Below are 72089 nucleotides of genomic sequence, written 5' to 3' on the forward strand. Positions count from 1 at the left end.
TAAAGAAAGTTTTATTCTTTTGGCAGTACTACATTTCATTGTGACCACTGCACTGCATATTATACTCCACATCTCAGGATACAGTGAGTCATTTCTAGTATTACACATAAAAATACTGATCTAGTCAGTAAAAATTAACTAATTCAGTTAGAATGAATATTTTTCTACTCAGCAATCTAACACCGTAATGCGTTTACTTAAATATGTTTTTCACAAATAACACAAGTTGCAGTGATGCCTATGTAAATCACAACTGGTAACTAAATTGCAGTACTTTTTATTTTTTAATTTTAATATATTTTGAATATAATTAATTTTCTTGCTTTAAAAATGAATGGACAAGAGGAGTACACATTTTTAAAAGTAAAAAGAAGGCATTACAGCAACACACAATCAAGCAGAGATACAGAAGCTAATGCTACCACCAGAACAGTAAAGTAAAAAGAAACTGGAAGAAGGTATGCCAGAAATTTTCTAATGAATGACAATTACAATTAGCTGTGACAGAGCAAAATTAAATGCTATTTCTTGTGTTTTAAAGTTTTACAAGTAGACAGGAGACATTTTCAACAAATACATAGTGAATTTTTATAAGAACTTTCTGCTCTACAGTCAGAAGAAAAGCAACAAAATTAGCCAAACAATGTCAGAATTAAATGTCCAACAAACGTGTTTAAAAGATTTTTAACAAATCTGGGCTTGTAACTCTGGTCAGCTATAAACTGGCTTAAATTCTTGTGCCAAAAGAAAGAAAATCACATTTACATAAAGAGATGGTAAAGAAATTATTTCAATTATAGAAATTTTGTTAGAAAATTATGAGGAATACTAAAATAGATACTTTACAACACGTGGAAGATATTCAATTAAGACACCATCCATCATATGGAAGACCTAATAATACGAAAAATCAACAGATTCAAAATTTGAAAAATTACTATTTCCCTTTAGCTTTAGATGAGCCATGTGATATAAGAGACACTACCTTATTAAATCTTTTTTTTTTTTTTTTTTTTTGGAGACAGTCTCGCTCTGTTGCCCTGGCTGGAGTGCAGTGGCGCAATCTCGGCTCACTGCAACCTCCACCTCCCAGGTTCAAGTGATTCTCCTGCCTCAGCCTCCAAGTAGCTGGCATTACAGATGCACACCACCACGCCCGGCTAATTTTTTGCATTTTTTAGTAGAGATGGGGTTTTGTCATGTTGGCCAGGCTGGTCTCGAACTCCTGGCCTCAAGTGATCCACTTGCCTCGGCCTCCCAAAGTGCTGGAATTACAGGCGTGAGTCACCGTGCCCGGCCCCAGTTAAATCTTTTAGGTGAAATTTATTTGAAAGAACTTCTAAACTTAAGAAAAGTTGTCACTATATAGCTGCAAAAAAAAATAAATAAATAAAAATCAAGAGTGGCATATTTTTTAATCCTTTACCTCTGTCAAAGAATTTCAGCTAGGTATTAAACCATTAGTTTCTATCACAACAGACAGCTCCAGCTATGTTAGGAATTTTAAAAGCAAAAATTGATGTTTCTCCTATTCTTTTATTCCACTGTATGATACACATTGAAAATATCTGTGTTCAGCTTTCTGAAACAGACTACGAAAAGCCCTATGTAAAGAGTTAAATCATTCAGTATGTACATGCCAAAAATATGAATCCTAGCCAGTTCACGGAAATGTTGAAAAACTAGAAAACAATACATTTAAAACATCTGTGTTCTTTGCTCACTGGGTATAGTGGAATAACTTCACAAAGATCTACTCTAATGTCAACTCTGATTTTAGAAAGAGATGCTTTTCACTATTAAGTAATAAAAAACAAAAATGGCAGTATTGTTTCCTCACTTATATCTCAATGCCTATGAACAAGCTTAACTTGAAGCACCAAAGAAAGGTAGAGTTTATTTATGACCAGGCTACACAAGAAAAAGTAAAATAAAAAGAAACTGGAAGAAGGTATGCCAGAAATTTTATAAGAACTTTCTTATAAATTTACATTGAAATTTAAAGTTTTCATAACACAAATCAATAAAAAAGATTTTATACTTTGCTCTAACATAAATCAACATGCATAAATTTTAATTATAATTGACAGTGTTTTGCAAAGTGGCTGCAAAAATTACAAAAAATCATTGAAAAACACTTTATTTAATATAGATTTGCCTAACATCCAATATCCTTTTGAATATAATGTCAGTAATACAGAGTTGACACAAGAGTTCATGAATTTGCTTAACTTGAGTGGCTCAATTTTGAAATGGATACAGTTCCAACGTGAGGCTGATACTATACTAGCAGGGGACCACACTTTGAGAACCACTGATAAAGACAACTTACAGATAAAATCAATGTGCAATATGCACACTGATTGTGTAATGCACAATATGAATGAATTCTGTGAAGCCAAAACAACATGGTCTACCTAATACCTTGCTTAGTTAAAATCTCAAATATCTAGGATCTGATGGCTGGTAAATTACACACCACCATGTTTCCCTTTTCCAACCTTCTAGAAACTGCAAATGTGAAGTTATTGTCTACTTATTATACACATAGGAGCATATGCATGTATTAGAAATTAAATGATCAGAAAAGACTGAAATATTTATAGACACTGAAAAGCCTAATCAAAAAGGTACTCTGGATGGATGGCAAATGACCCTCCCACATGGAAGTGAACTGAGAGTACCTGAGACAAAGTCAAGATTTTTCTTTTAAAAAAACTTCTGAGATCACTACACCAAATAAACAAATGAGAAATGTAAACATTCCTATACCATATAATATTAGAAGGAAGCTCTTAGAAAAGTTTTTTAAATTGTTATTATCAAATACCCAACAAAACTAAAGAAAAAATTCAATTGTGTTCCCATGAAATAACATATCTGACACAATGTAACTTGTGAAGAAATCCCCCAGGATTAATCAGTGCAAAATGAATCTGCTACAAACTAAACAGAGTCTGCTACAAAAAGAATGACTGTGTATAAACTAATTTCTGTACATCAGGGTAATGTGTCCAGATCATCTAACAGGGTTTTAAGACACGAAGACTTTTAAAAAGATGGTAAGATACAAGTACTGGGGGCATGGGGGATGGAAGAATTCCAATTTCCAATAAAAGGAATCAATATTCCTTGGTGAAATGGCTGATTTCAAGGCTGGAGCAGAGAAAAGTACAAGATGAGACTAGAACATTTTGTGCTACTAGAAAGTTAAGCCTTCTGACCAGGTGTGGTGATCTATGCCTATAATCCCAGCACTTTGGGAGACCAAGGTGGGAGGACTGCTTGAGGCCAGGAGTTTAAGACTAGCTTGGGCAACACAGCAAGACACTGTCTCTATTGGAGAAAAAAAAAAAAAGGCGAAAACTAGCTGGGTGTGGTGGCACATACCTGGCCTGTAGTCCTAGCTACTCCGGAGGCTAAGGCAGGGGGATCACTTGAGCCCAGGAAATCAAGGTTGCAGCGAGCTATGATCATACCACTGCGCACTTCAGCCTGCGTGACACAGCAGGACCCTGACTCAAAAAGAAAAAAAAAAAAAAAAGAAAGAAACAGAAAGTTAAGCCCTCACAAAATGATGGAGAGACGTCAAAAGGACCAGGGACCTCCTTGAAGAGGCTTCACGGGGCCAAACCTGGGATAATTAGAGCACCAAAATAAACAATGATGATAACAGATGAAATCCATAGAAGAATCTGTAAGTCCATCTGATATAAGAGGGGAAAAAAAATCCGCGAGTCCATTCTGATATACATAAAACATTAAATAAATACATAACAAGGGAAAGTTCTTCCTTACCAAAAACCACTAATGTAAATACAGAAGAAATGATGGAAACAGAAAATCACCATGACAGAATCATCAATAAAAGTTAAAGTCTAGGGCCAGGCAGTGGCTCACGCTTGTAATCCCAACACCTTGGGAGGCCAACACAGGAGGATTGCTTGAGTCCAGGAGTTCGAGACTAGCCTGGACAACATGATGAAACCTCGTCTCTACAAAAAATATGAAAAATTAGCCGGGCATGGTGGTGTGCACCTGCAGTCCCAGCTACTTAACAGGCTGAGGTAGGAGGATCACCTGAGCCCAGGAGATCGAGGCTTGCAGTGAGTCATGATCGTGCCACTGCAAAAAAAAAAAAAGAAGAAAAAAAGCAAGGAAGTTAAAAATTGGTAGAGTATGATGAGAAATGTTAATTATCTGGTTTCAAAGTACTTATTTTTAAGTACCTTCCCATAGGATACTTTATTTTTCCTTTTCTTTACCTAGAATCTGAATCAACACTACTTATGAATCACAAAGGAAAAAAAGCAACTAGAGTGGACAAACCTGACTGATACCACCTTAACCAAAGGAACTGAAAGTTAGTATCACTGATAATTGGACAAGTCAGCATCATGTGCCTCCAAATAAGATTCATAAAATCATTTTTGCAGTATTCTTAATCAAAAATGCTTAAAATTAATTGAATCAAAGGAAAACATACAAACACAAATTGTGCAATATTCCACAAAATTACTGACCAGTACTCTTCCAAAGTATAACAGTCACAAAAGGCAAAGAAAGACTGGAATTGTTTCAGGTTAAAGAAAACTAAGAAAACATGATAACTAAAATACAACACGTGAGTAATCTCATATTGTGATCTTGGACCAGAGAAAGGCCATTGGTGAGAAAATGGGTGAAATCTGAATAAAGTCTGTAGACTATATATCAGTATTACATGAATGTTAATTTCCTGATTTTGATAATTGTTCTGTCATTGCATAAGATGTTAAATTTTGGGAACTTGAATGAAGGGCATATGAGAATTTACCCTTTATACTATTTTTGCCACCATTTTCCCGAGTCTAAAAAAAAAAGGTGAAACCACCAATCAAAACCAAACTGGCAAGTCAGGATACAGTCTCATTTTTCCTATAATGTCAAATTAATGTATGTATCTGTGAAGAAGCTAGTCTCGTCTCCTGTTAACCCAGACTTTCATGGTGATAATAAGAAAAACGACATGTTTTAGAGTAGATATTGAGGTTAACGAACGTAAACTATTATTGCTTCCTGCTTTAAAAAAAATGAAGGAATAAAGATAAGTCAATAACAATCACGAATAATCTTATATAATTCCTGCCAAAATTTTTACAACAGTAATTCTCAACTGGGAACAGTACTACCCCTCAGTAAGTGTTGGAGTTGTTTTTTGAATCAGTAAGTATATACATTTGTGAAACAATGACCTCACAATGAGGGAGAGGAACCAAGAAAGTTAGGACTATCACTCAATGGGTTGTCCTATTGACACATACTCCCTACACGATGATGAAGAATGTGACTATGGTCAACAATAGGTAGTCCATTTGTTACTGCTATAAAATAGTCTGAAAGGCCCATATCTGCAGAACCTCCTGCTCAGTAAGGTTAAAGAGCTTGTTATAAGTCACACACTCATTTAGGCAATTGAGCTGTGATTAAAACTGAGATCTCCTGTGCTCCTTAAAGTATAAGAGGGGAAATAAAGGGAAATAACACTTACCTAAATATAGCCATTAAGAAACATTGTCAACAGTGATGAATGGGTAGCACACAGACAAAGATGTTCACTGCAGCATTTTTTATACTTATGAAAAAATTGGGAACAACTTAAACTTCCAGTAAATTACAACATATCTCACCATTTTGGTAGAAGAGTTAGAATAATAAATGGCTCAAATAAATGCTAATTCTCTTGTCAATAAACACTAAGTTATAAAAATGATTCTTCTTTCAAGTAAAGTTATGTCAGTATACCTGTACTACTCAATTTTGGAAGAACAACTGCTGATTCAAGATGCCTGTGTACTTTATTTTGATAAATACTGTCAAACTGCTCTCCAAAAAGGCCACAAAAATGTATACTCCCAACAACAGTATGAGAGTAACTTTCCCCCATATTCAAAACTTATGTATTATCAACCTTTTTCATGTTTGTGAAAAATAATTTTTTAACCTTACTCATTGTTTTCATAACAAGTAAAAAAGGGAGGAGAGAAAGAGGAGGGCGGTACATATGAAGAGTACCATAGATCTCTCCAGCCACAGGTCAAGCCTAATACAGGGCAAGAGCAGAAATAGACTTTTCATAACTAAAAACATATTGGGAAAGCTATGAGATTAATCCAAGGTGATGTTAAAAATCAATTAAGGAAAATGCAAAAGACAGTGACTGGGAAAAAAATGAAACTTTCATGAGTTCAGTACTCACTGAGGTCAGTCTATTTAATAAGGCTAACCTCATGACATCCTTCTATATTACCTTTTGCTTTCATTTTTAAATTATTTTTTATGTAAAGAGTAAGAGCAAGGGACAGGGCTTTTTCCCCAAATGAATAGAAAGTTGCTGCAATATAAATTAGCAAATAATCCATCTTCTCCCCCACCAATCTGAAATGCTGCCTTCGATATACATTAAATACCTACGTATACTGGGATCTCATTCTGTCACCCAGGCTAGAGTGCAGTGATCATAGCTCACTGAAGCCTCAAACACCACGGTTAATTTTTTTTTTTTGTAGAGACAGGGGGTCTTTTCATGTTGCGCAGGCTGGTCTCAAACTCCTGGGCCCACGCCATCTTCCCACCTCAGATGATCCCAAAAAAAAAGTCTGGGATTTTATTATTTTTCTCCAAAAAGTTGGCGACTTCTCTCCCCTTTTGCTCATAACATGCAGTATGAATATAACAGGAAGGATAGGAGCTTATTTAAAATCAGGAACACCTGGGTTAGCATCCTGACACAGCCCCCCCGCCCCCGACCCCCACCATGCCCAGTCCTCTGTGGAGTGCATGACCATGGACAATTACTTAAAAGTTCTAATCCTCCATTTTTTCATCTATAAACAAAGTTTTTGAAAATCTATAGTTTCTTTTTTTTCTATTTATTTCCCTTTATCTCTTCCTCTATGCTTAAAAATATGGGTAATCAAATTTCAGGTGGATATATCTTTTGATTCAACAATTTCACTTTTGGGAAATTATCCTGCAGAAATATTGGCATACATATGAAATGATACATGTACAAACTTATTCACTGTAGTATTATCTGTAATAGTGGACCTGGAAACAACCTAAATGTCCACCAATATGGGACTAGTTTCAAAAACAATAGCATATTCATCACAATGGAATAAACAATACTATTATGAAAAAAATGAGAAAGTTCTCAGTATGCTAATATTAAAAGATCTCTAAGATCTACTGTGAAATTAAAAAACAAAGTATGTATACTATGCTTTTCTCTGTAAAATGTGAGAGAATATCACTATATATTTGTATTTGTTTCTAAGTGTATGTGTGTGTAAGACATTCTGGAAATATTTTTAAGAATAAGTAAAAATATTTCATTTTTACTATTTCAAGCATGTAAAAGGAGAAAAAGACTGACTCTATCTGGATTAAAAAAAAACAAAAGACTCAGAAAAAAACAAACTACTAAGAAAGTTAACCAGAAAATCAATGATTTGAATGAGTTCCTGTGTATCAAATGTTTATTCAGAATTAAGGTTTTTGTTCACATTATACGAAACTAAATATTTCTTTCAATGGACCAAGGCAGAAAAAAATTTTGTTTTACTATAATGTTTCTTCTTTACTGATACTTGTCTTTCTCAAATTCTCCATACTACACATACTCCTTACTTTGTCAGTATTCAAATTCACTTTTTAAAAATTAGATCAGATGACAAGGTTATCTATATTGTCTACATAATTTTATAATTCATATGTAGCACATATTTTAGACACAGTAAACAACACCAAGATGGAAAATAAGAGTGGAAAACAAAGTAACTTGAAGTTACACTTTGTAAGACTGAATGCAAACTAAATATTTTTCTATTATGTTTATAGACAACAGGAAACCACTGAAAGCTTTGACAAGAATGGAGGAGGATATTAAGAAATTAATGTTCTTGAAGAATGAATGTGATCTCAAAAAGCAGAAACAACCCCAAAGTCCATCAACTGATGAATGAATAAAATGTGGTACCCTCCATACAACTGAATACTATTCAGTCCTAAAAAGAATGAAGTTCTCATGCATGCTACAACACAGAAGAACACCGAAAACATCGTGTTACGTGAAAGAAGCCAAACACAAAAGGCCATGTACTGTATGATTCCATTTATAAGAAATGTCTAAAATACGCAAATCCATAGAGATAGGAAGTAGATTAGTGGTTGCCAGGAGACTGCACAAAGAGGAAATGGGAAGTGACTCCTTAATGAGCATCAGGGTTCTTTTGAGGTAATGAAAATGTTCTGGATTAATAGTGATAATTACTGCACAACTGTGTGAATACAATGAAAACGACTGAATATTTATTTATTTATCTATTTATTTATTTATTTGAGACGGAGTTTTGCTCCTGTTGTCCAGGCTGGAGTGCAAATGGCACCATCTCAGCTCACTGCAACCTCCACCTCCCGGGTTCCAGCGGTTCTCCTGCCTCGGCCTCCCAAATAGCTGGGACTACAGGCGCACACCACCATCCTCGGCAAATTTTTGTATTTTTAGTAGGGACGGGGGTTTCACCATATTGGCCAGGCTGGTCTCGAACCCTTGACCTCAGGTGATCCGCTCGCCTCAGCCTCCCAAACTGGGATTACAGGCATAAGCCATTGCGCCCGGCCTGAATTGAATATTTAATAGAGTGAATTTTCTGGTATGCAAATTATGCCTCAATAACTAAAAAAGCTGTGGGATATGCAAAGAGATCACAGATAGTTAAAATAGAAAGCAACTACACTGGTTTAGCAATGAGTACATAAAAGCCATTGAAGTTTCTATTGTTAACCCTAATCCAGGGAAGCACCATTCAGGTTACTGTGCTCCAGAGTACTCCACTCACAGAGACCCTATTGGAGGATACAGCCCGAGAAAAAGAATACATAAATTTAAACAAAAAGGTAAAAGAATTGTCAATAATAATGTATGTCTGAATGTGAACAGGAAGGAATTATGACAAAAAAAGAAATCTATTTTCTCTTTGATTTTAAAAAGCAACATTCCCAAAGAGGAAATTCAATAAAGTTTACCATTGGTTATCTCTGGACTGAGGAAGTGAAGACAATTTGTTGTCTTTTACCCAGACTTTTCCAACTCTTCAACAATGACATTACTTGTATAAAGAAAACGTATAAAAATGTATTTACCTTTATAAAAATAAAAAACTTTGCATCTCAACCATAGAAACCATTCTGAAACACTAAAGCCCTAACCTATGAGAGTCAAACAGTTGTTAAAGACAATTTCTTGTGGAGTCCACATGCTATTGTCTTTTCCTAAAAAGTTCATAATCTACATCTACACTGTTCACTAAGGTAGTCACTAATGAGCACTTGAAATGTGACTAAGTCCAAATTCAGATGTCTTGTAAGCATAAAATATACACTGATTTCAAAGATTTAGTATTAAAATAAGAATTTTAAATATCGAAGTCTTCATAGTTTTCATATTGATTACATGCTAAAATAACATTTGGGATATACTGTGTTAAATAAAATATATTATTAAAATTAATGTTGGATGGTTCTTTTTTTGCTTTATTAACACAGCTACCAGAAAATTTAAATTTAACTATCTCGCTTACATTCCATTGGACAATGCTGTCTCAGAAGCTACGTGGACTTTTTAGGGACTTCATTTGAGTCTTCCCTTGGGGTTCCCCTTTTCCTTACGTTCTAAGAAGCAACATTCTTCCCAGAGCATTTCCTGCACCTGAAAACACTATACACACCAAGGAGCATGAAACAAGTGATAAATATAAGAACTGACTAGAAGGGAAATCTTTCCTTCATGTTTCCTACAACTCATACTGTAATATGAATTCCCAACAAGAAAATCTGAGATTAATACATTTTGAGATTCTCAGGGGTGGGGAGGTATGTTCTCTAGGGGATGATATAATTTGAATATTTGACACCTCCAAATCTCAGGTTGAAATCTGATCCCCAATGTTGAGGGTGGGGCACAGTGGGAGGTGCCTGGGTCATAGGAGCAGATTCCACATAAACAGCTTGCGCTATCCTCAAGGTAATGAATGAGTTTCCCCTCTGTAAGTTCTCATGAGAACTGATAAAAAGAGCTTGACACCCCCTCTCCTCTTTCTCTCCTTTCCTGCCTCACCATGTGATGCCTGCTCCCCTTCACTCTCTGCCATGAGTGGAAGCTTCCTGGAGCCCTCACCAGAAAGCAGATGTTCTGACATCATGCTTCTTATACAACCTGCAGGAACCATGAACCAAATAAACCTCTTTTCTTCATAAATTACCCAGCCTCGGGTATTTACAGCAACACAAAAACAGACTAGGACAGGGGGTATGTGACAGGTGAAAAGCCTCAGTAACACTGAGGCTCCTAAAAGGCTCCTAAAGGCTCAGCTCTTAAAGGCTGCTATTCTTTATCATCAAAACAATTTCTAAAACTTCACATTATTATAAGTGATATAATTCAATTTCACAAGTCAGCAAGATAAGGGGTAATACTAATCTCAACACTGCACAGGTTTAAAAAAAAATTGTAACTTCTAAGAATTTATTTCTTCCACCAAGTAGGCACACAAACAATACTGTAAACTTAGTATGGTTGTTTCCGCTTTTTTTGTTTGTTTGTTTTTGAGACAGGGTCTTATTTTGTCACCCAGGCTGGAGTACAGTAGCACCATCTCGGCTCACTGCAGCCTCTACCTCCTGGGTTCAAGCAATCCTCCTGCCTCAGCCTCCCAAGTAGCTGGGACTACAGGCAAGCGCCACCACACCCAGCTAATTTTTGTATGTTCAGTAGAGATGGTTTCACCATGTTGTCCAGCTGGTCTCGAACTCCTGAGCTCAAACGATCCACTCGCCTCAGCCTCCCAAAGTGCTAGGATTATAAGTGTGAGCTACCGCGCCAGGCTGTTTCTGCCTTTCTAAACCAATGACATATATCAAAACAGAAGCCCAATCTTGGTCTTTATCCATTTCTAAGGAAGTGTAAATAAAGTTGGAGGGATGGTTTTTTTAAAAAAGTTAATTTTGAGATCTAGCATGGCCACATTATTGGAGGCAATCATCCAGTTTCTAAGAACCTTGGTAAACTCGACTATTTAAAAAAAAGAAATACAGAAATCTGAATAAAGTCTACTATCTAGTTAATAGTATAAATAAACAAATGGAATAATAATGCATGCTCTGCCAACCTCATAGAGTATATAATTAAATGCCAATGAAAATAGCCAGTACTTCTATAGCTCTTATTGTGTGCAAGGCACTGTTCTATAAATAATATATAAGAAATAAATTTACAGATGATACAGACAGTATAGAATAAAGACTAAGGTCCCAGGCTCTAGAGCCAGACTGCCTGGAAACAATCCCAGCTCCACTATTAACTAAAGGTGGGACCTTGACCATGTTTAACTTCTCTATGCCAAATTTTCAGCTATAAAATAGGGATATTAACAACACTTACCTCATAGAGCTATCGTGAGGACTGGATGAGGTAATACACACGAAGGACACAGAACAGTGCTTGTCACATAATAAACACTCAAATACCGATATCGATATTATTTGTATAGTGGTGCCATATTAACATTCACTTCTAAGAAAGGAAACCTGTAGTAGATGATGTCAGAGGATACTAATGAGCCTAAGACTTAAAGTCTGAAAATCTTCAAGTACTTATCTGATTCTTTCTACCCCAACCCCTAAATTCTATTTACCAGAATTTAGTTCCACTTAGGCATTTTTAATCTTTTACAGAACATCATTCAGCACTCAATACTTATTTTTTTCTTTTTTTCTTCAAGACAAAGTCTCACTCTGTTGCCCAGGCTGGAGTGCAATGGTGCAATCTCAGCTCAATGCAACCTCCACCGCCCGGGTTCAAGCAATTCTCCTGCCTCAGCCTCCAGAGTAGCTGGGATTACAGGTGCACACCACCACACCCAGCTAATTTTTCTATTTTTAGTAGAGACAGAGTTTCACCATGCTAGCCAGGCTGGTCTGGAACTCCTGGCCTCAAGTGATCCACCTGCCTCGGACTCCCAATGTGCTGGGATTACAGCCATGAGCCACTGCACCCAGCCTACTATTTTATTTATTTATATATTTGAAACAGGGTCTTGCTCTGTCACCCAGGCTAAAGTATAGTGGCAGGATCTTGGCTCACTACAGTCTTGAACTACTACACTCAAAACCATCCTCCCACCTCAGCCTCCCAAGTAACTAGGACTACAGGTGCACACCACCACACCCAGCTAATTTATTTTATTTTTGTAGAGACGAGGTTTTGCTATGTTGCCCAGGCTGGTCTCTAACTCCTGGCCTAACGCAATCCTTTTGCCTCAGCCTCTCGAGTAACTGGGATTATAGGCATAAGCCATCACGCTCAGCTTCAGCACCCTATACTTAGTATTTGCATGTAACTTTTGATAAAATTTTATAAAAGCATATAATTAAAATTTCTGGAAAGGGCAAAGTTCAAATGTATTTAACTATAGTTACAAATACAGTATTTTAAATGGAACCAAGAGAAAATCTTTCACAAAACATTTTTAAAGGCCAACATCTAAGTTTAGCTCTTTTTAAGGTAACAAAATTACAAAAACTAAATATCCTAATGAAAAAACAAAAATACAGATATAAAAACTATGTTCTCACAGTATTAATTAAATATGAAATATCTATAAATAAACTCACTGGGTAGGGAATAGTTCTACAAAGTATGTAAAAGAAGAAAAAATAAATTTTTTTAAAATTACAAACACCAAATCGGCAAACAAAAATAGTTTAAGAAATTACATAAGGGAAGCCAGGCGTGGTGGTTCACGCCTGTAATCCCAGCACTTTGAGAGGCGAAGGCGGGCGGATCACGAGGTCAGGAGACCATCCTGGCTAACAAGGTGAAACCCCGTCTCTACAAAAAATACAAAAAATTAGCTGGGCATGGTGGTGGGCGCCTGTAGTCCCAGATACTTGGGAGGCTGAGGGAGGAGAATGGCGTGAATCTGGGAGGGAGAGCTTGCAGTGAGCCAAGATCGCACCACTGCACTCCAGCCTGGGCTACAGAGTGAGACTTGTCTCAAAAAAAAAAAAAAGAAAGAAAGAATAATCAGATACCCACTGACTTAAACAATTTATACCCAAGAGACTAACAAATGTTGATTCTCAGATTTTCTGCTACACTTCACAAGGATGCCAAACCGTAGGTTTTCAAATCCTAAATAATGTATTTGAGGCTCATCCTCTACCCAAGAATAATCTCCTGCAAAAGATTTAACTCTCACTAAACAACACATTTCACATATAAAATCAGTTTTCTCCATAATCTTAGACAGATTTTGCCTAGATAAATTTATTCTACTGCTAACATATCTGGGACACCTGTCCTGATGATGATTCCAAAAGCAAGACTAAAAAATGAGGGTTAATGCAAATCAATTCAAATGACGGACTTCAATTTCACAATTATTTTGTATAATGACATAAACCGGGGAATTACTTCTTCACGAGTCTGTTAATCTGCCTTCCAATAGGATGATTTTCTATCATTTTCCCCTCCTATGTCAGTACAACTTTCCATTTTCAATAAAAACTTAAGAGACAGCATGCATGATTAAAAGCATAGACCATGGAGTATGACAGATCTAGATTTGAATCCCAGTTCTGCAAGTCAAAATTCCTAACTACGTGTTCTTGGAAATTTCTCTGAATTTGTTTCCTTTGCCATAAAACATCAGTAGCTATTTCATATGAACTGCTGTGAGGAGTACGTTAAATAACGGTTGTAAAAATCCTTAGGACAGTTCCTGACATACAGTAAACATTCAATACATGGTAATAATAATGATCATGTATTACAAAATCTACATTCTTATCTTCTAGATTCATACCCCTCTCCTTCCTTGCTAATTCTTTAAAAATAACTGGGGGTAAAAAATCAATCATTACCAAAAGAAAAAGAGATCTAGTAGGTCACTTCTTCACCTCCAGTTGTCCTCTTTCTTTCCTACACCTCAATAGCCTCAGTCATTACCCATACTTAAGCATACATACTCACTTTATTTGGGCCCAAATGTGCAAAGGGGACCAGAGTCCTTATTTAACACTTTTACTTAATGATGGCTCCTCCGTGATGTAAAAATGATACTACATATTCATCTTTCCAACAAACTCAACACCGGAACGGACCTATGTTGTGAAAAAGAAATCAGCCAAAAGCACTATTCAGGAAGTATTCATTGGTTCAAAGTTTCACTACTGAGTCAAAAATAGGAAGGTCGACTTTAAGAATAAGATGTTCCAAAATATCTAAGCTACTTTACTTCTAGGATATGCTTTCTAGAAATGCAGAAGAAAAAAGTTCACATGAAAATTTTATCAGCTCCTCGGATTTGCTTCTAATTCATTCAACAAATATTTGCTGAACACCTATGGGCAAGCACAACACTAAGAACTTGGAAACAAAGGTGACAAGATAATGTGTGGTCTCCCCTCCTGCCAACTCCCATAGAACTTATTTAAAAGCTTTCCAGTTTTTTGTCTCTCCCATTCATTTCTTAACATACTATATGTCTACAATGTGGCAGGAATGTTAGGTACTTGGGGGAGCAGGTGTTGACTAAGACAAGACTCTTGCCCTCGAAGAACTGAGAGATCAGTAGAAGAGAAAAATACAAATAAGGATGTTAAGCGCTATAAAAGCCACAGAGATACTGTGGGTAACCAGTGGAAAAAAATTACTAACTCTAGCTATATTAATCAGGACACACTTCCTAGGAGACCAATATTTAAGTAGGGTCTGAAGAGACAAATGTTCCCCAGATGAAAAGAAAAGAATATTCCAAGCAGAGGAAATAGCAAGGTGTAGAGACAAATATACATGAAAGAATATACATGTACACACACATACAAATGGACATTAAAGTATATGCATGCTGTATATACGTGGACACACAACCAGTGTTTGGATACAAGTGAAAGAAGTCACCTGAACCACAACATACAGAAAATGGTATGACTTCCCAATTCTTCCAAACATAATACACAACCCTATAAATAGCAGAAAAGTCAGTACATTCAAATTCCAGCCTTAGGGTATTAAGGCTGAATTCTCTCCCAGAAATAAGGGGACAGTGGAAGGAGCTCTGAAGGGTAGATTGGATCTGGACTAGAAGGGATCCCAAAGGAATCCCAGCAAAGAAGAGTCAATTCAAGTGGGAATACAGAGAAAGAACAGAAGCAAGACAATTAAGAGGCTCCTGAAATGGACAAGGAATGGTAAGGGTCCAATTTTTTTTTTTTTTTTTTTTTTTTTAAGACTGAGTCTCGCTCTGTCACCCAGGCCGGAGTGCAATGGCACAATCTCAGCTTACTGCAATCTCCGTCTCCCTGGTTCAAGCGATTCTCTCTGCCTCAGCCTCCCCAGTAGCTGAAATTACAGGTGCACGCCACCATGCCCAGCTAATTTTCTGTATTTTTAGTAAGGGTCCAATTTTAAACAGTAAAGGGGAAAAGTGCACACAGAAAAACAAGATCTTAAGTTAAAGAGCCCTTGACTTGGTGAGTAATAAAACATATGGAAAGAGAGAGAGCTCCAAGGTTTCCCCCAATAGATCATTCCATTTACCTTGATACTTGTTTTTTAAGTGTACGTTTGACTTTATGAATACACACTACAGCACTCATATCTCATAAGCCCTCTATTCATAATATACTTTTACATGAATAGTTTGTCATTAAAAAAATTAAATTAGTAAAATCCATCTGGAACCTTTTCTCAGTTTCTGAAAAAAGTGTAAGCACTTTTAGATTAATTTTGGAGTAATTTCCCTGTAACCTTAAAAAAAATGAAACCTACTAACCTTCTTACATGTCTGTCTTTTAAAATGAATGTTAAATGAAGCCTATCCATGTCTGTGACTCAACTATATCAATAATCAGCATTTATACAGAATCTAACTGGCAAAGTACCTTATACAAAGGAACTAAGCTGGGTTTCCCAATGTTGCTTGGCAGGGCTGGCATTCTGGACCAGGTAATTTTTTGTTGTGGGGATGCTGTCCTATACCTTGTTTATACCTAAACTCTACCCACTAGACACCAGTAGCACCCTTCCCTCTCCCCACTCCCCCAAATGACCATCAGAAACATCACCAAATAGTGCCAAATGTCCCCCGGGGACCCTGTTATAGATTGTTATATACTAAGCACTGTTTCAAGCTTCTCATTTACTTCCTTTAATACTAACAAAGAAGTAACCATGAGGTAAGTAGATATCATTTTCCCCTCCTTACAGATAAAGAAACCGAGGGAGGTTAAACAACTTGCCAAAGGTCATACAACCAGTAAGTGTGGTAGCCTGTACTTGAACCCAAACAATGATGGCTCAAGTTCCTGCTCCTAATCACTGTTGAGCTCTACCACTAATGACCCAGCATTTATCATCTGACACTTGAAAAGTAGTATTTTGAATCTTATCTAGCACTAAAACTAAAACTACCACCAAGTGAAAATTAAAAGTTCACAAACTCAATTCAAGATAAATTAACAAGCATTTTTTAAGCACTGATTATATGCACAGCACTAACTTTTAGAAACTAGAGTGGTTCAAAGAAGAAACTACCATTTATTAAGGATGTGGCTGCAGGACCCCTTTCACACATTATCTCTTTGAGATCTCACAACATCCCTGGGTGGTATTATCTTTTTTTCAAGAGAGTAAGCTCAAGGTCAAAATAGAAAAGTGGTCCCTGACCTAAAAACTTTCACAATTTAATTGGAGAGACCAAAAAAACCACATATTTTAAAGAAAATAAGCAAATTAAATATATCAGTTAACAATAAATAAAGGGTAGAAAACACAAAATATGAGAAAGAAAAGTATACAGTTAGACTAGTCAGAAAATAAATCTAAAAAGACGTTTCTAGTATCCCCTCCTCTTAAGAAAATGGCATAGAAGAGCAAAAGAGGAGCAGCTGGGGAGGAACAACATCTCTGAACGATGTGAAATACAAGTTTTGGGGACTGAAAGTTTTGAGATAGCCAATTTAAGTAGTAAGTCAAGGAAATGATGAAAACTATCATTTAAGGCTGCCTTAAAATTAGGATCAAGCTGAAGCTGGAGACAATAAAGCTAGTCTATGATATGCTTTTAGGGTGCCCCTACCTCCAAACACTCTCAAGCACAGCAACAGGAACAATCAAAAAGTATGTAAAGGTTAAGACTGCTAGGGTTGGTTAATGAAAGCTTAGACAAAGTCCAACAACCAAATTTCCTGAGTGACACATCATCTATTTTGTTTTGTGTATTTTATCTCTCCTAACCAGAAAGTAAGTTTCAAGAGAGCAGGATTTTTGTTTTGTTTATTTAGATCAATTCCTGGCATAGTAGGTGTTCAGTAATTCTGAACTGAATCTGCTGCTGAATAAAGGCAGTATTCAAAATAGTAACACGTTCAGGAGCAAAGATCACCAATGTCTCAGCATTCAGAAAACCAGCACCCTCACAGAAATAACAATAACTTAATACTATAATATTTCTTATTATTGCAGCAGCTAACATTTACTGGATGCTAACTTAGCCAGACACTGTGCTAATGGCTTACATGCATTATCTCACTCAATCCTCTTAATTACCCTATAAGGGAAATAGGTACTATTATTATCATCCCAGTTTTAAAAGAAACACACATGGAATAAATAACTTGCCTGAAATCACAAAGCAGCAGAGCTGGAACATGGATCTATCAACTCCAAAGCTTGCCTCTCAGCTAGTATGTCACATATAGAATTATAAGCACCCCTCTCAGAAAAAGCTAGCGAAATAGAGTCAATGAGGAAAAAACAACAGAACAAAAAAACTCCTCTGTAAGTCAAAAACTCTTTGGCCATCCCCTTCTCCTAGCAGGTATGGTGGAAATTTGCCCACCCTAAAATAACACTGATTATCCCATACAAACTAAACCTTCAATGGTTTAAAGAACCCAAATGTTGAAAAGCTATAAATAAAAACCAATAATTTAATCATCATTTCAAAGGGTGACAGATAACAAGTGGTAACACCTCATGTCCACAACCCAAAGAAATAACAGGGTGTGACCTCTGACTAAGACCGAATTCAAAACTTCCGGAGCCACTCTCCCTGATATCTGCCTCTTCTTTCCTCCCTCCTTTACTGCCTCTCTCCCCACCTCTATACAACCCCACTCTCTTCTCCTGCTCGTTTATTTTAAAAAAAAGAAATTTTGTTTCCTGTCTAAATATCTAAATCTGGTAATATGAAAGTTTAGTATTTATCCGCAGGGGGGAAAAAATCCGCCTGCATAACACTCAGTAGAAAAAGGTTTCCCCACTCACTGTATAAGCATTCTAGTTTATACTATCAAATTCACAGAGCAGTCAATTAAGAGAACACCAATCATGCAAAAGAAAACTTACAACCCAAATATTTATTTACACAACCTTCCAGTATTGCATACACAATAATCAGGAAGAAATCAAATAAACTAGAGAGAACATGCTCTTCTTCCCATCCAGGAACTTATATAAAGTCTTTTTTGAAAAACTATGAAATGTAAAGATCCCTAGAAGCATAATCCAAATCGTTACCAACAAAGAAAAGTATTTAAAATGCTGAAATTTTTTTAAACTAGAATATTCATTAATCATCTAAACAGAGATCCACTAGCAGATAAACCAATCTAATTTCTACATTTACACCAAAATCTAAAGCAAACTTTCCTTAAAAGGAGAAGTCACAGCTAGCAAGATAATCGGTGCTAAAGAATATTTTTTTTAACTTTTATTTTAGGTTTGGGGGTACATGTAAAGGTTTCATAGGTAAACACATGTCACGAGGGTGTGCTGTACTTATTATTTCAACAACCAGGTATTAAACCCAGTACCCAAAAGTTATCTTTTCTGCTCTTCTCCCTCCTCCAACCCTCCCCCTCAAGTACATCCCAGTGTCTATTCATTTTGTTGATAAGTTCTTACCATTTAGCTCCCACTTATAAGTGAGAACACGCGGTACTTGGTTTTCTGTTCCTGCATTAGTGTGCTACGGATAATAGCCTCCAGCTTCATCCACACTCCCACAAAAGACATGATCTCCTCCTTTTTTATGGCTGCATAGTATCCCACGGTGTGTATGTACCACATTTTCTTTATCCAATCTGTCACTGATGGGCATTTAGATTGATTCCACATCTTTGCTATTGTGATTAGTGCTGTAAGGAACACACGTGTGCATGTGTCTTTATGGTAGAATGAATTATATTCTTCTGGGTATATACCCATTAGTAATGGGATTACTGGGTGGAATGACAGTTCTGCTGTTAGCTCTTTGAGGAATCGCCATACTGATTTCCACAACGGTTGAACTAATTTACACTCTCACCAACAGTGTATATGTGTTCCCTTTTCTCCACAACTTCACTAGCATCTGTTATTTTTTGACTTTTTATAGTAGCCACTCTGAATAGTCTGAGATGGTATCTCATTGTGGTTTTGATTTGCATTTCTCTAATGAGTAATACTGAGCTTTCTTTGCTTGTTGGCCACATGTAAGTCTTCTGAGAAGTGTCTATTCACGTCCTTTGTCCACTTTTTAATGGGGTGGTTTTTCTCTTGTAAATTTAAGTTCTTATAGACGTTGGACAATAGACCTTTGTCAGATGCACAGTTTGCAAATATTTTCTCCCAAGAATCTATCTCAGTCTTTTTTTCTAGCTTAAGATTTTTTTCATATACCTTAAATATACAGTTCTATTCAATAAACAGACTATGAAGGAAAGCATACCAAAACTGTTCTCAACATAGAATTTCTTTCCAAATACAAAAACCATCAAGAAGCATTTATTTATTGTATTGGCCAATAAAACACTGATTATGCCCTGCTCAAAGAAAAGGTATTTCTGAAAACCAATCTTGTATTTAACAAATATTAAGCACAAAAAAAGGAATTTTTAAAATCCACATGCTAACAATTTGCGGAAAAAACAAAAACTAAAATTAAGTAGTTAAAATAGAATCATGTAAACAAAATTATTTCGATCTGAATTGAGATGTAAATGACACAGATAAAATTTCTGTTCAACTTCTTAATGATTTTTGAAAACTTTTTATTTCCAGGGGTTAAAGAGATGGGCAATTAAAAAGGCTGATAACTGAATTAGATCCTGCTATTTCTAAATGGGCAATTTAAACCACAGTCACTATCATAATCACTAACTATTCAAAAGAGGATTCTTTTCTGGTCCACGCACTACTGAGATCTTTGAAAATAAATTCAAATTCCAGTTATGTTCAAATCAGTCTTTCTTTTCTATTAAAAAAAAGCCCAACAGTTCTGTCATTTCTTCAGTTTTTAATAAAATATTAATGAAGTTTTAGATGTTTCTGAAAACACAGAATTACTTCAGTATTATTTGTCAAACTCAAGTGTTGAATTTAAATGTTGGGCTTAATATAAGGCCTGATTTAAATCTTCTATCTACAACACACTGTAAAAGAACTTTAACTTAATAAATTAACACTGATGGGTCAAATGCTATATGGCAGGCACTGGATTAAGAGCTTTGCATGCTTTATATTATCGCATTTAATCCTAACAACCACCATGTAAAGGACACGTTTTCCTCCATCAACAGGTGATGCCACCAAAATTAAAAGGATAATAAATAGCTTGTCCAAGGCCATGAAGCCAAGAAATTATTGAATTATGAATTATTGAATCCATATTATGAATGTATTTTATTAGGTAAATGAGAAGTAAACTAGCTGCCTCTTGCTGACTCCAGGTAGACCTGTTTTCAACCATTTGGTAATTATAAATTACATTTTTAGTGAAGCAACTCCTTCTCAGACCTAGAGAATGTCATGCAAAGGTAAATTACCCCCCATTCACCCCCCTAAAAAGCATGCAATCCTAACAGGCTGTTAAAAAATATACACACTCCGACCGGGCACTGTGGCCCAAACCTGTAATCCCAACACTTTGGGAGGCCATTTCGGGAGGACTGCTTGAGTCCTGGAGTTTGAGAACCAGCCTGGGCAATATAGTGAGACCCTGTCTTTACAGAAATTTTTTTTTTAATTTGCAGGATGTGGCAGTACACACCTATAGTCCCAGCTACTCAGCTACTCAGGAGGCTAAGGTGGGAAGATCACTTGAGCCCAGGGAGTCGAGGCTGCAGTGAGCAAGCATCACACCACTGCCCTCCAGCCTGGTGACAACGAGCGACCCTGTCTCTAAAAAAAATAATTTTATACAAACCACACACACTCTCATAAGCACTGACTAGATCAAGAATTTTTGTTAAAAATTTAAAAATTATATATATACACACACACACACACACATATATATACACACACACATACATTCTTCCAAAAACAAACCAGCAATTTGCCTTGAGACTTCACATTTGGAACTGATAATAAACATTGACGGGTTCATTTAAGATGCTGTGAGATGAAAACGCCAAAGCCACAGGATGTGATCCTCTCAGAGAAAAGGCTAAATAATATTAAAAATATTTTGTAGTCTTTTAATATTTCCTAAATTCCAGAGAAGTCATGCAGAAATGAATATCTAACACAATACACTAGGTACATGTACACAGACACACATACACACAGAGAGAGAGAGAGAAAAAAAAAACATGCTATCTCTTTCTTACAGCCAGATTTCCAGTAGCTATCTTCCAGCTAGAAAGAAAGGGCAAAGGTGACACAGCATAGCAACAGAAACTGCACAGTATCTGACTGATCCACTAGCTGTCCCTTAGGTCTGATGGGGGAAGAGCAGAAGATACTCAAGCAGTAAGGTCTCTTGTGCATTTCTGTTTCTGATTTTCAACTACCTGCATGGCAGGATAATACAAGACGAACACTGGCTCTCATATTTTCTTCTTATAAGCCTTCTGCTTTACAGAAATCAAGTGTTAACTCAAAAATTGTAAAGGAACACCTCAGAAAAATTTAGTTAAATGTTAAGTTTGTCATTCCCATATCCAGATCAACTGCTCAGTGAAAACTGCAGATGCTCCCTCAAATGTTTCACAATTCTGAAGTTGTAATAGGAAGAAATTTTTAAAGATACTTGCATGTAAAAATATAATTACTAGAAGATATATATCCCATAGTGTTCAGAAAATGTCACATACTTTGAGAAAATACATTCCATTTAAATATACTGTGAAAGGTATCATGAGAAAGTACCAAGGAGGTATCATCAGAAAGCAGCAAAAACATAAAAGTACATTAAGACATAAAACAGGATATTAAGTGATACTAAAAATATTTTGTAAAATCTTTTAATATTGCCTAAATTCCAGAGCAGTCATGCAGAAATGAACATCTAGCACAATACGCTAGGTACATCTACACACACATACTTTGTGTGTATGTGTGTGTACATTTTCCCCCATTATACTTAATGGGGGAAAAGTCTAAAAACAGGACAAATTAACAGCAAGAATTCATTATTTAAAAGCAACTTTACTCATCTTTTTGTAATGACAATTCAGTCACACTAAAAAAAAACTAATACACATTTTTCCCTGGTCCACTCAAAGTATCAACAAACTAGAATATTTCTGTTTGCAAATATTTCTATTTGCAGATAGAAGACGCACACCTTGTGTCTTTTAAATTGCCAGTCATCCTTAGGCTTGGGACAATGATAAAATTACTTGAAAAGGCAAAAATTAAAAGATTTTTTAAAATAATAAGGAAATAATCCTTTCCAAATAAACAGGAAAGCAACTTTATAGTGACCTTCTAAAAGATGTACTAACATTGTCAGATTATATACTCTTTTTTTAAAAGGAAGAAGAAAAATTAAAAAGTAAATTGTTAGTTCAATTTAAGTAACAATATGTAGAAATATTATATATAAACTAAAAGCAGGTTTCATACTAACTAAAAAGTGATCATTATTGCAAGAGTAATCTCCACCCCTGCCATAAACAAGGGAATCCTAAAATAAATAGGATTTATGAAACTAAATATACCATCATCCAATGTTGGTATCTGCTGACATATGAAACAAATATTTTAATATTAACTGTAATGTAAAATTGCACAAAGTGAATTACACTTTCTGAACAACACATGTGAGAAAGATTCACCCTTAAAAATATAGCAACACTGGCCAGGTGTGGTGGCTCACACCTGCAATCCCAGCACTGTGGGAGGTCGAGGTGGATGGATTACCTGAGCTCAGGAGTTAAGAGACCAGCCTGGGCAACATGATGCATGGCCTCTGGGGTTATCTGGTGGGTGCTAAAATACACTCACACAAACATATACCCTCGAGGCTCTCTAATTCCCTATCAATCCAAAAGTTGTTACCCATCTCTATCAAAAATACAAAAAAATTAGTCGGGCATGGTGGTGCATGCCTGTGATCCCAGCTACTCAAGAGGCTGAGGTAGGAGGATGACTTGAGTCCAGGAGGTGGAGGTTGCAGTGAGCTGAGATCACACCATAGCACTCCAGCCTGGGTGACAGAATGAGACCCCGTCACAAAAAAAAACCAAAAAACATATATATATACACACACACACACACACACACACACATACATACATATATATATATATATACACGTATATATATATATGTATATACATCAAAGCTTTTTAAAGTACACATTTAAATGATTTAAGTGATTTGTTAAGACACACTAGTACTTGAAATTAACAAAACAAAAATTGCGGAGCCAATAATTCTACACACTGAATTAGCCACTACAAGAGATTAAGACTTTAATAGCAGTATCAAACTTTAATGCTCTTATAATTTGACTCATATTATTCAAACCAACCATAAACACTTCTAATTTTACATACGAAGTAAATGCTTTACATTTATTTTCAGAAGGTTTCAAAAGTATGCCCACAAGCTTCTTTACAGATACTTTTGGCCATGATACAAAGCCAGTATATCACTAAATGCCAACAGTGGTTATCTTTAGATAAGAAATGCAGGTAGTCCCTACTTTTTAGCTGCATCCCTTTAAAGATGGTATCACCCCTGACCCTCAATCCATAGTTTTCATCACCATGAAGGCAAAAGTATTTTGTACAGTAGAGTATGTGCTTTATGCAGAATCATTTTAAATGAACTCAGAGAAAAACATCTCATCTAGAAAACAAAGACCACCAAAAATAGCCAGTCCTAGCTTTGTAGTGTAATAAAGCTCATACTGTTTGTTGGTGGATTTGGCAGTTGTCTATACCAGGGGTCCAAAAACGTCGGCCTATGGGCCAATTGGAGCACAGCAACATTCATTCACTTCCTTGTTGTCTACAGCTGCTTTCACACTATAAGAACAGAATTGAAAGTTGTGACAGATCATGTGGCCTGTAAAACCTAAAATATTTACTAACTGGCCCTTTACAAAAATAGTTTGCCAACTCCTTCTCTATGCAATGAGATGTCAGAAGCACCAGAAGACTTCTCCAAGAACCATCTCCAAAGTACAATGAAATGAGCCTATGCATGGCCTTTGGGGTCATCTGGTGGGTGCTAAAACACACACACACACACACACACACACACACACACACAAACATATACCCTCAAGGCTCTCTAATTCCCTATCAATCCAAAAGTTGCCAAGGCAAAGTACATGAAGTTAGTACTCTTCCCACTGTCCTTACTAGTAAATAACGTTAACTATAAATGTCTGCCTTCTAAAATTCATCTGAACATGGCTTCGACTGCACAAAAAATGTTGTGGAAAGTGGAGGGTGACAAGAGAAGGCCTCCATATGGCATATAATCCAATCCCTATATCTTCACCCTAGAATCACCTTAGACCTATCTCCTTGTTGAAACATCTCTTCCCCAGAGTTTCTGCCATTTTAATAATCACTGTTAAGAAGTCAGAGAAGCTACTGGGAAGGTGCAGAATTCCAACTAAGGAACACAAAAAAGTGTGGATATATATTTCCTTCCTCACAATCCTTAATCCTGTTAAAGTCAATACTAAATGCAAGCGGCAAAAATGTCTACTTTTTTTTAAGTGCCAAGTTGCTTTTTTGTTTTTTAATAAAAAGTTTAAAAGGAAAAAAAAAAAAAGCATGTTCAGCACTACTGTGCCTACACAGGGATATCCCCTCCATTGTATGGGACACAAAGACACACACCAACTGTGAACAAGGGAAGCAGCCTTCTCTGTCAGCTATTTTTGGCCTCACTTCGTCATATTAAGACCAAACGTAGGATAATAATGCACAGCAAACTTTAAAACATGAATTTGAGGAAACAAATCTGTCCTTCTATTTATAAATTCCTTAACAATGAAATTATTATTAAGTATACTCTTCTGAACTTAATCTCAAGGGACCTATATACCCTATGTAAAAAAAAAAAAAAAAAAATTTTAGCTTGTTTCAAAAATACAGAACAATATACCCTGGGACTAAACTGGTGGCCACGTTTAAAGCCTGCTCATTCCTTTTTAACTTCCACTCTTTTCCACTTCTAAAACATCTATTTTAGGTAGTGTCTCATTCATTCAGATTTTCCCCCTAACTAAAAATACCCACTTTTCAGCTCTTCACTTTCCATCAGTACTCTGGGAAACCTAAATACTTTGAAAATAATTCCAACTTTACATTTTCAGTATATTACCTGCTAAACTATTTTGCTGTTTTGAAACTGCACCAGTATCCAATTGTTGCCCTAAAATTTCACATCCAAAGCAAAGTTTACTGTCCCATTTCCAAACTCTTTTTTGTAAGAAGCCACTTCCAACACACTAAGCATCTTCTTTTTCACTCCTCCTTCTGTATAGCCCTGGATAGCCACGATATAATAAAAATGTTGGTTCCCTAGAAAAACAAAATCCTAATCCAGGCATAATGGCTTTTGCCTAAAATGTAATTTCTTCCCAGTCATCTGAAACTACTCTCAGGAACACTCTTCTCAGTTGCTTCTTTGAACTGTAATCATGTGTCTACACAAACACAACTGACCCTAACACTACTCAACAACCTCCATCTGTATTCCCTTCAAACCAACTTCGTAATTTTATCTGTCCCTTACCCCTTCCAATTCCAAAAGTCTTAAATATTTTGTCTCCACCTGCTCTTTTCCTCCTAAAAGAAATCTTCCCAGATTTGGCTTCAATACTTCAATTAGTTCTATATGTACACGTTCAAAAGCAACATTTCCCTAGTGAAAAATGTAAAAATACATTCACATCTATAAGTTGCCAAATAATATCTAACATCCAGTGTGGTCTTAGATAAATATTGGTCTATTCCCCCTCTCCTATAGCTTTGTGCAATTTGTGTTTGATTGTCTCCACCACCTACAAGTAAAAGCATCTCAAAGGCAGGGACCCCAAATACTTTGTCATTTCTACCCAAACATGCAATAAAACATTACCATAATTTTTTGGCTGGACGCAGTGGCTCACGCCTGTAATCGCAGCACTCTGGGAGGCCGAGGTGAGCAGATCATTTGAGGTCAGGAGTTCGAGACCAGCCTGACCGACATGGTGAAACCCCATCTCTACTAAAAACACAAAAAAATTAGCCAGGCTTGGTAGCGCATGCCTGTAGTCCCAGCTACTCAGGAGGCTGAGGCAGGAGAATCGCTTGAACCTGGGAGGCGGAGGTTGCAGTGAGCCGAGATCGCTCCATTGCACTCCAGCCTGGGTGACAGAGCAAGACTCTGTCTCAAAAAAAAAAAAATACCATAATTTTTAACCAATCTATAAAGCAATAAAAGTAGGTCCTAAAGTTAGTAAGCAACTTTGACAGAGTGCAACCCACTTTCAAACTATAGTTTCTTAGTTTGTCCTCCCCTCCTTCCCAAAATACAGCTTCTACATGACTACATTTCTCTTTACAATATCTTAGTGAAAGACAGAATACGTGACTCTGATTCTAAGTCTAACATTACATCCACTATTCAGTATTTTCATGTCAGTACACATTTAAAAGACAGAATTTAAAGTTCCTTACCAAAGCATAACAAGGCAACTAAAGAAAAACAATTCAGTGGGAGAAGTTCCAGAGGAGGGAAAAGTGGTCAAAGAAATGAAAGACATTTTTCTAAGACAACAGTTGGAGAAACTGACGGTAGAAACAATGAAAGTCTATAAAATTAAGAAAAGGTGAACTGAGGCTTGTCCTGATAATTCTTAAAACACAAACTCTGACTATGTCCTGAAAGTTTAGGGACACAGGTATGGAATATGTAAATGAATTGTCACATAATACACAGGCTAATAAACTTGCAGAACTCATTACTTTAAAAAAAAGGACCAAACATTGTTAAGTTTGAGAAAGTTTTAAATTAATCTAATCAAGATCCTGAATGGAGAACTTCTAATAGAGAGATAACCCCAGGCTTACATTCATTCCCACAAAGTACCTCTCAGCAGTGGCTTCAGACAGAACGAGCCCACAGTTGTCTAGATGGACCACAATTCTCAGTATAGTACTGTCTATGCCTTCTCACATAAAATTCTGCTCTATGTTTAACCCTTAAGGTCTGTATATGAAATATTAATTACTTTCATGAACCTTTAATTTGGTACTCTGACAAGATACCTAAAATACAAGTCAAAGGTTTTATAAACTTCAGCTTTAAAATAATGGAAGGAAAAAATCATTCCTGACTTAAATATCAAAGATGTATCCTAAATTGATACAGAAATAAAGACAATTCAAAAAAGCAAAGCCTCAAACCAAATAAAAAAGTGCTGTAATTTGTTACTCTAAAAAAAAAAAAAAGGGGGGATGAAGGGAAAAAAAAATCACAACTTTTATAAAATGATTAATGTGATAAATGCTCTTCCCCAAGTAAGTTGTGATTCCTAACAACTCAAGTTCCTGAGTAACTGACATCTGTTACAGTGTCCTCCTGACACACATGAATTGGACCCAGGAACTGAGAAGGTTAACTCCTGTACCAATAGGTACTGAAATGAACCTCTCTCAAGACAGGTTTGTTGTTGTTGTTGTTTTTAAAAAAAGGAATTTTACTTTCAGGGGTCCACGGGGTAAGTAGTTCTCACTCGGGAACCTATATGAGAGTACCCCAGAAACAAAAAGTACACCGCACACACCCACGGTACCAGGAAAAGGTTACAGATACAGATGGCCTCTGTGCGCACATATGCTCTGGCTTCCTCAATTTCCCTTTGCCAATTACTGGCCAGAAAGGTGTGAGTATTCACTTTGGAGAAAGAACTCCTCCAAGAGAAACCTGCATACTTGCATTACTCGTACAAAGAGCTAAAAAGTTACAAAATACAGGCCTCCCTAACACCTTCCCCCCTCCGTGAATAAAGCTAGACTCCCTCATTGATAGACTCCCAACACTACTGGAGAACATCAGCAAAACTCCAGAAGGAAGCGCCGGCATCCTCCCACTTTCTCCCCCTCAATTCCCTCTCCCGGGGCCACTCACACTTTTAGAGAAGAGCCGCGGCGCCGAGAAAGTGGGTTGGTTCCCTTCCTCCTTCGGACTGAGGCGGCAGCTGCGGAAGGCTCCGGCGCGGTACTGAAGAAGAAGCGGTGCTCGTGTCGCTAAACCAGACGGCCACCCGGGTCTCTTCCGCGCTGCCAGGGGAGGGGAGGCGGCGGCCCCGCTTACCTCCTCTTTTCCTCTTTCTGGGTCTTTTCAGGCTGCGACTTCTGCCCGTCCAGGGCCACTTCTCCCGGGACAGTCAGGTTTGGGAGACTCCGGATTTTGTTTTTATAAAGTTTCCTCTGGGTGGAGGCTGCGGCCGGCCCCCCGGGTCCCCCCCGGCCCCGCCGCCCTCGGGACTGGGGCGGGGGAGGGGGGCTCTAAGAACTCCTCCCGGAGTCCAGCCAAGGAGCCGGGGGGCCAGCGACTGGCCAAGGGAGAAGACCCCCGGAGGGGGCTGAGGGGAGGGGGAAAGTGAGGAAAGGACGGCGGCGTCGGTCCTGCTCTCTCCGCCGCCCCAGCCGCCGCTTCACATCGGGGTCCCCGCCCCCCCGGCCGGGGGGTGGTTGCCAAGCTTGGTTGGGGCCCCGATTCATACACTCCAGGGCAAGATGCTACGGCCCTGGGCGGGTGGCCGAGGCGGCGGCAAGGCGAGGGACCCGGCCGGCTCCGCTCGGCGCCGCCCCCGCTCCCGGCTCCCGCATGTGTCGCTGCGGCTGGGACCCCCCCTCCCTACACCTTGGGGGTCTCTCGCCCCACGCCCCACGGGACGAGGCAGAAGCTCCGGCGCCTCCTCAGCGTTCTCTCACCGCGGAGCAGCTACCCAGTCCCGACCCGTGGTAGCCGCCTCCCTGCCCCCCAAGCCGCCGGCTCCGGCTCAGCCTCGGGCTCCGGCTCGGGCTCCGGCTCCGGCTCCGGCTCCGGCTCCGGCGTGTGCAGACGCCGCTGCCGGCCGGGAAGGTGAGGGGGGGAAAGGAGTGCGGCCGCGGCTCCCGCTGGCCCAGGTGAGAGCGAAGGTCTCGGCGGCGGCCAGTGCAGGGGGGCTGGATCTCTCGGATGCTCCTTCGCTCTCACTCTCAGCGGCGGCGGCAGCGGCGGCGGCAGCGGCAGCGCCCGGAGCTCAGCTCGCTGTCTCCCTCGCTCTGTGCGGGGCTCTCGCCTCACTCCAGAGAGAGGGGCGGGAGGAGAGCGGCGCCTGCCGATGACGCAAGTAACCTAGCAACCGCTCTCTTCCCCCTCCCTCTTCTTTCCGCTCTGAGGCTTCCTCCGTTGGCCTTTTTTCCCCTTCCAGCCACCCCGCCCTGAGCGCCTCTGGCGCGCTCTGATGACGCTCCAAGGGAAGAGGAAGTGGGGATCGGCGAGCGGGTGGGTGCGCCTCGGGCCGCGGGACTCGCAGCCGCCGCCGCCGCTGCCGCCTCTACGGCCGCGTCAGAACAGAAGAGAGGAAGGGGAGGAGCCGAGTCGAGCCTAAGCTGCCGCCCGATCTTACCCCTGACCCGAGGGCGGCCTGGAGGCTTGGTCTGTAGCGGTTTCCTTCGGGGCAGGTGGGGACTGCTCCTTTGGGAGGAAGGAGGAGGCCCAGGCCGCGCTTTCAGGCAGCTGCGCGCACCACCCGAAGGTGAGGCATTTGGCCCCAAACAGACCCTCGAAAAGCCGGACTGATCGAGGAGTTACCCTACAGCCTGATCTGCTGCACCTGCTCCAGGGAGAGAGCGCCCCACCCTTCCCGTGGTGTGGGGTGAGACCCGGCGTTGGATAACGTGTGGTCGGGCCGAGCAAATGTTTGATGAATGAATGAATGAATGAATGCCTCTCTCACGTGGCACTCGCGAAGCTCAGAGGATATGGTGGAAGTGCAAGCGCTTTGTAAACTACAGTGCATTGTAAAAATGAGTTGTAATACATTCCTCCCCTCCCCCTAGCCATGAAAGGAAACAGGGGTGCGGCTTGAGTACAGAGTCACAACCTGAGTCTTTAGTGGAAAAGGAGACGAAATGCCGGGCAGGGGAAGGGACCCATCCTCGCGCAGATTCTTAGGGCGGCGGGAAGGGAGGATTGGAAGGGAGCCATCCTCTGGGAGATTGTTGAAGGATTTTTGACTGTCAGGGGAAGAATTTAATAGTGCCTCACTTTTACGAATGGTTCTTTCTTATGATTTGGAGCTTTCGAAAGCTTCTGGTCTTGGTTCATCCGTGTACGTTGTCATCAAGAAATGTTGGCCTGTGTTTCAGGTCTGACTCAAAGGTTATTTTCTTTCTAAAATAAATGTTATTACTATTATGCAGCTTTCCCTACAGATGTTGTCCTGGAAAGGAAAGTCAAGTAAAAACTCATGAAGTTTAAAGTGTAGTTCTCTAGGAAAAGAAATTTAAGATAAAAGGACCAGAATCCTCAGAAATCTGTCTTCAGTGAATAGTATGAGAAAAAGATTAAAGCAGCAGCAATAATGAAAGCAGATTCCACAATTCTGTCCCTGGACCCTAGTACACTCTACCTCCTTGGGAAGTAGTAGTAATGGATTTTACAAGTCTTTCCACCTGGAGGAGGGGGTAAGATAGGAGCAAGTGTATTATAGACAAATGTGGGAAGCTCTGGGTTTCTCCCACTACTGCCACTACCATCTGCAAACGGTAGACTAAGGAAACTTTTAACTGGGTAAATCCAAGGGCTCGTGTTCATTAAAATGCTGCGGGAAAGGTGGTGACAGGGGCAAAGGAGGATGTGGCAAAACCAAGGAGAGACTCACAGACTAGCACCTGACCCTACTGCCCTTGACCTGAAGTTCCAAGAGCCAGGTTAAATATCCTGCTTAAATTACCTTGGATTTTTCTGTCTTTACATGACCAATCCCCTGCTACAGCCTTCCAAATAAGACTCACAGTTAATCAGACCAACAAGTGATGATCTCACATGGCTACAAAATAAATATTTTTTGTTTTTCCCTCTCTTCCTATCTTACAGCAGGGGAATGGTGGAAATTAAAGGAGTAAAACACACAGATTTAGGGGATTTTGTGAAGCTAAACACCTCAGAGAGTTTAACCTTTGTGGGCTTTGAAGGAAAAGAGTGCAAACATCAGAGTTCTGCAGCCCAGCGGAGAACACCTCCAGTTAAGTGTGTACCACATAGGGTTTTTCAGCAGCGTGATCTTCTGTTTTCGTTGTCAGTGGCTCCACCTTACAACCTCGGTGCTGAGGAACAGAAGGGCACTCAGGAGAGCCTGAGCCACTTACTTAGAAAGTATTTAATAACAGCACACTAAGCTTACTGGGCTAGATACCCACCTCAACACCCAGCTTGATAACAGGAGGAAACAGCTGGAACTGGAGACTGGAGAGAAGGAAGTTCATACATTTCCAACTTGGTCTGCATCTCTTTAGTTCCTTGTATTGCTTATTAATCCAGAGGAGAAAACAGCTACTTAATTAAAAATTCCAAAAAATCTGAAGTTTTAGCTAATAGTTCCTTCCCTGGTTCATCAATTTAAGATAAGGATCTAAATACTGTGTTAAAATATAGAAAAATGGAGACTCTTATAAGGTTTTTGACCTCTACACTTGAAAGTGAGCTCTTACAAGACTAATCAGTGTTTTGCTATTCCACATCAGTGGCTTTTACTGTCAAAGATTGTGTAAGCTAAATTATCTGGCAAAATTTTGCTTTCCAGGAATACTATCTATATTAATTTTAACATTTTTATTGTGAAATATAGTTTAAATACATAAAGCAATTATATAGTATAAGTGATTATGAAGGAAACCACCATGTAACCAATCAACCAGGTCAAGAAATGGAATATTTCCAGCACCTCAGAAGTTCCCCTCCCTGCCATGACCTTCCCAAACACAACTCTTTCCCTCCCTCCTAAATGTAGCCATTATTCTAACATTTGTGATAATTATTTCCCTGCTTTTCTTTGTCGCTTTGTCGCAAGCGTGCATCCCTAAACAATATATTGTTTAGTTTCACTCTTTCTTTTGAACTTTATGTAACTGGAACAATATAATATGTAATCTGTTGTTCTTGCTGCTTTTGCTCAACATTGTTTTTAATTCATGTTGTTCAGGTTGTTCCTATAGCTGTAATTTGTGCATTTTCATTGCTGCATATTACAGTGTCCCATTGTAACAGTATGTGACAATATGTTTAGCCATTCTATTGCTGATGGACATCTGGGTTGTTTCCAGTTTAGGATTGTTATAAATGCTAATGTGAACATTCTTCATATATGTATTCCATCACATCTACATCAGTTTCTGTATAGCATATACCTGGGAGTGTAATATGTATCATAAACTTGAATAAATAATGCCAAGTTCTTTTCTAGAGGGTTACACACTCAACACTAGGTATGTATGAGTCCCATTGCTCCACACCTTCACAACACTTGACATTATTGGTCTTTTCGGTTTTGCCAGTCTGGTGGGTGTGTGGTAGTGTATCATTGTGGTTTTAACTGTCATTTCTCTGATTACTGATGCTGTTGAGGCCCTTTTTGTATACAACTAGCTATTTGGATTTACATTTTTGTGGTGCGTTAGTATCTTTTCAATGTCTAAGTTTCTGAGATGCCCAACTTTTCAATATCCTTTCATAGTCCACATTTGAACAGGTAAAGTAATGTTATGGGATGTTTAGGGTGTCGCTTTTCTGGCCAGAAACCTCTGTGGCCTGTGGCGCTTTTGCCCAAGTCTTGCTCAGGCCCACTGGGCTCATTCCACCTTCTTGGCCTGGCAGGCTGTGCTCAGCTTATGCTACCGGCCTGGATCGCACACCTGCCAAGGGCAAGTACAGCATGGAGCGGCAAGGCATGTGTTAGCGAGCGTGAGGTCTGGCTACTGCGCAGTCAGACACACCAGCTGCTGCAGTGGGGCAGGCTGCTCCAGATGCACTGGCTCTCTGCAAGGCTGTGGCTGGACCAGGCATACTGCAAGCAGCTTCCACAGCTGGCACCAGGGAACACATTGGCACCCAGAAGCTTGGAGACGCCAGGAGCTGCAGGGACCCAAAGAAGGAGTCACAGTGTTGGCTTGGGGAGCTCCCAGGTCTGGGCTCCCCGAAAGGCCACAGCCCTTCTCTCCTCTTCACCCGCAACGTGGCAAGCAACGGGGATGTCTCAGCCCCATTTGTGTTATATCTCTTTTAGCCTCGCCATTTGGCAGGTCCCAAGTTCTTGTCCTGTGACCAGGAAGAATGAGGTACATAGACAAGTGGAGGGTGAGCAAGATGTTATTGAGTAATGGAACAGCTCAGAGGAGACCCACAGCAGGTAGCTCCTTTCTGCAGCCAGGGTGTCCCAATGAGTGTTCAGCTGCTAGCAGAGAGGGCAGCTCCTTTCTGCTAGGCAGGTTGTCCTGATGAGTTTTCAGCTCTCAGCAGAGAGGAGAGCTCCTCTTTGCAAGGTAGCTCCTCTATGCAGGAAGCTTGTCCCAACAAGTGTTCAGTTCTCAGCAGGGAGGGTAGCTACTCTCTGCACCTGGTCATCCTAACAAGTGTTCAGCTAGCAGCAGAGAAGGTAGCTCCTCTCTGCAGCTAGTCATCCATCGCCTGCTCAGTTCTGACTGAGACCTGGGCCTCAGAGGGGAGGAAGTGCATGCTGATTGGTCCTTGGGCAGGCCTAGGAAAAAGCACCATAAGTTCCCCCTCTGGTGTGCAGGATGGGCAGTCCAGTCCCCAGGCTTCAGGCCTTCCCCGGCCTAAAGGTGGGGCTTCACTGGGAACCTGCTCCTTTCCACTCTGGAGCCTGTCTGCCTCCTACCACTTTTCATGGCACCCAGGCTATTCCTGCAGAGAGGCGCCTGTGGGGCAAGCACAGAGCTGCTCTCAGCCCTGCCAACCCTTGCCTCCCTCCCATGCTTGTCAGCGCCCAACATATAGAGGGGGCGGAAGCAGCAGTGGGCTAGCATGTCAGTACTGCCCCAAGCCTGCACATACCCAGCCAGGCTGTGACAGTGCCCGGGCTTGGCCCCAACCCCATTCTGAGATCAGAGCAGGCGCTGGGAGTGGGGAGAGGCCAAGCAGTGGGAACAGACACCCCTGGGCCTGCAGGGGCAAGGGGGCCTTCCCGTCCCCCAGAGGGTGCAGAGTGCGGACATGCCCTGGTCCTGCACCTGGGAGGGTAGGGCTGCCGCCTGCTGCGTGGAGTGTGCAGGCAGCCCCAGCTGCGCCTGCTTGCAACCCAGCGCGGGGACTCCAGGTCCTTGCTGGGCCCTTCTCTGCCCACCTCTCCGTGCCCGACCATGCTGCTCCCCTGCTGGCAAGCAGCTCAGCGTTGCCCCTTCACAGCAGCCCCCAGGGCAGTGGGCTGTGGGAACTGTCGGCCTCCTCCCCACATGCTCCCCACAGTGGCAGTGGGTGATCGCAGTGATTCAGGGTCAGGGTCTGGAGCAGTGGAGGCTCCAGTACTGGGAACGGGTCCTGCCTGGCCATATGAGGATGGGTACGGGGGGCAGCACAGTTGTCCACCTCGGGAATGCGGGGCACAAAGGTCCCACAACTGCCACTGCCACTCCCACAGCCACTCCTGCCACCACCGCTCACACATCCATACTGCAGCCAGCATGGTGGCAGTGGCTGCTCCGGACAGCCTGCCACTGCCATCAGTAACGCCACCACTTGAGTTATATTTGGGACAAGTTCCTTCCAAAATAAGAATAATTATAGCTTACCTAGTTATATTTTTTTATTAATTTGATTATAAACTTTTTTTTTTAGACAGGGTTTCACTGTGTCACAAAGGCTGGAGTACAGTGGTTCAATCATAGCTCATCGAAGTCTCAAACTCCTGGACTCAAGCGTTCCTCCTGCGTCTGCCTCTCAAGCAGCTAGGACTATAGGCACGTGCCACCACCCGGCTAATTTTTGTATTGTTTATAGAGACGGGGTCTCACTGTGTTGCCCAGGTTGGTCTCAAACGCCAGGACTCAAGCAATCCTCCAGCCTCAGCCTCAGGTGTGAGCCATCATGCCCACCCTATAAACTTTTTTTTTCTTTACTTTTGTCTTTTTCTTTTTCTTTTTTTTTTTTTTTTTTTGAGACAAAGTCTCAGTCTATCACCCAGGGTGGAGTGCATTGATGTGAACACAGCCCACTGCAGCCTCAACCTGGGCTCAATGGATTCTCCCGCCTCAGCTTCCTGAGGCCACAGGGATGCACCACCACACCCAGCTAATAAACTTCTTAAAAGTAGGCCTATAGGGCTTTTTTTTTTCTTTACCATCCAAAATCATGCAATTTTTCAACTATTAGGCTATTGCCAGCAATCCCTCATGGTGGTTTTTATTTTTGTTGTATTTTAGTTTCCTCTGAGAATATAAAGGCAGTTTTAATTCTCTTGAATCTGTGTAACTAAACTTGGTTTTTATTGCTTTGTATTTTTCCTCAAGACAATCGTGTAAAAAGTTGTTTTCCCTGCACATATTTTTTTCATTTCCCAGGTTCATTTATTTTTTAAAAGTCACAGTGGCTTTTTCTTTCCTCCTAACATTCCTGCTACAATTTATGGATTTTTTTTTAATTTTCACTCATTAACATCAAATAGACAACATTGGTGTCACTGCCTGGTATATTTTCCCAACATACTACATTTTATTATTTTCATTAATTGCTTATCTCTCAGTTCTTTGTTTAGAATCGGTGATATTTTAAAACTGGAGGAAGGTGAGACCCAGAGAAATTGGCTTACCCAGAGTCAGGAGGGCAAGTAAATGGGAAGCCTGGACTCCACCCCAAGTCTTCAAATAATGGTATGCTTGCCATTATATCACACTGACTCTGTCTTCTGGAACAATAAGGTAAATTAATTCCCAAGGTCTGTAGAATATTGTTCATTTCCACATGGCAGACCTCTTATTCTACAATTGAATAAAGTTTATTTTAAGCCTAACAGCTTTAGGATCAGATTAATATTGATACAAATAAAAATAATTTTTTAAAAAATTAAAGATTAGGCTGGGTGCAGTGGCTCACGTCTGTAATCCCAGCACTTTGGGAGGCCGAGGCAGGTAGATCACCTGAGGTCAGGAGTTCAAGACCAGCCTGACCAAAATGGAGAAACCCTCTCTACTAAAAATACAAAATTTGCCGGGCATAGTGGCGCATGCCTGTAATCCTAGCTACTTGAGACACTGAGGCAAGATAATCGCTTGAACCCGGAAGGCAGAGGTTATGGTGAGCCGAGATCGTGCCATTGTACTGCAGCCTGGGCAACAAGAGCAAAACTCTGTCTCAAAAAAAAAAAAAATTAAAGATTAATATAAATAGTAGCACTAAAAATGGATTAAATGGAAGAAAACTTGCTTTAAAAAAAATAAAGTTTCTCCACTCTCCCCTTCATCCCTTATGGCCAATCTGTCATTGGTCCCTATTGCTTCTTCAAAGAATCGCCATACTTCCTTAATAACTGAGAAAAGAATTTTACCAAATAAAAGTGTTAAATGTTGCAGGAATGCCATTGGATTTGGTAATGAGTTTCTTAATAATTTCATAGTACTGTAAAAATGTTGGAGGTGCTCAGAATTTAATGATATTTTAAAATACAAGAACAGGCCAGGCACAGTGGCTTATACCTGTATTCCCAGCACTTTGGGAGGCCGAGGCAGGCAGATCACTTGAGGTCAGGAGTTTGAAACCAGCCCGGCCAAAATTGTGAAACCCCGTCTCTACTAAAAATACAAAAATTAGCTGGGTGTGGTGGCTTGCGCCTGTAATCCCAGCTACTCGGGAGGCTAAGGTATGAGAATTGCTTGAACCCAGGAGGCAGAGGTTGCAGTGAGCCAAGATGGTGCCAGGACACTCCAGCCTGGGTGACAGAGTGAGACTTTGTCATAAAATAATAAAATAAATAAAATAAAATAATTAAAATACAAATCAACCTGGAAAACTTACAGACTAATGATGAGATTTCCCCTGTGTTACCTTTCTGATCATCTGGGTTTGCAAAAAGATTAATTCTGAAGATTAATGATAGATGACTACTGGTTTTAATAGAAAATAAAATAACTATGAATCATTTATAATCATCGAAAGTGTAACCTTTAGCTTTAGAGGAATCCTTCAGGATACAAGCCAGTTGGCTTTGTCATGAATAGTCATGAAATATTTTATCAATAAAATCCAGCTATTTTTAAAATTAAAAATTGAATCAAACAGGATTAAAAGTAACTTTATAAAAATATTAAGGTAGGCTTAAATGTAACTAAACTTGTAGAGCAAAGGCTTTAAAATGTTCTGGCTTGAAATTCAAAGTTAAATTATTGAATTAACAATAGGGAGTTCCCAAAAGGACCAGCTTTATAAATATTATTAGTATATTTTTTGTTTTAACGTCCAAAAGGTAGTATTGAGTCAATAAAATTTTACTATCACTTACTATTTTCTAACACTAGAGCAAAGTGCTGAACATACAGTGATGAGAAGAGGAAAAAAAAGACCTTGTCCCTCCGTTCATGGAGCATACAGTCTGATACCTAGAATGTGCCAGACTCAGTGCTTGACCCCAGCCACTACCATCTAAAATTATTTAATCTAGGCCGGCCACGGTGACTCACGCCTGTAATCCCAGCACTTTGGGAGGCAAGGCAGGTGGATCACTTGACCTCAGGAGTTCGAAGCCAGCCTGGCCAACATAGCAAAACCCCCTCTCTACTAAAAATACAAAAATTAGCTGGGTGTGGTGGCACATGCCTATAATCCCAGCTACTCGGGAGGCTGATGGAGGAGAATCACTTGAACCCGGAAGGCAGAAGTTGCAATGAGCCAAGATCACGCCATTGCACTCTAGCCTGGGCAACAAGAGCGAAACTCCATCTCAAAAAAATTAAAATAAAATTATTTGATCTATATTTTCTGAGGATGTGGTCTACAAATAAATGAGTCACTGCTTGCATTCTCAGGATAAACAAATGGCATTCTAGAAACCTTCAATCCTATTTGTCATTTTTCAAATTTTCATTATGGCAGTTTTTAAAAATACAGAAACATGGCCTGGCATGGCGACTCACGCCTGTAATCCCAGCACTTTGGGAGGCCAAGGCAGGTGGATGGATTGAGCCCAGGAATTCGAGACCAGCCTGGGCAAAATGGTGAAGCCCCATCTCTACAAAAAATACAAAAATTAGCTGGGTGTGGTGGCACACATCTGTAGTCCCAGCCACTCAAGAGGCTGAGGTAGGAGGATTACCTGACCCAGGGAGGTTGAGGCTGCAGTGAGCTGTGATTGTGCCACTGCACTCCAGCCTGGGCAACAAAATGAGATCCTGTCTCAAAAAAAAAAAAAATACAGAAACATTGAACATTACAATATATAATACACCATAATGCTCATAATACCATCATATGCCCAGGCTATTTCTCTTCCTTTGCCATCTTTATTGCCATCCATGTCATGTTGACTTTTATCATCAAACGCGTTACCTGATGACTCACAGATAAGCTGCAGATCCTCTGGAGTCACATCCACACTGATTATTTTCCCAATATTCCCAGCACAATTCTGTTTAACTCTCCTTGATAGAGTGGTGTCTTAAGGCCATACCCAGCTCTAAAGGAGGCTGAGAAGGCCCCGAGCATTGTTGCCCAAAGTGAGGTTTGAGGTCTATTAATAAGGAAAGCAGAAAGAATAGTTATAGGGTAGAAAATTACCAGTGTCTGACACACTCTTAAAGATGTTTTTATTAAACAAAAGGACCATCTACCCCACAGATGAAATGCCACTTTCTAAACCCCAGAAGTAACTGCCATTGGTTTTTCTTTTAAATGGCAATTTCCCCCCTAATGCTCTGCATACAAGTATCAGCAATATGTTGAGTCTCCTTTATGGCTTCTTATAGTTTAAAAATTCTAGCAATTTAATTTCAGGAGCATTCTTTAATGTATGAGTTTGTGGTCTCCAGATAGTTGGCTTTGTGTCCTGTACATCATCATTGCAAAACACATTTTGTTGTGTGTGTGTGTGTGTGTGTGTGTGTGTGTGAGATGGAGTCTCACTCTGTCACCCAGGCTGGAGTACAGTGGTGCGACCTCAGCTCTCTGCAACCTTCACCTCCCGAGTTCAAGCGATTCTCCTGCCTCAGCCTCCCAAGTATCGGGGACTACAGGCACATGCCACCACGCCTGGCTAATTTTTGTATTTTTAGTAGAGATAGGGTTTCCCATGTTGGCCAGGCTAGCGTCAAATTCCTGACGACTGATCCGCCTGCCTCGGCCTCCCGAAGTGCTGGGATTACAGGCATGAGCCACTGCGCCTGGCCATAACACGTTTTATTAGTGGTATTTTCAACTCTTTTTTAGGCCCATATATAAGAATGATTATCATTTCCTTTTAAAACCAAAACTAAACATTATGTTTATTTATTTTAAAACAATCTGAAACCTACAGAAAAGTTGCAAGTCCACTACAAATCAGTCTTTTATATTGAGACATTTGGGAGTCAGTTGCTAACCTGATGCCCTATATGTGGGACATTCTCCAACAGAAACACAGTACAACAATTAAAATTGATTTTTTAGGCCGGGAATGGTGGCTCATGCCTGTAATCCCAGCACTTTGGGAGATAAAGGTGGAGGACCATTTGATGCAAGGAGTTCAAGACCAGCCTTGCCAATATGACAAAACCCCATCCCTACTAAAAATACAAAAATTAGCCAGGCATGGTGGTAAACGCCTATAATCCCAGCTACTCAGGAGGCTGAGGCAGGAGAATCACTTGAACCTGGGAGGCAGAGGTTGCAGTGAGCTGAGATCACACCACTGCACTGTAGCCTGGGAGACAGAGCTACAGTCTGTCTCAAAAAAAAAAAAAAAAAGTAAAAATTGATTTTGTAATCCATTTAAATTGATTTAAATTTTAATCCATTTTTAATTATCAGTTGACCTTGATAATTAATAATGTCTAACCTGAAATCCCATCATTTGATCAGTTATCCCGGGAACATTCCTTATAGCAAAAATAATGGATCCAGTTTAGAATATGTGTTGCTTTTAATTGTCACATGTCTTTGGTGTCCTTTCTCTGAAACATTTCCTCAGCTTTTCTTTTATTTCCATGACCTCAGTACTTTTGAAGATTACAGCTAGTTATTGTGGAATATCACTCAGTTTCAACGTGTTTGCATTTAGCAGGAGCATCACTAAATTGATGATATTCGTCACTTTACGTTCTTACTGCATCTCATCAGATGATGCTCAATTTTAATTCCTTCTGTTACTCATGACATTCACTTTAATCACTTGATTAAAATGGTATCTGCCAGGCTTCTCCACAATGAAGTTACTATTTTGTCCATATGGAATTAATAAGTATTTTGTGTGGAGATAAGATCTAGATAAATATTCAATTCCTCATCAAACTTCCATTTTATTGTTTTATTTCTATTAGGCTCATGGCTCCCTATTTTGTTAAATGGATTATAACCTGTTACTATTATTATTTATTTATTTTGATGCTTAAATTGCTCCCAAATTTGGCTAATGGGAGTCCCTTTAAATTGGTGTCTGTGTCATTTCGTCCCATCATTCCTTGATTATTTACTTTTTTTCTTGCACAGAAAAGTGTTCTGGCTCATCTTATACCTTTCCTGACCCAGTATTGGAATCAGTTATTTCTCCAAGGGGTAAAGTTGCTAAATAAAATACAGGGTAGTCAGTTAAATTTGAATTTCAGGTAAATACATATTGCATGTATGTCCCATGCAATAATATCTTCTTTGCTAAATATTTACTGTATTTTCATTTGCCAAATCTGGCACCCTACCAAGGAGCCCTGATTCCTTTAAGTGGTAAATGGTATTTAGATGCCACAATCTGGCCAGGAGTGATGGCTCACGCCTGTAATCCCAACACTTTGGGATGCCAAGGCAGATGGATTGCTTGAGCCCAGGAGTTCGAGACCAGCCTGAACAACATGGCAAAACTCCCGTCTCTACAAAAAAATACAGCGATCAGCTGGGCATGGTGGCATGTGCCTGTAGTCCCAGCTACTCAGAAGGCTGAGGTTGGTAGAACACTTAAGCCCGGAAGATGGAGGCTGCAGTGAGCTGTGATCGTGCCACTGCACTCCAGCCTAGGTATGGGAGTGAGACTCTATCTCAAAAAAAAACACAACCAGAGCAGGTCTGCTGATTCCAGTCTTGTTTCTTGTCCACTCTCTCAGTGGGCTCTCAGGCTCTCTCAGTGGACAGTTCTCAGGCTCTCTCAGTGGACAGCACTAGGGAACACACACACACTCACATACACATTTACCTCTATACATGACAACATTGACGTTGATGTTATATGGATACAGAAACATTGCATTCTATGAGTTCACACCGATATTCTAATTCTAATTCAATACCTCAGGGATTATTCCAACTTTCTCCCTTTCCATATTTATGACTCCTTTCAAAGTGAGAAACTGGACTCCCATGAGCCTTAATATATTTATTTGTTTGATCCATCCCCTGGTACATTAACCAAACTAACATTGCTGCCACTGCTCCCTCCCCAGTGTCACTGTCCTCCTCAGTCTGTGCCCTGACCCTTGTGCCAGGCCATCCCCACATGTAGACACCCCCTTCACTCGACTTGTGCTCTGGTAGCTCACCCAGGACACCCCACAGTGTGGATGCCCTCTTTACCTTGCTTGGGTTCTGGTACCCTGGGTCAGGTCACCTTACTGCATGGATCTCTCCTCCCCTGCTCAGGCTCTGCCACCATACAGCAGTCTGTCTTCCGCTCATAAACCCTCCTTGTCCTGCTATGGAACTCACACCACCCAGATCCTTCCCCAGTGGGATATCCCTCAATATCAGTGTGTTTGTATTTAGCAGGAACATCACTAAAGTGATGCCATGGACACCCTCCTTACCTTGCTTTAAGCACAAAAATTTTATATAAGTCACACTTAAGTTTGAACTATTATATTACTCATTGCTGATAATACAAACTGAGGTTTTCAGTGTAAAAGGAAGTTTGGCAGAGGCAACTGGAAAAATAGTTATCCAATGATATTTTTATTCATTTAAATTGAGTTGATACTAACCAATATTTATTGACTAATAATAAAAAGAGAAGTCAAAATTTTAAATGTAAACTCTTGGCTATAAACCTGTATTTCCACTTCTTCCTAAAACCCGCTAAGATAACAGTAAAGGAATGAAAATGGTACAAAAAAATACAAAGAGAACAGAAGAGGTGATGGCAGCAGAAAAGAATTGTCAGGAAATTCTAGAAGATAGAAAGTACTTGGACAAGGAATGACTGACTTAGAGAAAAAAAAGCTAAAACCTATGTTCCTGCACCAGTGTCCAGCACTATCAGGCTGATCCTTGATGCAGAACCCCAGAAAATGTCAGAAATTGAAGTCACTAATTGCCTCTCAAGACACAGGGTAAAGCAGAAAGCAGGCTTTCTCTTAAGCATGAATTAGCAACTAAGGATCACCACATGTTTGAGGAAAGTCTAACATAAAAGTTAAAAAGAAAATTAACCTGGAGAAAACTAAGACAAAATGGAAGTAAAAGTTATCAATATTGTGGTAAAAGTATATTAAAATGAAGGGAGGGGGACGATGGGGGTATGCATGAGTTTTAAGATCATTAAAGACTCATCTTTAATTTTAGGAAATTAATAGGTGATGTGTTGATTTCAAAAATTATGACACATATGTATAAGCATGTTAGTTAGATGCAAATACTAAAGTAAAAAACACCTAAAAGAGTGGAAAATGGTTGCTCTAAGGAAGCCATGGCAAATGAGGGGAAAGACAGGTGATACTTGGTTTTCTTTACTATAAGAAACTCTTATTTTCCCCTGTATTACTTTGATAAAAATAATTTAATTTAAAAAATTAAGTTCATACAGATTGATGCATCTTAATATAGCACAGTTTGACAAGAAGGAGACTGTAGTGGAAACAACCAGAACTTGGCACCTAGATTCAAATACCAATTCTGCCCATTTACTGTTCATGTAACTGTACAACAACCCTTGAGATTCAGTTTAGACATTTGTAAATTGGGGATAATTATACTTGCCCTACTGTATTAGCTTCCCAGGACTGCTATAACAAAATACCATGGGCTAAGTGGTTTAAAACAACAGAAATTTATTGTCTTACGGTTCTGGAGGCTGGAAGTCCAAGATCAAGGTGCTGGCAGGTTTGGTTTCTCTGAGGTCTCTCTCCTTGGCTTGCAGATGTCCACCTGCTCCCTGTCTTGAAATGGCCCTTAGTGTGTATGTGTGTGCATTCCTGTTTCTTCCCCTTATAAAGGTATCAGTCATCTTGGATTAGCCCCACCCCATGGCCTCATTTTAACTTAATCACCTCTTTACAGACCTTATCACTATATACAGTTACATTTTGAACTACTGGGCGTTAGCACTTCAACATATTAATTTTAGGAGAATTCAATTCAGCCCCTAACACCTACCTATTACATTCACTCATTTGCTTAGATTTATTGGTCTCCTTCCATGTTCCAACCTGTGCTAGGCACTGAGGATTGAAATTGAGAATCAGATGAGATAATGACATTTTGAAAACCAACTTAAAATACAAAAAAAAAAAAAAACCCACACATTAAACTATAGCCCACCCACATAATGCTTTGCTTGCAGGAAATCATTAAACTGAATGAAGTTAAATGACGAAAATGAAAGCTTTCTAAAAGAGGGAAAAAATGGGAAGCATGGACAAAGTTATAGAATAGCAACTATTATTTTTAAGCGCCTGATAGGTGCCAGGCACTGACTATAAAACTTATGTAAATTGCCTCATTTAAGCCTTACTATGACCCTGCTGGGTAACTGTTAACAAAACCATTTTACTGGTGAGAAACCTATTACTAAGAGACTGTAACATCCCTGAGGTTATACAGCTTTGTGGCTTGAATTTGGATCTACTTAATGCCAAAGGAACTCATGTTCCTTTTACTACTCTCTACTGTGAGTCAAAAACATAGAGAACTATGGTTAGGCTCTATTTCTATACATTATTTTTTGTTAAATATTAAATATGTTCAAAAAACCATTATTCACGTGTATGGAGAATAATAATAAAATGAACACCTGTGTACTCACCAGCTGGCTTGAGAAAGAGAATATTGCTGGTACCTTAGCAGTACCTGCATACATCTCTCTAGCCCCATTTTCTTCCTTTTTTTCCCAGAAGTAACCATTATTCTAGTTTTGTGCTTACCCACCTGTGATACACACACACACACACACACACACACACACACAAATTTTCATTTTCCATGTTTTTTTTTTCACAAATAGGACTTTTTATTTGCCATTTCAAATGTCTGAGTGTTAAACAGACTCTTGGACTGGTGGTTCATATCCATCAGCTCATTCAACTTTAGAACCTGTCTCTTCTCCAGTAGCTTTTCCAGAACTGCTACCTTCACCATGAAGCTCCATGAGATTTCCCAATTCAAACTTGGTCTTCTTCAGCATTTTTACTTTTCTAATGAAGACATCATTGAGAGAATAAATAGATTGGTAAGCCTTATCTATGTCTTTTCCAATGCTGTCTGGAATCAATTTACTGACCACTTCTTTCAAGTCATTTCTCTGTACCTCTTGGGTCATGATTTCCATCATCTTCTTCCAGATTTGGCAGACCTGTTTGTGCTGAGCGTAAGAGGTCTTCCATATCTGATTGTTACATTTTTTAGTAAAAACAGTACAGAATAGACAAAGCAAGTAACCATCAGTAGTCTTAACATCAACATGAGCTTCAATCATGTCTGCCATTTTTTGACCATGGAACACATTCTGCCACAGGTAAGATCCATGCCATGGAAGTTAGGCAGTTTTTTCCCCGGACACCTTTAGTAATCAGCTTGAATTTTCTAAATGCAACTTCATAATTTTGCAGATCAGCAAGACTCATTTCAAACACACGACCCTTGAGGCCATCTGATGCAATTTTGGTTCCTTCAGTCCTGGTGACTAGTGTCTTTCCAATATTTCTTATGTTGAACATAGCAGGTGCTTTCACATCATACCAGTCTTTCTTAGAAAATAGATCAACTAGGCCGGGCATGGTGGCTCATGCCTGTAATCCCAGCACTTTGGGAGGCCAAGGCGGGTGGATCACGAGGTCAAGAGATCGAGACCATCTAGGCCAACATGGTGAAACCCCGTCTCTACTAAAAATACAAAAATTAGCTGGGCATGGTGGCACTCACCTGTAGTCTCAGCTACTCAGGAGGCTGAGGCAGGAGAATCACTTGAACCCGGAGGGCAGAGGTTGCAGTGTGCCAAGATCATGCCACTGCACTCCAGCCTGGTGACAGAGCAAGACTCCGTCTCAAAAATAAAAAAAAAGAAAATAGATCAACCACTTTCTTCTTGGTTCCCCTTTTGCTGCCTTTCATGAGGCACTTGTTCTTGCTGCTCAGAGAGCCAAAAGGCATTTTGCATATTTTCAAAATCTGAATGACTCATGTGTTCTGCTGGGATTCACTTGTTTCCTACTCAATATTAGGTTCCTGACTTATTCAGGCTGATACACGTAACCATAATTATATCCCCAGGGCCTCTGACGGTCTAGTACCACCAACCTGGCTGCTAGAATTCTGTTATTCCCATTTACTCTGGGGCATTTCTTACCAACAATCTTGATCTAGAGGACAAGCAGTTCTGAGTTTCTCAGAATATACTAGCATATTGCTTATCACTTTAGTAAGGGAGTATCCTCTAGGACCTCCCAGGGAACATTGTTGGCTGGTGGGTTCTCTGGTATTACATAGTAAATGCATTCTTGGCCAGGTGCCGTGGCTCACACCTGTAATCCCAGCACTTTGGGAGGCTGAGGTGGGCAGATCGCTTGAGCCCAGAAGTTCAAGACCAGTCTGAGCAACATGGCAAAACCCCATTTCTACAAAAAATAGAAAACTTAGCTGGGCATGGTAGTGCATGCCTGTAGTCCCAACTACTCAGAGGCATGAGGTGGGAGGATCGCTTGAGCCCAGGAAGTCAAGACTTCAGTGAGCTGAGATTGTGCCACTGCACTCCAGCCTGGGTGACAGAGTGAAACCCTGTCTAAAAAAAAAAAAAAAAAAAAATGCATTCTTACTTCTAATCTCTTTGAACTTGCTGACCTCTTCTTCATCTCTCTTCTAAGAAGTTCCAGCATCTCCATCTGCTCATTATTTTCAAGTTTCAAGGAGCTGTTTCTGCAATGTATTAGGTACAGTTCTAGGCATTCTGCCAGGATAGTGAGTCCCATGTCACTGAATAATATACCTGTATTAACAAACTGTCCGCTATTCAGTCTTATATTCTGCCCTCCCTGATTTGGCACCTTTAAGATTCATTTCCAGGAGAGTTCTCCCACTTCCTGCTAGTACCTATTTGCCAGGTTTTGCAGTGCTTTTGGTGAATAACCCCTCTCTTCACATAACAGTATTTCCTTGCTTGGCTCATAATAAGATTTCTCATTATTGGTCTAGAAGCAATGAAGAGAGGTAGGGATGGATCTTAGAGACAAGCATCATCCTGCAAGGCATTTGCCCTTGCTACGTGAGGCCTTGGTATAGTCTCCAAGCACCAGAAGTCTGATTTCTCCTAGCAAGGAGAAAGGCTCCAGAGTATTCTCACTCTCAGTTTTAAGAGGAATCTGGGGTTTTAAGGTCCTCGAGCCCATCTACCCAAATATCTCCATCGGAACTCTCAGGGCCCCTCTCCTTTTTCAGGTCCCTTAGTTTAGCATTAGAAATTTGGGGGCTGGGCACAGTGGCTCATACCTGTAATCCAAACACTTTAGGAGGCTGAGGTGGGTGGATTGCTTGAGCCAGGAGTTGGAGACTAGCTTGGGAAACACGGTGAAACCTCATCTCTATGAAAAAAAAAAATTAGCTGAGCATGGTGGTGCATGCCTATAGTCCCAGCTACTTGGAGGCCTGAGGTGAGAGTAGATAGATCACTTGAGCCCAGGAGGTTGAGGCTGCAGTGAGGCGTGTTCACACCACTGCTCTCCAGCCTAGGTGGCAAAGTGAGAACCTGAAAAAAAAAAAGAAAAAGAAAGAAATAAAGCAAAAGAGAAAGAAAGTTGGTGGGCTGTGAACTCAGCCTCCTTTTTAGCTCTGTTGTATTTAAGATCAAACTTGGGGTCTTATTCTTCAGCTCATTCTACTCTGTCTACAGATGAGACTCCCTTTAAATGATGCCATGAAAGATTTCTGGCTTTTAACCCATGCTCTAAGTCAATGATTACCTCACCTGAGCCTGCTATTTCCTTCCTTTGTGGCTTCTCTAGCAGTTAACAACAAGCAACCAGCTCCACAGTTCTCATAATTATCATTGTCCCTGTATCTTTCAGTTCAAGAGCTACTCTATCAGCCAGTGCATTTCCCCGCCACCTACACACTACCACAGTTAATCACAGGCAAGACTCTTAGTAATAGTGATGCTATAGCACTCCAGAGATCATCACTGCCCCACTTACTAACAGTGATGGGGTTTTTGTTGACCTGCTCTTTGTTGGCCAGCAAGTGATCCAATGCTAGAATCTCATTCTGAGGGTCTCCTGCCTTGGACCATTCCTAAGACTTACTGACTTAGGCTAGGTTCCTCCAAAACTAAGGATTTGAGTACAAGTGGTATGTCTGAAGTGTAAAGTGTACCAGGAAGAACTAGTAGAGTAGTGGAGACATGAGCCAGCAAAGTAAAGAGGCCAGCAGAATATTTAATAGCTAAGTTACCCACTGAGAACAATTGGGGCTCAATCCCACCAAAAACCTGTGGGAGATGTGGAATACACATCAAAATTTTCCCACCCAGCGGGGGCAGGAAAGCTGGGGTGTTTGTCTTTCAACTCCCATTTGCCCTTGGGTAAGAGCTGTTCCCCCAGCATGGACCTGCCACAGAGACAGAGAGAAGCCCTTGGGCCACAGGCAGAGAGTCACAGGTGCTTCCAGTAGCACTGGCTTATACTAGATCATCCCAAAGGACCTGGGGGATGTGGGCAGGGCACTGATGGCTGTCAGCTATACATGTTCCAATGACTTCCTGTCTAAAATAGCTTCATCACCTTTCCTCATCATTACCCTTCCTCTTCAGCTGCTTTCTTTTACTTCTGACATTGTATTATATTTCTATTTGTTTTCTTTGTCTTTCTTTCTCTGCTTTTTTTTGTTTTGTTTTTTTTTTTTTTTGAGACAGGGTCTGGCTCTGTTGCCCAGGCTGGAGCGCAGTGCAGTGGTGTGATCTTGGCTCACTGCAACCTGCTTCCTGAGCTCAAGCAACACTCGCACCTCAGCCTCCTGAGTTGCTGGAACCACAGGTGCGCACCATCATGCCTGGCTAATTTTTCGTATTTTTGGTAAAGGCAAGGTTTCACCATGTTGCCCAGGCTGGTCTCAAACTCCTGACCTCAAGTAATCCACCTTGCCTTGGCCTCCCAAAGCGCTGGGATTATAGGCATGAGCCACCATGCCTAGCCAATATTTATATTTATTTTCTCTTCTGTCTCTCCACTCCTACTAGAATATAGGCCAGGGACTTCATCTGATTTATTCGCCACTATAATACATCCTTATACCCAGAACAGTGCCTAAGACATAGTATGGACACAAAAAAAATTTAGAACGAATGAGTGAATGAAAAAAAGTGATATTTGCAATATAGTTTGAAAACAGCCTCTGTGACTAGGAAGTTAGGAAGGAGAAGGAAATTATTAGAGTTTGAGAAGAGAGGTTAATTGAGTGGAGCCATAAGAAGTGAATATGAATTTGTCAAGGGAATCAAACATGAAAAAGTTGTTCCATTCAAAAACTTTTTGGTTTCAATTGACTAAGAAGAAAACAGCCAATGCATTGAGAAGAAATAACAGAATTTTTAAAATCCTTAAAAAAAAAAAAAAAATGGAATAATCAATTTAGGCAAGGATTACCAATGGACACTAAAACTGTTAGGAAAAAGTAAATGCCAAACAAGATACTCACTTGTGGTTAAAGTACAGCACACAGATTGCTTGCTAATTGCTAAGGAAAAAATATACCTTCATAGAAAAGAGATCTAGCAATCACCACCTTAAACACACGATCAAATTTAGCATCACACAGTGAAACAGCCTATTTACCTCATCATGTGATACAATATGAAGGACCCAGCATGATCTAGGAAGTATTCTTGCCAAAAATAAATCAAGCCTTTAGGCCTAACTTCCAACACATAGAGGTGTAAGTTAAACATCATCACAAGGAAATAATTAGGCAAATCTTTTTTGTCTGGATTTTTTCACTTAGCATAATTATTTTGAGTTGGTTTTTTTCCATCCTGTATCAACGATTGGTTTTTTTTTTTAATTGCTGAGTTCCATTGTGTGGGTATATCACAATTTGTTTTTCTATTCACCTGTTGATGGATATTTGAGTTGTTTCCAGTTTGGGGCTATTACAAATAAAGCTACTAGGAACCTTTGTGGACTCATGTTTGTTTCGACTTTTGCTTTCGTTTCTCTTGAGAGAAAAACCTAAGGGTTGAATGGCTGCGTAAGTATTCATATACATTTACAACTGGCACGTATGTATGTAATTTTTAAAGAAATGGTTCAACCGTGCTTCAAAGTATCATTTTACATGCCCACCAGCAGTACCTGAGAATTCCACATTCTCATCAGTGCTTAGTTTGGTCAGTCTTTTTACTATTATCCATTCTATCAGGTGTGTGATGGTATCTCCCTGTGGTTTTAATTTGCATTTTAATTTTATGAAGCCCAATTGATTGATTTTCTTTCTTTTATAGTCCAAGCTTTTTGTGTTATATTTAAGAAATCTTTGCCAAAGCCATAGTCACTTTTTCCCTCTGTTTTCTTCTAGAAATTTTATAGGTTTTTTTGTTTGTTTGTGTATTTGTTTTGAGACAGAGTCTTGCTCTGTCACCCACGCTGGAGTGCAGTGGCGCGATGTCGGCTCACTGCAACCTCTGCCTCCCAAGTTCAAGGGATTCTCCTGCCTCAGCCTCATGAGTAGCTGGGATTACAGGCACAAGCCACCATGCCCAGCTAATTTTTTTTATTTTTAGCTTTTGCGTGTAGGCCCTATGATCAAATTTAAGTTACTTTTTTATATGATGTGAGGTGAAAGTCAAAATTTATTACTTTTGTTTAGGGTATATGCTTATTCTAAATCAGGTGTGAAGTGCTGAGATTGAATATAGAGAAGATACCAGTGAGAAGTTAGACACTGATAGGAAAAGGACTTGGTGATTGATTACAGCCTACATTTTCCAGGACAGTCCCAATTTTTAATTTTCTGTCCTATTTTCCTCCCAACTTTTATTATTAAATAGTTCAAACATACAGAGAAGTTGAAATAGTCCTACTATGTAGAAAACCCATATTCCTACTATATAGATTCAACAGTTGTTAACGTGTTTCCATATTGCTTTATTTAGATATTTTCCAGAACCATTTAAACATAAATTATAGCAACTGTGACACCTTACCCCTAAATGCTTCAAAATGCAACATTAGGCTAGGCTCCTACATAAAAAGTAATACAATTTTTACACCCAAGGAAATTAACAATGATTCCTTATTGTCATTTTGTATTCAATCCTATTCAAATTTTCCCTAGTGGTGTCTACAGTGTTTTCAAACCAGCATTCAATCAAGTTGCACCCATTGCATTTGTTTTTTTTTCTTTTATTTGTTTAGTCTTTTAGTCTGGAACATTCCTCCACCTTTTGAAAAAAGAAGCATCTTCTAGACTGTAGCATAGACAGTACATATTGCATAATTCCATATATATAACACTTTGGAAAATGCAAATTAATCTATACTGACAGAAAGCAGATCAATGGTTATCTGGGGAAGAGGCAGAGTGGGGAAAGGAAGGAAAAGTGGATTGCTCTGAGGAAATTTTTGGGGTGATATGTACATTATTTGATTGTGATGATGGTTCCACAGTTCTGTTCATACATCAAAACTACTAAGTTGTACATTTTTAATATGTGCAATTTACTGTATATCAATTATAATTCAATACTCTAAAAAGCTGGAGGGGACAGAATGTACTTGCTTCTAAATTTGTGATATCCTACTTCCACTTACGGCACTTTACAAGGGATTTGAAGAGGCACCTATCTTGAACAATAGCAACAATACACTTTAAGTTTTAAACTACATTTTATGAAAGTGCCTGAAAACAATTTCAGAAAACATTTTAAAATGCATTTTCCTTTAAAATCAAAAGAAAAAAAATTCAGTGGCTGCTCATTAATTGCTCACTGAATTAAAGAGGGAGCTCACAGAAGGGTCTAAACCTTTCTTTTCTGCCTTTTCTCCCATTACTACCTTATGTACATCCCATCCCAGATTGACTGAAGCCTGTGCTGCTGATGCCTTTGTCCATGTTCTTTCTGCTTGAGAGGCCCTCTTTCCACATGGGCCTCCTTCTTCCTTCAGCTGTCTCTGACAGGCAGAAATCCTACTCATCCTGTAAAGCTTTTTCTGGAAGCTTTGCTGATTACTCTCACCCTAACCAGATGTGTGTTCATTCCCACAGGTACCTCCACCCATGGTTCATCCTGCCCCTGGTGTTCTTTACAGGGCTGGGACCAGGGAGAGGCAAGTGAGGCAGTTACTTGAGTTGCAAATTTTAAGGGGATGCCAAATAACTCAGTAACCCAGTATTTTCAAATCAGCATCTAATCAAGTTTCACTCATTGCATTTAGTTATGTCTCTTTAGACCCTTTTCATCTAGAACATTCCCCCACCTTTATAAAATGTATCTTGCAGAATGTACCATATTCAGTACATATTGAATAACTCCATTTTCTAATTGTATATAATATAGTATTTTAAATAAATGTCTTAACAAATCAAAATAATGCAAGAAATTGATGTTGAACAAAATATCAGAATTTAAAATAAAGACAGGGTCAGTATTACTGATTCTTCCTGAGCCTTGTGCTCCAACATGGCTCCAGCCAGCACTGGCTCCTTTACAAACTGCTGGGATACAAGGACTCACTCATCTTGTATGCCCTGCCACACCTGTCCTAGGGCCTGGCAAGTCACAGGCACCCATTCGTCTGACAACAATTTTCTGCTCCTTCCATGTATTACTTCCCTCATTAAAAGAAGCAAATAAAACAGCAGCAGTGATTAAGTCATCTAAGGACAGATTCATGAAGGAAAAAATATATAACAGGCTTGTATTCAAAGAAAATAAGAATTAATTCTAAGGCAAAGAATTTCAGCTACATCCTACAAGTGAAGATAGACCACAAGGGGAAAAAAAGCTATTATTCTAAGTATTTTTCATTTTAAAATGCTCTTTTTTATTACCAATAATAATCATCCTGAATAACTGAAATCATCACATCCCCTTCTTATCTTTGGTATAGAAATTTTTTTTGGTCATAAACAGATGCACAATTATTGATATAAAATTTAATATATTACACATAGCCCCATTTCCAAATTTTGTTATCTTTCAGTTATACATTTCTTTCTTGCAGCCGGGATGAAATGAATTGTCTGTTTGTGGGTGTTCACATTCTTTGTGATTTAATAACCATTTTGACTGTCCTCTTTTGTAGGCCTAAGACTTTAAAATAAAATCTAGGAAAAGATTCAATGACAAATAGGGTATCTCAGTATCACCATTGTGTTCCTGTATTAATCAGAGATTTAATTATTTAATTCATCTCTTCGAGCATCATGATATCATCCTATGTAGTCTATTTTCTAATCTGGCTAAAACCGGTTTGGTTCTCATGACTCTGTAATACACGGATAGTACAGAAAACCTCAGTGCTTAAAGGGGAAACAAAACTAAAATAACTTACTGGTCTGCTGTATATTTTCATGTTCTTAGAACTATTGTTTCTAATTTTATATGTACAATTAGACTGCTTTGTTTGGTAATATATTCAATTTTTAACATTATCTAGTCTTATCAGGAGATAAACACAGCAGAATTCAAATGGATTAAGTACTCTCTGTGTAAAAGGATAAATTCTTGCTCCTTAAATTAGGGTAAACTATGCCCCACATTCACTGAAAACTTAAAACTGCCATTAACTATCATGGAGATCCATCAATTTAGTTCCATCTTAAGAGTGAACAATAATGAACAAGGATAAGAAGCATGAAACATGAAATGTTTTTAAATGAAACAAAACTGATTAGAACCTAGGACTAGATTCCTCCATTTGTTAATCCAATGAAATCTACCATATATAAGAGTATCTTGCCTATCTTGGGGGGAAAAACCAGCCAAAGACTTGGAGGATGCCTTATGTATTTTTTCATCAATATTATTGGTGATTCATAAATTGTCTTTTGAAAGTTTAATTATAATTTTAGATTTTATTGCTGACAATAGGCAGAAATGAATTGATGTATGTTAGTTATTTGCTAGGAAGGAAGATCTAATTATTCTTTAGGTTAAAAAACAAAAACAAAACAACAACACAGCTAGAGACCACCTTTTTGGGGGCAGTTGACTTTCTCTTGCTTCATCAAGTTTTGTAGTCAAGAATTAGAATAGGGCCAGGTGCCGTGACTCAGTGTCGAATCCCAACGCTTTGGGAGGCTGAGGCAGGAGGGTCACTTGAGGCCAGGAGTTCAAGACCAGCCTGGGCAACATAGCAAGGCCCTGTCTCCACAAAAAAATATAAATAAATAAAATTAGCTGGGCATGGTGGCATGCAGCTGTGCTCCCAGCTACTTGGGAGGCTGAGGTGGGAGGATGGTTTGAGCCTAGGAGTTCAAGGCTGCAGGGAGTCATGATTATGCTGCTATACTCCAGCCTGGGTGACAGAGCAAGGCACTGTCTCTCAAAAAAAAAAAATTAGAAGAGGATCTGCATTGTAAACTAAACCAGGAGGGCTCATTCCTGTTATGCGAAGGAGCTGGTACTGGTTAGTCTGGAAAATGGTAAATCAGTTATGGGATTATGGGTAACATTGATCTCCTCATAGATGATGATGTAAGCAAGTGATTTCCTCAGGGAATGAAGAGAAGAGCTTCAGCATACCTGGAACAGTGCTTGTTGCCTTGGAAAATTCATTGTTGCTGGACACTGAATATTGGACAATTTCAAAGCTTAGATCAAGAACAGTAATCTTGTTTGTCTTGTCTACTCAGCACCCATCACCATGTATGGCACGTAGTAGGTGTTTAATACAGATGACGAAGTGTTTAAAGTCTATAATCATGAAGATATGTGGAGGAAACAACAGCATATAACTGAGTGAAAGAAGCCAGTTTGCAATAGATACATATGATTCTAACTACATACATTCTGGAAAAGGCAAAACTACAGAGATCAATGATTGCCAGGGGCTCACAGAGGGAGGGAAAGAAGGATAAATCGGTGGAGAGCAGGGCAGGGGATTTTTAGGGCAATGAAACAATTCCGTATAATCTGTAATATTAGATACATGTCATTATATATTTGTCAAAACCCATAAAATGTACAATACCAAAATTGAACCCTAATGAGGTTCAAATTTGAGTCCTAAACTATGGACTTTAGTTAATAATAATGTATCAATATTGGCTCATCAGTTATAAATAACACATGTACTGCACTAATGCAAGATATTAATAATAAGGGCAGCTGTGGTAGGGGAAGAAGGTATATGGGAACTCCCCGTACTTTCCTGTTCATTTTTCTGTAAACCTAAAACTGTTCTAAAAAGTAAAGCCTATTAATTTTTTTTAAAAAGTCTGCTTTATTGTGCCCCGACTTTTTTTTTTTTTTTTTTTTTTTCTGAGATGGAGTCTCGCTCTGTCGTCCAGGCTGGAGTGCAGTGGTGTGATTTCGGCTCACTGCAAGCTCCGCCTCCTGGGTTCACGCCATTCTCCTGCCTCAGCCTCCCGAGTAGCTGGGACTACAGGCAACTGCCCCCAAAAAGGTGGTCTCTAGTTATGTTGTTGTTTTGTTTTTGTTTTTTAACCTAAAGAATAATTAGATCTTCCTTCCTAGCAAATAACCACGCCTGGCTAATTTTTTTTGTGTTTTTAATAGACACGGGGTTTCACCATGTTAGCCAGGATGGTCTCGAGCTCCTGACCTCGAGATCCGCCCACCTTGGCTTCCCAAAGTGCTGGGATTACAGGCGTGAGCCACCGCGCCCAGCCTTGTGCCCCTGACTTTCATTCTAGGATGATGTAAAAGGAGCTATCAGAAACTGGGTGAATAAATGAATGTGATATCCAAGGTAATATTCATTAGCATCTATTTTGTTTTTTGTTTCGTTTTGTTTTGAGATGGAATCTCACTCTGTCACCCAGGCTGGAGTGCAGTCGTGTGATCTCGGCTCACTGCAACCTCCGCCTCTTGGGTTCAAGCAATTCTCCTGCCTCAGCCTCCCGAGTAGCTGGGATTACAGGTGCGTGCCGGGGAGTAGCTGGGATTACAGGTGCGTGCCACGCCGGCTAATTTTTTGTATTTTTAGTAGAAACGGGATTTCACCATATTATCCAGGATGGTCTCGATCTCCTGACCTCGTGATCTGCCCACCTCGGCTTCCCAAAGTCCTGGGATTACAGGCGTGAGCCACCATGCCTGGCCCTCATTAGCATCTATTTTCTTTTGAGTAAGTAACTATTGAGTGCCAACTACAGGACTGCTAGTCAATGTGTGGTATAGAAAGAAAATAAACTGCTCCTTATCTGAGAATTTCAAATTGTTCTCAGGTTTATTTATTTGTTTTCTCAAACAAATAAAAGAGCTGTTTTATTCTCTTGACCACAAGATTCTTCAAGATGGAAAATATTTACTGCCAAAGAAGAAAGAAACACTTTAGGGAGTATGACTAGTACGAATTTAAGTAAAAGTGATTGGGTCAAAAACAAAGGCTCAAAATTAAATGTAAGAAGACAGGGAAAGCATCTCAATAAAAGTGAAGGTGCATATAAATGAATATCAGAATTAGGATCTCTTAAAACAGTCAGAAAGTTTATGTATGTATGATTTTGTAAGTCATCTGTGACACACTATAATCACCTGGAATTGGACAAAAGATGGAACAAAATCAACCCCTTTGCCTGCTTGCCTTGGGCCCACCTCCAACATACACATGCACACATACATGCATGCATACACATGTGCACACACAAACACACACAAACTGTATTGTTTTTAAGGATCTCTAAGTTATAGACAGTTCAACGCAGCCACCGGAGGTAACTGGCATGGGAAAAGGAGATGTCCCATCTGGTGTTTAAAATGAAACAAAGCAAAACACAGGTGTATACAATTAAGACATCTTTCTCATCATGAAAAAGGCACAGGTAGTTCTGCTTCTTCCTAGTTCCACACCCACTCCTTTGGCTGACCTTTTGTAACTTCCTTTATTCTTCATATCTGGCTGGGTGTATAATGTAAGCTGGTTTTATCTCTACACCAATTGCAATACATCAAGTGGTAAAGAAGGTGACAAAATGAAAACAATACAATTTCCCTAAATCCCACCCCACACAAGGACAGGCCAAACTTGAATGAGGTGTTTTGTTTTTGTTTTTGTTTTTGACAGAGTTTCACTCTGTCACCCAGGCTGGAGTCCAGTGGCATGATCTCGGCTCACTGCAATCTCCACCTCCCGGGTTCAAGCAATTCTCCCACCTCAGCCTCTGAGTAGCTGAGACTACAGATGTGCACCACCATGCCTGGCAAATTTTTTGTATTTTTAGTAGAGACGGGGTTTAGCCATGTTGGCCAGGCTAGTCTCAAACTCCTGGCCTCAAGTGATCCACCCGCCTCAGCCTCCCAAACTGTTGGGATTACAGGTGCAAGCCACCGTGCCCAGCCAATTAAAAAAAAATTTTTTTTTTAGAGATGAGGTCTTGCTGTGTTGGCCAGGCCGGTCCCAAACACCTGGTCTCAGGTGATCCTCCTACCTTGACCTCCCAAAGTGCTGGTACTATAGGTGTGAACCAACACACCCAGCCCGCAACATAGATTAAAACAAAACCAAACAACAACAACAACAAAAACCAATAAAAACCAACAACCCACACACAATCCCCAAGATTCCAAGCATTGGGAAAACCTTCTTAAAGAGTTGAATTATAATAGATTCGGGGTATTTTTTGAATATCCCTAATGAGGAAGTAATATAGAGTTAATGCTTTATAGTTGAAGGCTCAGTTCTACTACTTACCAGCCAGGAAAGTCACACAGAGTGTCTGAATCTCATTGTCCACATCCCTAATATAAGGGCTGTAATAACACTTATCCTTTACAACAGACAGTTATAACAAAGATAAAATGAGATAAATAAAGAAAAAGTATCTATCATCATCATCATCATTGTGATCATTATTCCTTCTCTCCCTTGAAAAATACAGATTCCCCAAGAGATACCCAGGAAAGTGCCTACATATTTTTAGGGTATAATTCAACCTTTGGTGAAACCTTGAAAAACTGGAAATATGTAGGTTTGCTTTCAATTTCAGCAGATTGTTATCACCAAAGCTGCAGCATTTCGACATGCTGGTTATGCACTGCACAGCTCCAGGGGACATCATTCATGTAATTCAAGACCCATAGCTGAAAACTAAGGTTTAGTAGGTGAAGATTTCAGATCCCACTTTCTGTAATAAACGCATAAGTGGTTAAGCAAACCAGATAGCTAGCTATCCAAACAATTGGCACATGGCCCTCATATTTTCAAATAAATTTGAGAAGTATAGAAAATTCAGTGAACAAAAAGGATCTCTATTCTGGAGATTAAACTAAGCCCTTTTTATTATTTATTTATTTATTTATTTATTTTTGAGACAAAATCTCACTCTGTCACCCAGGCTAGAGTGCAGTGGCGCGATCTCAGCTCACTGCAACACCTGCCTCCCAGGTTCAAGCAATTCTTGTGCCTCAGCCTCCCGAGTAGCTAGGATTACAGGCGCCCGCCACCATGCCCAGCTAATTTTTGTATTTGTAGTGGAGATGAGGTTTCACCATGTTGGTCAGGCTGGTTTCAAACTCCTGACCTCAGGTGATCCACCCGCCTCGGTCTCCCAAAGTGCTGGGATTACAGGCGTAAGCCACCGCGCCCAGCCAACTGAGCATTTTTTTAAAGTGATAAAAGATATATACAAACACTAAAACTAAAAAGAGACAACAAAAAGTAGAGGAATTTTAGCTAAAAAAAAATCCCACTGTTTTGGAAAGGTATCCAATCTTATTTTACTACAAAGAAAGTGCTAAAAATATATTAAGTCCTACCTCCAATTCTGATATCAGCCACAATAGAAATGTCTCCTAAAATGCAATTTTTAAATAATGTTCTAAGGGAAAATAACACAAAGTTTCTTCCTCATGCAAATGAATTTTGCCCTCAAAAAGAGGAGACTGTGATACCAGAGCCTCATCTTCTTGAGGGCGGGCAACTTTGAGCCTACACAAATTTGGACATTTTCCAGAAGTTTTTGCTCCTAAAGTATATGCAGTTCCCATCAACAACTCAAACGGATTTTTTTTTAACTTGAAAGTTATCCCAATCTTTATCTGGAAGAGTAAACACATTAAAATAACAAGAACATTCGAGAGCAAAATAAAGTAGGGAGCTAGCTCTACCAGGCACTAAAACATATTATAAAGCAAGCTTGTCTAACCCATGGCCTGTGGGCTGCATGTGGCTCAGGATGGCTTTGAATGCAGCCCAGCACAAATTTGTAAACTTTCTTAAAACATTATGAGGTTTTTCTTGCCATTTTTTTCTTTTAGCTCATCAGCTATTGTTAGTATATTTTATGTGTGGCCCAAGACAATTCTTCTTCCAATGTGGCCCAGGGAAGCCAAAAGATTGGACACCCCTGTATATAAAGCAATACCAATTAAAACTTGGTGGCACTGGTATATGAATTGAGTTGACAAAGCTCTCAGTGAAACATAATAACCTATACATGAATTCTAGTGTGTATAAAATACAGTTAAAAGTTGTATCACAAATCAATTGGGAAGAAAAGATCATCCCATAAATTGTAATGAGCTGAATAGCCAACAATTGGAAAAAAAATCAACTCATGCCTTCACTTCACACCATAAATAGAAACTAAATTTTAGAATATGTAAAGAGATGAAAAAGAAAAAAAAAAGCTTTAGATGAACCGAAAGAAAATATAATTAAATATTTTTCAAGCCTCTGAAAAAGTATGAATTTCCAAGTTTGGAAACAATAGAAGATATAAAAACTTGACAACATAAGAGCAACATAATTTTCAAAGGTAAAGTGAAAAGGCAACACCTGTGATCCCAGCACTTCGGGAAGCCCAGGCGGGAGGATTGCTTAAGGCCAGGAGTTTGAGACCAGCCTGGGCAACAAAGCGAAACCCTGCCTCTAAAAAATTAAAAAATAAATAAATAAATAAATAACAACAACAACAAAAATAAATAACAACAACAGCAAAAATAAATAAAAACAACAACAAAAATAAATAAAAAGGCAAACAGTAAACTAGAAAATACAGTCACTTATGGGAAGGGACTAAGAAATCTAAATGAATCAGATAAATAGATAAAAAATGATTAAGACTCTAACAGATGAGTGAGCAAAGGGCGTGTGCCCTAGTTTAAAAAAAAATTACCTGAAGCTGTGATTTTAAAAAGCAACAAATAAAACAAAGATGCATCATTTTTACCTATTAAATTGACAGAATTAAAAAGTGATGATAATAATATAGCAGGTATGGAGAAATTGATATATTGTGCGTTTCTAGTGGCATTTCACAGGTAAACAACATTTTAGAAAGCAATAAATTTGACAAAATATGTCAATAAAGAAAAATAAATGGTATACCTTCAATTCAGGGGTTCCTTTTCTGGAAATGAAGGAAATAAAAGGTATGTAAAAAGCCACATGCTCTAGGATGGTCATTGAGTATTATTTATGACTATGAAACAATCAAATTATGAGCTGGGTGTGGTGGTTCGTGCCTGTAATCCCAGTCACTTGGGAGGCTGAGGAAGGAGAATCACTTGAACCCAGGAGGCAGAGGTTGCAGTGAGCCGAGATTGTGTCACTGCACTCCAGTCTGGGCAACAGAGTGAGCCTCCTTCTAAAAAGAAAAAAAAATTATGTAACAATTGAGAATTAATTCAGTAAAGCATAGAACTAGACAAACGGTCATTTGGAACAACAACAACAAAATAATGAATGATTGAAACCAACATATCATAGAATATTATTCCATGAAAAAGAATTTAGTATGTACATTGAATGACCAAACAGTGTAGCTACTGTTTGGTAAGTCGGGGCATGCTTACCACTGCACAGCATGCTTACCAATCTCCTTCTGATAACAACATCCCTTGTGTTGGAGAATTTATTTCCAATTTTGTGTAATCCTGGTGGGGATGTAGGTCATGGTGGCCTACCCTCATCTCTTCCAACAGGTGAGCTTATGGCCCAGGTTGACTAGTGACAGTACAATGCTGCCCTGTACATGGTAATTGGCCAAAGGAGGGATACATTGTCTGTGACTGACCAATTTGAGTCTTTTCCCAGAATTCTCCAAACTAAGGTAGACAGAAGCTCTCTCTTCCTTTTGGATGACCTCAGGCTATTGGTGGCTGTACCCCCTGCTCCAGAAGTGCTGGAGGAGAGGATGGAGGCAACATAGAAAAAGAAGCAGAATTAATGAAGAAAAAAGACAGATCTGAGGACATTCTCTGGACTTCTGGATATAGCCCTACCTAAAGCCCGTATATTTCCCACTTACATGAGCATTTCTGACACATGGTTTGACATGTTTAAGCAGATATGAGTTAGAATTCAGTCTTTAGTATTTGTGTACACACTCATGCAGAAACAATTTCTGTACACTATTTTTGGTGACCAGAGTACACTTAAAAATTTAGATCAGACGTGTCATTGCCATGTTTAAAAATCTTACAATAGCTTCACATTGCTCTTAGACCAAGAGATAATCTCCTTAATGTGTCCAGTGATGTCCCCTTCTCTCTCTCTCTCTCACTGTCTCTCTCTGTGTCACACACACGCGCACACACACACACACAGCCCTCTCCCTCCCTCTTTTCCTTCCTTGCTCCTCTGGCTCATTTGCTCTGTCTGTATTGGCCACCTTTCTGTTCCTCAAACAAAGCTTATTCCTATCCTGGGTCTCTGCACTTGCTGTCCCAAGTGTGAAAAATGCTGGCCCAAACCCTCATAAGTCTGATTCTTTCTTTTTTTTTTTTTTTTTTTTGTGGAGATGGAGTCTTGCTCTGTCGCCTAGGCTAGAGTACAGTAATTCTCCTCCCTCAGCCTTCTGAGTAGCTGGGACTACAGGTGCATGCCACCACAACTGGCTAACTTTATTTTTTTAGATGAAGTATCACTCTTTCACCCAGGCTGGAGTGCAGTGACGTGATCTTGGCTCACTGCAACCTCCACCTCCCAGGTTCAAGCGATTCTTGTGCCTCAGCCTCCTGAGTAGCTGGACTACAGGCGCCCGCCACTACACACAGCTAATTTTTGTATTTTTATAGAGACGGGGTTTTGCCATGTTGGGCCAGGCTGGTCTCAAACTCCTGACCTCAGGTGATCCTCCTGCCTCAGCCTCCCAAAGTGCTGGGATTACAGGTGTGAGCCACTGCACCCCACAGATTCTTTCTTGTCCAGCAGGTCTCATCTCAAATGACCTCTCCTTGAGGCCTTCCCTGACTACTCACTCCACATTACCCTCCTTTATTTCCCCTTACTTATTTCTATCATAAATTATCTTACTTATTTGCTTGTTTATTATCTGCCTTCTGTTTTAGAATGAAGGAAACATTTAGGATAAAAACTCGTATGTACACGACGAATATAGCAAGGGAACAATAAGCATTTGAGAAAAGATTAAAAGAAAATACATATATTTATAACATTGGGGTGATGCAGATGGATTGTGTCTTAATTCCCTTCATCTTTTTTTTAATTATCCAAATTTCCTGTGATGTGTTTATACTGCTTGGTGATTAATTAAGACACAGATAGAAAAAAATCATATGCTTTTCAGAATCCACTAAACTTCCTGGCATTTTAGTAAAGAATTTCAGTCTTAATTTTCAGAAACTGTAGCAACAGGTTTTGCCAACAACCACCCTCACAAAAATCTCTTGGTTAAAAAAGAAGGGGGAAAAAACAGAATAAAGCAAAAAAGAACTGAAAAGGAACATTGGTGTGGTGGTTCATTAGAGTGCTCCTAATCACTAAGGATAACATTCGCATTGCATCATTTGTTAAAGCTCCCGAAGCACAAAATGTACTGTGGTGGGCTTCTATAGATAAACATCAGCGCACATCAAGACCTATCAAAGATCAGCTACAACAATAAAAGTTCTTAGAATTATCTGGCCCAGGCCGGGCGCGGTGGCTCACGCCTGTAATCCCAGCACTTTGGGAGGCCGAGGCGGGAGGATCTTGAGGTCAGGAGATCGAGACCATCCTGGCTAACACGGTGAAACCCCGTCTCTACTAAAAACACAGAAAAAAAATTAGCCAGGCGTGGTGGCAGGGGCCTGTAGTCCCAGCTACTCCGGAGGCTGAGGCAGGAGAATGGCGTGAACCCGGGAGATGGAGTTTGCACTGAGCCGAGATCACGCCACTGCGCTCCAGCCTGAGCGATAGAGCGAGACTCTGTCTCAAAAAAAAAAAAAAAAAAAAAAAAAAAAAAAAAAAGAGTTATCTGGCCCAATGCCACAGCCAAGTGCATGATGAACAGAGTCTGCAGCCCAGTAGTTAATTGAGAATAAAAGGCCTAGGGTCTATATGTTCTGCAATTTTTATAATTTCAGTGGTATTCACTTTTTTAATTTAACACTCCATGCTATGGTTTGAATGTTTGTGTGTCTCAAAAATTTGTGTTGAATCTGAATCCCCAATGTAGCAGTATTAAGCGGTGAGATCTTTGAAAAGTGATTAGGCCATGAGGGCTCTACCCTCACGGATGGAATTCATGCCCATATAGAAGGTCTTGTGGGAGTAAATTCATCTGTACTCATTCTTCTGCCATGTGAAGACACAGCGTTCATCCGCTCCTGAGGACACAGCAACAAGGCGCCATCTTGGAGGTGGAAAGCAAGCGCTTACCAGACACTGAATCTGTCAGCGCCTTGTTCTGGGACTTAGCCTCCAGAACTGTGAGAAATAAATTTCTACTATTTATACATTACCCAGTCTGTGGTACTTTGTTATAGCATCAAGAATGAACTAAGACACTCCATAAAAGTTTTCCCAGCCTAAGGTGCTCACATCTGTTTGTTCAACTCCATGGTGATCTTCTACTTCCTGGAAATCACATTTCTCTCTTTCCAGGCCCTCTCCTAACTCGATCATACACATGGACCTTGAGCCTCTCAGAGATCCCAAAATCACCCTCTCTGGTTTATTTGAGTTTCACATGTTTTTCAACTACCTAGTCTCACCTTGATGAATAACATCATTTACTTTTTCTATAAACAGTTCCTGAGTGCCTATGTATCATAGATTCTAGCCATTAACAAGGATGCCTCTTTTCTTAGAGCCTGTAGTTTACTAGAAGAACCAAGCAAAACCAAGTGAACAAACAAAATAAACACAAATTTTGGCAAGTTGTAGGAAGGAAACAAATAGGATTGCCTGTGAGGATGATTAGGAAAGGTCCTCTGAAAAGGTAAGCTGAGATCTAAAGCATGAGGAGGGACAGCCTGGGGCAGGAAAAAACCACAGCTTATTTGAAGGCTTATATAGCTGGAGTATCATAAGCAAGGAGCTAAGTGGCATGAAAAAAGATGAGTGTAGTTGGAAGATGCCAGATCAAGCATGGCCTTAAAGGTCCTGGTAAGGAGGTTGGCTTTTATCTAAAGTGCAATTTGAAGCAATGGAAAAGCTTTAATCTTAAAAACAATATATATAATTTACTTTTAGTTTTGTTTTACCCTTTTCCTTTACTTATCAATTCTCAAAATAAATGAGTGGGTTCCTAAGGATCATTTCCATATAAACTTTATAATGAGTTTGTCAATATCCACAAAATAACTGGGTGGGATTTTGATTGGAATTTTACAGAATCTATAGATCAAGTTGGGAAAAGCTGACATCTTGACAATATTGCACATTCCTATCTATGAATATTGAATATTTCTATCTCTCCATTTAGTTGTATCTTTGATATCTTTTATCAGAGTTTTTTAGTTTTGCTTATCCTGCAACCTGGCTATAATCACTAACAAGTCCAACTTTGCAGTAATCACTAATGAGTTTCTTTTTTAATGATTCTTTGGGGTTTTCTACACAGACAGTCATTTGATATCCTTCAAAGTTTTTTTTTAGTACATCATTATTAACTCATGAATTTAAACATTTTGATCTGGTTCAATCTCTTATAATTATTGTTTTCATAATACTTAAATTATCCTTTATTGGGCCAGTGGGATTCTCTTTAAGTGGCCTCCTGAGTCCTTTTGACATGACCTCAGTAGCCTTGAATTGCTTCACTGCTAACTGGTATGACAAGATATTCCAGGCTAGTCTTTCACATTTATGCCCCAGACCTGCAGTCAGCTTATTCTCCAAGTTGCCCTAATTTCTTTTATTGGAAAATTGTATTTAGAAGTCACAATTCTGGATGTTATTTTAAAATAATCCTTGCTTTTTTGTGAAGAATGGGATAAAAGAGAGCTGAGTGGAATTGGAGAAACTGGTTAGGAGGCAGTGTGTGTTACCCCCAGTGAGAGACAATGGCAATCTGGACTGAGTTATTGTCAAAGGAATTGGAGTGAAATGGGCTGATTTGAAATATGTATTCGTGTCATGGCCAGTGAACTTGCTATTGGGTTAGATGTGGGGAAGTGAAAGAATAGAAAAACTTGAGGACAACTTTCAAGTTTTTGGGGGAAGACAGATGGAGCATATCGTTATCAGAATAATGACTCTTCTGGGATAGATGTGAAGTGGAATATTAAATCCCTATTTGAAAATCCTAGTGGCTTAATTTTATTTTAAATATATTGTACAAATACTGTTTCCAAAAATCCCACATACTTTGTAACTGTTTATATTACTTTGTCTACTCTTGCAGTCTTTGTTAACTAAATCTGCAATTTAGCAGTTGCAAGCAATATGTTCACGCAGTCTAATGGTCTGCATTTTTCCACGTAGACAATTTAAAATATTGCTTTAAAGAGTACTCAGTATACAATAAAAATATTCAACATACAATAATTTAATTATTTTGTGGTATTTGAGTTGCTTCCAATTTTTAATTATTATATCTTAGTTAAGACTCAGTTATAAGCAACAACATGTGATTTAAGTTACTTTAACTTGAAAAAGGTGATTTATTGTAAAGATAGAAGGGTATGCCATGGGGTCAAAGAATAGGAAAGCAGTTGGGCATCTGGAAGGAGACAGAAAGTTGTCGGCCTTTTCTTTGTTTCTTACTTGTTTCTCTCGGTAAATCTGTTTTGTTCTTTTTTCCTTTACCCTAATTACCTCTTTGTAGGGCAGTAGGGTTACCTCATAGCCTGAGATTATTTTAGCACCCTGACCACATGCAAAGACTAACCTGCAATTCTCTGTTCTAGTTCCACATTCCAGCTTGTGTTAGACTCATTTCTGGTTGAATTGTAGATCAGGAGGTGGGACTACCCGAGACAAACATGACTGCTAGGGACTCACCCTCTCTAATGGGAGTGGGAGGAGTTCTAGAGAAGAGAGGATGGCTAATGGGCTGGGCTGACCCCTAAAAGATGTCTCTATATTTTGAATAATGTTACTATAAACGAATTTGCAGAAGCTACTTTTTTTCTTTGTCCTTGGAGTACATTCATCGAGGTGGAATTACAGGGTCTCAGAATTGGAACAGTTTCATGACTTACTCCCTATGCCAGCTGGGCTGTGTTGATGACATGAGAGGAAATAAGGAAGTTAGGAAATACTGGTCTGGCAACTCTCAGAAAACTCTTCCTTATCTCCATGATTCACCTTTTAAATCACTGCCTCTTCCACTCTCAGTAAGTACTAGAATGAATATGTGCTCTTCAATTTTTTTTTTTTTTTTTTTGGTTCCCTCAGTAATGTTTGTTGAACAGAGGAAATGAGAGGGCAATCCAATCCAATGCTCATGTAGTAGCATCACATCTTTAAGGGAATTATGAAGTCACAGATTAATTTCTTCTCACAAATAAATAACCCACACCCTCTCATTTTCTTGTTGGTCCCATTTTTCAGTCCTTGTAAGCACTTTTCTGGTCTTCGCCGTCCTCTTTCTAATTTCTCCCCTCAGACTGAGGATCTGAAAACGTCCCCTTCAGAGTACAATACTAAGAAATACTCATCCGCATGAGCTATTAATTTCTCTGAGTAAATGATAACTTTCAAGAATATTGATCACCTAAGTACTTTATGTTTTTTTCACAAAAGTACATGGCTCTTTTTCAGTCAGGTCCAGAATTTTAATCTACCCTGGGATTCCCTAGCTCATGAATTTGGGAATTGGACAGGAGTCAGTACAAGATCACAGGAAGTGGGAGGAAGAGTAGAGAGAAGCAAGTCCAAGGATTTCCCAGGTCAATGCTGTCCAGGATGACATGGGTTGGAGACCCTGAAAGAGGCCATGTGAAGGCAGATAGGAAGTGAGAGGACAGCCAGTTGAAAAGATGGGAGGCATCCAACTAACCTAGAGGAAATGACAAAGTATGGCCTCTGAGCAGCATAACTAGCTACTGAAACTAAGGGTCCTGACTGGGCAAGGAGGCAAAAGTAGGCATGGAGTCCAGGTGTCCAAATGAGGGTCAAAGGGGTAAATAAACCTGGTCCAGCCAATGGACCAGACAGATAGCCAAAAAGATTTGATCCCATATATTGTGGGAAGTATTTGACAGTGTTTTCAATACATTACAGTGCCAAAAAATTGACCTTTTTCTTCACTCTATTGTAATGTCTCCACGTTGCTTTATTAAAATTGTGTAATTGACAATTCACCAAGAGCCTGACTCTTGGTTCAAAGTCTCATCCTTCTGTCTTGTTTTTAAATGCAAATGGAGAGGGCTGACACAGTCTGGCAGGCATGTTTTTGTCCACAGCAAGACAGAACTCGTCATGTACCATTGTCTGGGGCTGCAATGTCCTCTGGAGGGTCACACAGTCCTTAAAATTTGAGTATTTCCACAGTTATAACGGGGAATGAAGAAGTCCTTTCCTTATATCATTCATTGTTTCACACACCCCAACCTAATTTTAAGGGTACAGAGGGAATGGCAGCTGGTTTCTGAGTTTGCAGGAAAAAGTACTAAGAGCAAATAAGTAGTCGGGAAATTGTCTTGACATTTATGGAATGAACGAGGTATTACTGTGTAATAGAGAGGTTTATAACTGTTCTGGGAACACTATTCCAGTGTGTTAGAGATGGTTGGCCATTTATTTTAAAGAATTAAAAGAAGAGCAAAAGCCACCCTAGCAGTTTCAGGGGAATAGCTGTGGGCAAACATTAGAGAAGGGGGGAAGGGAAATGTATGAGGGCTATTAAGCAGCTGTCTGTTAAGAAACATTTAATTTAAAATAAGATAAACATCCATTGTGCTGTAAACAAACAAACAAACAAACATTTTTTGCAGCATTTTCATTCCGACCTCCTTACATTGGTGTTTTCAGACTTTATTAGAGTGTAGTATTGAAAAACAATGTGAAACTCAGATAGATTATGGTTTTATCCCATTTGTTAGTATTGAGGGAAGTATTTGGCATGTGTTTTCAATACATTATAATTTAAAAAAATTGCTTTTTTCTTCACTGTATTGCAAGTCCCTCCATGTTGCTCTATTTAAAATTGTACAGTTCATAATAGATTAGGAATTACTCTAATAAATATGGTCAAATTTCTCATTTGACACAGAATTGTGTGTGCTTCTGTCTTTGTTAGTGACTAGCCGCCTCTGGGTACTTAGTTCTTAATACATATTAAGTTATGTATTTGCTTTCATGTCCTTGGCTAGAAATTACATGACTGGCCATACTCTGAAATTTTGTACCATTATGGCTAATACACTTTTTGTAATAATAAATCAAAATAGATTTATTGTCAAATGCTTTCTTCAATTCAAAGTAGAGAGAAAGGAATCCCAGGATCTTGAAAGCACTAGGGAAATGTGACTCTGTAATGGAATTGTGTCTAATGAAATCTCCAGGACAAACTGAGGGATGTTCTTCTTACCATAAACTCCAGAATTCGAAGAATTCTTTCAAAAGAGGAATATCTCAAATGAGATGTTATTAGCAATTTTAACAATTATTTCAATTATCCCGGGTTATGCATGATAACTTGAATCTATTAAAAGGAATGAATTGGGCTCTGAATTAACTAGATGGGACTATAATTTTTCAAAGCAGTGAACTCCAACTTGTATTTAGTAGGATTTTTTTTTTACTATGTTTCTGACCTACTTTCAGACATGGACTTGCAAACTCCAGGTCCCCAGGAGAGTAGGAAGAAAAGTTACTCACTTATATTCTGCAATTTATTACCCTAATTTATGGTCCTTCAAGTCTGGGCAGGGGATGGGCTGTTGTTTTATAGAAGAACCTTTTTGTCCTTTGTTGGGGACATTTCCAGCAATTTAACAATTGACTCTAATAGAATCTTATGAATAAAACTAATGAAAACATGAAGAAATGAACTCTAGAGACCAAACATACAGTAGCTTATTGTTCACTCTCTGGAGAATAGAAATACCTTCTCTAACAAGGTACAATGGTGCAAACAGGAACTAACACTCGGGTTTCAACGCACAAGGCACTCAGGGTCAGGAGACGGCCAATACTGCTGACCTTAGTCAGGTCAGCATGAACAAACTCAAGAAACTGGATAAGCAAACAAGTAAATGTGCTTTAGCTTTTAGATGTGTTCATATGATTATAAAAATTATTTTAGGAGAGAACAAATGATCAAATCTAGTTCTTTGTCCTTTGACCCATCTCAATGCTTTTTTGTTTTTTTTTAATTAATTTTTTTTTTTTTAGGGGCCTATGTATATAATAAGCAGTGCTTTCTTCTCTTTCTCTAAGGCCAGTCCTTATTTTGATTACTCTCTTGGATCTTAGGGAGTATATGGCTAATATGAAAAGGAAGGATTAGTACAACTGAAATACCTAGATGGTTTTTAATTACCAAATTCATCAATACATCAAGCCTTTTACTGGAGTTGCAAACATAGACTCCACCAGGGCTAATTACTTCACTTGCCTGGGTCTCAGTGTCCTCACTTACACGATGAGGGGTATATGTGATCAGTGCTATCCAAGTCTGTTACCCATGCCACTGGTAGTATAGAAGATGACTGTAGGCGATAATGGACAATTGCTTTAAGTTATGTATTTATTTTACTACTATTAAACCTGTGACATTTCCAGTTTGTTTTGTTTGGTTTTTTGAGCCAGAATCTTGCTCTGTCTCCCAGACTGGAGTGCAGTGGCCCAATCTCGGCTCACTGCAACCTCCACCTTCTGAGTGATTCTCCAGCCTCAGCCTCCCAAGTAGCTAGGATTACAGGAGCCCACCGGCTAATTGTTGTATGTATATATGTTTCTTTTTTTGAGATGAAGTTTCGCTCTTGTTGCCCAGGCTGGAATGCAATGGCGCGATCTCCACTCACCGCAACCTCCACCTCCCAGGTTCAAGCAATTCTCCTGCCTCAGCCACCCGAGTAGCTGGGATTACAGGCATACGCCACCACGCCCGGCTAATTTTGTATTTCTAGTAGACATGGGGTTTCACTATGTTGGCCAGGCTGGTCTCGAACTCCCAACCTCAGGTGATCCACCTGCCTCGGCCTCCCAAAGTGCTGGGATTACAGGCATGCACCACTGTGCCCGGCTCGACACTTCTGAATATTACTGTTTAGTAGTAAAGTGGGTATTTAGTTTTTAAGGGAAAATTTTAAATAAATGATACAAGGATGACAAAAAGTGACACATTATTTTCTAATGAGTGATATTTGGGAGACACTAGACAAGCTAATCCCTAAAGTATATTTTAGCTTTAAGTCTAAAGTGTCTATAATTTTTAAAACCTTTCTTCCAAACTTTACTCAATTAATCTCACTAGAGAAGCCATAATTAAATAAAATAGATGAATGTTAAACAGTAGAAGTAGAAAGAAAGAAAAGCCAAGTGCTTGGAAAATTCTTAGACTTGAAAATCACTCAAGAATTAAAACTGGGCCAGGCATGGCAGCTCACACCTGTAATCCCAGCACTTTGGGAGGCCAAGTTGGGCGCATCACCTGAGGTCAGGAGTTTGAGCCCAACCTGGGCAACGTAGTGAAATACCGTCTCTACTAAAAATACAAAAATTAGCCAGGCATGGTGGCGTGTGCCTGTAGTCCCAGCTACTCAGGAGGCTGAGGTGGGAGAATCGCTTGAGCCCGGGAGGCGGAGGTTGCAGTGAGCCAAGATCGCACCACTGCACTCTAGCCTGGGCAACAGAGCAATATTCCGTCTCAAAAAAAAAAAAAAAAGAAAAAGAATTAAAACTGAATACCTTTTTCCTTACGTAGGATTTTCATGCAATTGTCTAAGCAACTTCATGGAACACTTTCATAAAAGCCTTTAAAAAAATCCCCATCTTAAATTATAAATTCTGTAAATGTGTCCCAAATGTTTATATTATGATCATCACTGGTGTTCTAAAAGAGTTGTAAAGTCCATTGTGGTTGCCCTTTAGCTGCTTGTTGGAATGGTGGCACTTATAAGACAGGTAATAATACACATACTAATTTTGTTTCTTGAGTGCCCAGCAGTAGCCTTGCACTTCATAAACTTTACCTTATGTAATCCTTACAACAACCCTACAGATGTATTAGTTCCCCAATTTGCAGGTTAAGAAACTTTAGTTCTTTGAGTTTCCTAACTTGCTATTACTCAAGGGTTCACAGCTAGACTGTGGTGAGCATTTAAAAAAACACTACGGAGGTCTGTCTCATTTCTAAGCACATGCTTTTTCTACAACATAAAAGTTTTACGTAAGAGTTTTAAAGAAACATCCCTCTCTCTCTCTACATAGGAAATAAAGAGCCCTTTGGACTTGACCAAGAAAAGCTTTTGGAGGAACTCAAATTCTTGAAGAGTCAGTCAGAGACTTAGGCTGGAGAAGTAACTACAGGGTGGGTCATTTCAAAGAAATAAGTGGCTGCCCTAGATATCTGTCATCTCATCTTAACAGCTGATGCCAGCTCCCAGGGTCTCTGGATTGAGGCTCTTCCTCGCCTCTGCAGATCACCACCCCTGCCAGGGCAAAAGCTGGCTTCTTTCCTTCCTGCAGTGGCTTTTTCCTCCCCCACAACTTATCTGTTCATATACCTAGCTAGGAGCCTGCCCTCTCACTGCCCTCTCCACCAACTGTTAACTTTCAATAGATAGTGATCTAGCTATTTGTCAAGGTAAAACATCACCCCCAACCTTCCCTCCCCTTCTATCATCAAGGAGTCCCCTTTAGGATGCTCTTAAGAACTCAGAGGAAAACCAGCTATTCATTCCTTATCTTTGATAAATCTCTATGTCATCCCAAAACACTGTGGGAGATCTGAAGTTAGAAATTATTTCTGAAAATAAAATGACCGACCCTCCGATCCTTGCAAGAAAAGAAGTTTTTACATACACTACGTGTTTTTTTGGTTGTTGTTTTTTGTCTGTTTGTTTGTTTTTTTAAATAACTAGACCAAA

At 39.5% G+C, this 72089-nt stretch overlaps 2 pseudogenes across 1 annotated transcript; one reads left to right on the forward strand and one right to left on the reverse strand.

Moving 5' to 3' along the window:
- The first annotated feature begins 29657 nt into the window (after positions 1 to 29657).
- LOC129059204 (uncharacterized) lies at positions 29658 to 32782 on the forward strand (annotated as a pseudogene). Its single transcript, XR_008524929.2, has 2 exons — positions 29658 to 29666; positions 29794 to 32782. The product of XR_008524929.2 is annotated as an uncharacterized LOC129059204 (transcript).
- Positions 32783 to 44747: 11965 nt separating this feature from the next.
- Positions 44748 to 45556, reverse strand: LOC100453554 (small ribosomal subunit protein eS1-like; annotated as a pseudogene).
- Between the last annotated feature and the right edge of the window lie 26533 nt (positions 45557 to 72089).

This window comes from Pongo abelii, chromosome 3, assembly GCF_028885655.2.
Source record: "Pongo abelii isolate AG06213 chromosome 3, NHGRI_mPonAbe1-v2.0_pri, whole genome shotgun sequence".
In the NCBI taxonomy this organism is placed as follows: domain Eukaryota; kingdom Metazoa; phylum Chordata; class Mammalia; order Primates; family Hominidae; genus Pongo; species Pongo abelii.